Genomic DNA, 69,817 nt, shown 5'->3' with positions numbered 1-69,817 from the left:
TAAATCAATCTACTCTTTTTTCCCACCCCTGAAGATGCAAGGTCTTCAGAAAAAACTTCTTAACAATATCTGGTTCACCATTCATCAGAAAGGCTAAAGCACTTGGCACAAAATCTCGAACAAAGACCTATGTAAGAAAAATGTGTATCAATTAAGTTTCCATAGCTAAAATGAGTCACATTTTTCAAAACCTCCATAATCACACCAAAAAATAATAACAAGAAATCCAGACTTGGAATTCACCCGATCATAGTTCAGAACCGCATGATTAAATCATTTGTCATACAATATCCTACAAGTGATAAAAAAACAATATTAAGGCAAAAATCGCATGAATTTAACTTAATATATGACTTTGCCAAGTGAATCCAACACAAATAGCATACGTTGACATACCAATTGCAAACATCTCTAAGGCACATTCGCAATTTGCTTCTAACTAAACTTGACAGTTATTTTGAAATATTTTAATTTTTTATTTATTAAATACACTTAAAAGAACAACACATTTTTACTTATTTCATGTAATACCCTTAAAACACTCATACCTAAATCCTATTATTACTGAAAAAGGTAATTGAGAGAGCCCTAATATAATGTTAACTTACTCCCAAGGCACATCTCCAACCATAATCAAGTCCCCTTCTCCATCCTCATAAGTTAGCACATGGCACCTCTCTGCTTGCACTTTATCTAACTCAGTTCCCCCTATTCAAAACAAACAAAATAAAACATTATAGCATTGTTGTTTTAATTAGGAAAAGAAGGTTAATAAAAAAATGAGATAGAGACATAGGGATAGAGTTTATTACAGAGTATGGTAGTGTCAAACATTTATTCAAGAGCTTTAACCAATTCATGGTAGCCATCATGAACTAAAGAGTTGAGTTTTCTGCTAATTGGAATGCCTTCCATGTACACTTTCACAAAGAACGTGTTATGGTCACTGCAATCATTTGCCAATTTAGCACCTTGTGAACTACTTGCAAGTGATGACAATGTTGATGATGATTGGATTTGCCACTGCCCCTAACATGTAACAACAACAATTTGAGTAACAAGTTAATTGATTAAGTGATTAATTAAAAAGAAAAATGTGGTATAAGAATGTTGATATAATAATAGAAACCTTGACTTTTTGGCTTTTCCTGAAGTAAACAAGATTTTTAAAGAACACAAACACAAGAAACATTAAACACAATTTTTTATTTTATCACTTAATCCAAATTGACAGTTATTTTGAAATAGAGATAGTGTTGAAATAAGAAATTTACCAATAAGATTCTCAGATTCACAAGGAACAAGTTCCCCATCTGGTGATATATGTCTGAAATGAATACCTACTAACAAACTATAGTCCATAGTTCCCTCCTATTCTAGAAGCTCACAGTCTCTGTCAATTTGACTGGATAACAAGTATATGTAGATATGATCAGCTTACAGTGAAGAAACAAATTAAAACTGTAAGATGAATTTCGAGTTTGCTATTGTTCCACTTAACAGGCTAGCTTTCCAAGGCAAAATGATAAATTGAGTGCTGAAATTATTAATCACCTACAGAATTCTTCAAATCGAGACGGTTGCAGCCGGAATATAAAGTTTAGATCAAGATCCTTAAGGATAGTTGTTTCACTGAGCTCAGTCTCAGGCTTATCGGTTGTCTGACCAAGAAAAGATCCCTTAAGATCATAGCATCTATGTGTGTTATATTTAGAACGGAAAAGGTTTCCCATTATGATAAATCGAACCTGGAAAATCAAACATGGTATTATTATGTTCAATTTCTAAAGATTATACCTCATATTTCATAGTTCTGTTAAACTAGAGAGTTCTGTTGTCCTATTAGAATGTGCACTAGTTATATCAACCACTCTGAAGCTTTGATCAACTTAATAAGTGAAAGAAATAAAGAATGAGGCCTCATTTTTTGGAGAAGTTTCTGTTATGCTGACACTCACTATAGGAAATGTACATTCCTTTGGATATGTGCAGTTAATTTGACACAATGCAAACCATAATCCTTTGTCACCATTGCATTTTGATAGGTTCGAAAATGAATGTAGTAGGCAGGAAGCATTCTCAAGAGAGTCTGCAAAGAAATCCGGCATAACAATATCAAATAACATCATGCTTTCCTGGCATGTTTTATAAGAAATTAATTGCAAGTGTACTGTGACAAGATTGAACTCACTTTTACTTCAGCTTTCTTCATTATCTTAATCATGTAGCGATCGTCATTCATCAAGTAAAAGAAGCTTCCACTTTGTCCGGGGGAGCAAAGTTCACGAAGAGCTTCATTTCCGCATATGGATAACATGTAATCAGCTGGATCCACCTTGAATAGCTTTCTAAGAGCCCTGAGATTAGAGTGAGATGCACAAGTTAGTATAAATCAAGAGTCTTCTTCATTCCAAAATTACACTTTTGTTGAAGAACTGTGCAATGTGGATAAATAACTTTGTGGCAACAACAAATTAAGAGAGCTGACCTAAAAACTACTGGACAGTAATCCTTCCACTTAAATTCGGCTGATGGATACGGTGGCGTGTACTTGGATCCTTCAGGTGGAAATCTTGTCCACACTTTCTCCTTAAATAGTTCAACTTAAGGAGTTAAAACAAAGTGATGCTAAAGGAGCAGGTCTTGCAACAGAGTGCCTATGAAATAACCCAAAGAAAACCAGGCAAGAGTTAAAATAAAGTAACCAAATAGTTCAAAAGTCATACAAATAATCTAATTGATGTACCTTATTCCTAGTTGTAAATTAAGCATGAGCTCATATTGAAAAGAGATTGAAGATATGCTAGAATGAAATTGATTAGGTGACCACTTTAGACTCTATATTGACAAGGGGTCAACTAGTTTCACAACATGGAATAACGTCATTGCAATATGTATCGCAGCAATTACTCCTAGAGTTCCTCCAATCATAATTCTAAGGTTAGTTGATTACAAATATTACAACAATATACAACAGTGGAGCTTTAATATTCGGTTTCAGTACAAAGAACAGCAAATTTTGTCATGAAGGAGTAGCAACAGCATGAAGGTAAACTAGGTTATATGCGCTTACCACATAAGAAACATAAAGGTGCAAAATATATAGTCCAAGATATATCACAAAATGAGTGATATGAAGCGATTTCTCTCTGCTCAATTCAACTTGATCAGGATTCAGGACTCATTTAATTGTGAAACTTCGAACTACGTGAAACTAATATGTATCTTCTGCAACAGATTAAAACATCAATTAATAGGATAAGCGAACAATTAATCAATCAACCAATTACAATTTATAATCAGAAAGAGAGATAGAGAATCATGATCTTAGCAAGGAAGGGAAGTTTGAAGTATTACCGTGATGGAATGGCAGGGGAATTCAGTCCAACAATTAGGTCGCGTGGAAATTTCCTTGACGAAACAAAAAACCTCCTCTGTCGTACCAGGCACTGCGTCGTCATCGCTGTCGACGTCACCTTGCCGTTTGTGGTCGGGATCCAGCTGCAACAGCTGAGAGGCGAGTTTGGAGATCCCCGTGACGGCTTTGTTGGACGAGAGAAGCGATAGAGAGTTCTTGAAGCTACCGCTGATCTCCTCTAGGTCGTTCCAGATTTCGGTGAGAGCCTGCGATGGTGGCGAAGACGAGGAATCACGCGATTGTGGTTTCGATTTACGAATTGTGAGATCGGTGAGGCGGAGCGAGGGATTGGAGAGGCGGAACAAGAGATGACTGAGGAAGAGCAAGAGGTGGTTTCACAACATGAGAGTGAGAGTGAGAGTGAGAACGATTGCGAGCGGTTTTTGCGAGGGGATTTCATGGCATAAAGGTTTCGATTTTGAGAGCTATCTGAGAATAGGTAACGGTTTTTGTAAGTTTTTTAAAAATTTAATGGTATTTACTAATGTTTGAATATGAATGTTACCTAAAATTTAATTTTATGATCATTACTAACATTTATTAAAATGTTAACGGATAAATGTTACCAAATGTCTATAATGTAGTAGTGTCTAGGGCCGGGTAAGGGTCTCAAAAATAGACCCGGTCATTATTTCGGATCGGGTCCAGGCCATGCCTCGGGTCAACCGAACTCGGCCCGGTAGCCCGGTCATCATACACAATTAATATTTTGTGTTATTAGTTATTATAAGACTATAAGTTAATATTTTATGTTTAAAATGCATAAGATTTTAGACTAATGCATAATATTGTGATATTTGTATTGATTTAAATATTTGGTGTTATTAGACAATATTAGTATTGATTATGGTTATGCTTTAATTTTAGAGAAGAGTTGGTTTTTGTTATATTTTTCTAAGTGAATTTTACCATGTCAAATAATGGTTGGAGTCTTGAAAATTTGGATATTTTCACATGCTAGCTTATAAGAAGGTATCAAGGTAATGTAATGTTAACCCGGTATAATCGTGGCCTGAAAGTGTATAGATTTCATCGGGTCTATGATCGGGTTCGGGTCTAATAAATAGGCCCGGTATATATTTCGGGTCGGGTCTGGATCACATCAAATCTGGTTTCACCCGACCCATGCACACCCCTAGAAGAGACTTATTAACCTTTAGCTGGTCTTTTTTTTACATCTAGATAAAGGAGCATTTGTTCCATCCATTTCTTTCTAGCTTTACTTGCTGACTGTGTATCCAAGTATGTTTCACTCATATCTATGTGTGTCTTACTATACTCTATTTTGAAGCCTCTATATAGTTTATTTGCCCCTCTAGTTAAATGATTTTGTTTAAATTTTATTGGTTGGTCTGTTTGTTCCAAATACAGCATTGTGTCATTTTTTTGGCAGGCTAACAATATTATACTATATTTTTCTTTTGTGCAAGCTATGTCTACAGTTTCAATTTTATTGATAATAATTGTTTGATAATTGTAACAGTAAGAATAAATCTGCAAGTAGTTAAAGGTTTAGTAAATTGAATGCTTTTTGTAGTGTGGATATCAATGCGCATATTATTAATTTGTCATAATAACACAATTTTTAGCTAATGCTAAAAAATATATTCGTTAATAGAATTGAATAAATAGTGAAAATATAATTTTTCGTTAATAGAATTAGAAGAGACTTATTAACCGGGTTTGGTATATATTTTTCATAGATTAATCTCTACTTCATATTGGGCTTCCTAGGCCCATCATATTTTTCTCTTCTGACGGATACCAATAGTAAGTCTAAGATGTCCAAAAACGCGAAACACTTGGTTATTGGTTTTAACACCTTCTAAAGAAGTTATGTAAAACCCGGTTAAGTGGTAATTAAATAAGTAATTAATTAAATAAGTGCTAAATGGATTGGAAGATTTAGATTTCATAATTTGGAAATTTAATGGTGATATTTGGACTCAAAGGATCTTTTAGAGCGAGAAAATGTAATTTATTTTAGAAAATGTGTAAAGACGCGTATCGGTAATTTAACTGGCAGTATCGGTTTAAGTCTGTTTGCCACTATAAGTGAGACAATTTATTTTGAGTGAAGAAGGCAAAGAGATTTAGTATTTATAATTTAAAGAAGAAAAAATATTTATAATACGAATTAAAACACTAATTTTAAAGATTTTGGCCCAAAGTTAGACTAACGGGCGAAACCAATTAAACTGGGCCTGTTTGGGCCTAAGGGCCAACATATATAAAGAGAACTCAACCAGTTCTCCCTCTACGCTGAGTTTGAGGGAGAAGAGCCAAGAAACCTAACCCCCAAATCACCCAAATTTCATTTTCACATAACTTTCAATCCGGAGCTCTGATTGACGAGCCATTTGTGGTCACGCATTTGTCTCAAAATTTTTTTCAAATTCATTTAAATAAAGTGGTAAGAGATTTTGAATTTTCTGCCCATTTTTCACATCCCTTCAATTCTGCAAATTTGGCTTTGAATATTGAGAGATTTTATAATTTTGATGGTTTAGGGATGCTCTAGTACGATCTAGTATTGGGTTTTGTCCATGTAATCAGTGGATAAGGTAAAGAACCACTAATCCCTTGTGAATTGATAATGTTGACCCTAGTATTGATTTATGATAATTGTATGATAGCTAGCTTGAATTGATGATGTTTGGACTAGAATTGATGATTGGAATGCTTGGTATATGAGCTAAAGTGGTGGCTGGACTTTGGTTACTTGTTTGAGGCTTGGAAAAGCTTGTGAAAAAGAATTTTGAGGTGTTCTAGGCTTAGGAAGGAATCGGCCAAGGTATGATTTTGGTTTCTTGTAATTAATATATAATGTTGCGTGAAAACTTAGGCTAGTTGCCCTTGAGATAGGCTTGAAAGTTTTGAGTTAAAGAGGGTATGTGCCGGAATGATTATGAAGTTGTTAAATGTGTATATACGTGTTGTATAATTGAGTTTGATGATGATGGTTGATGATGTGATATGTGATTGATGAGTATTTGTGAGATTTGGACTGGAGGCTATAACCGGTAGGTCCGAATAAGTAAGGTGAACTGAGTTTGGTGTGGTCTGTATTTGGATTGGTGATTATTGAGTTGTGATGATGATTGATGATAGTTTTTGAGTTTTGGTGATGTTTGATGTGTAGAATGTGAATAATGTAGAGAAACAAGGATAAAAGTGATTATTGATGGAAAATTTGTTGAATGGTTGGATGAATTAGTAGGTTGGCATGTTGTGGCATGAATGACAAGTGTGTGTATATGGTTAGGGACATGTGATGCTGTTTTGGGTTGTGTAATTATGGATTTTGAATGGAAAACTTTGGTAAAAGTAGAGGTTTTGTGTTTATGGAAAAATTGATTTTTGACCAACTTCGGCGGGCCATAACATGGCTTCCAGACTCTCAAATTTGGTAAAATTTATTTTGAATGAAAATTGGGTCCATGAAGTTCGTAACGTTTGAAGAAAGAATTAAAAACAATTTTTAACAAAAAAAAGTTATGCACATTCGAAGTTGGGTGTGTAAAACTGATTTCTGCAACTTAACAGCTTTTCAGAAAATTTTGATGTATGCGTACGCGGAAGACGCCATGCATATGTGAGGATTGGCTCTGCCCAGAACTCTGGCGTACACGGACGGTGCATGCATATACGAGTATGCGAGTTTTTGCATTCATGCCTATGCATGAGGCATGCGTACACATGACACCCTGTTTTGTAGAAATTGTATTTTCTTAGTTTTAAACCATTCCTCTAGCTTTCCGAACCTTGATACCTTCTATCTAAGACCCGAAGGCTAGTTTTTAGATTATGGAAGAAGAGTGATATTCTTGAGGAAGTTAATTTGAAGTGGAAGGAGGTTTGTAAAGAGAATGAATTTGGAAACGAGATACCTGGATAGTAGCAAGGGTTGTGGTTCATCCCACTTGCTCCGGATCAGTGATGAAGTTGAATAAGATATGATTGAGGATGAGGCTGGCTATGAGAATGAAGAATGATGAGAGCTGAATTTAATTATGAATTTAAATGAATTGAAATGATATTGAGAATGAATTTGGAATTGAGGTACCTGGGCAGTAGCAAGGGTTGCGATTCGTCCGACTTGCTTCGGGTTAGTAATTGAGGTACCTAGGTAGTAGCAAGGGTTGTGGTCCATCCACTTGCTTTGGGTCAGTGATTGTGACGCCTGGGCAGTAAGGGAGTAATAGTGGTTTATTCCACTTGCTCTGGGTTGAGTTCCTAAACACTCGCGTGGATAGTAGCAGCAGTAGTGGTTTATTTTACTTGCTCTGGGTTAAGCAGGTTGTAGGAAGGAGGTTGTGGCTCATACCCACTTGCTCTGGGATGGGGTGTTTCTGTCCAAAGTTAGCGAAGTATCAGATTTGGCTATATAACTGACAGATGATATCATCGGCCATAGGGCAGACATGCATCATATGCACTTGTCTGTTTTGTTTGAGTATGTTTTGTTTTGGCTTGCCTAATTATTTAACTGTAATTAATTACTACTTGTCCTATCTGATGTACTTGCTATCTATAATTGTGTTTTTCTTTATTGTATTGTATGTGTGGTGCGGAATTTTACAATCCACAACTAACCGGCAAGTGCACTGGCTCGTACCAAGTAATACCTCAGGTGAGTGAGGGTCAATCCCACGAGGATTGATAGACTGAGCAACAATAGTTGAATGACTCACTTAGTGAGGCAAGCAGAAAGTGATGTTTTGGGGTTCAAAAGCATTAAACAATAATTCAGAGATTAGAAAACGCAAATAGTGGAATTGGTGTGAAATATATATGAGAGAATAGTTAAGGCTTCGGAGTTGTTTATTCTTCCAGATTAAGTTTTCTTACCAACTACATTAATCATGCAAGATTTATTTCATGGCAAATTGTGAGTAACTAAATCCTAATTCCTTAGTGATTTAGTCTCCTCTAACTTAGTTGACTGCCAATGTCTTGGTCGCTTAATTTCGATTAGAGGGTTAGGATCAATTCTAGTTTATTGGCCACAAAACCCCTAATTACCCAGATATAAGAGGATTATATGTCACGTATCCCGTTAATTCCAGGTAATTAGCAATTTAGAAGGAATTTACTTTCAAGCTGGTGTTCAAGTGAGATAACTCTTTTGAGAATCACAAGAACGCATATAGAATAAGGGTTATTCTTTCGATCTACCCAGATTCATAAGATAAAGAACGAAAGTAATCCTTGAAACTTAATCAATACATTAATTAAAATAGAACAATAATTGTCTTAATCCATAGAAATAAACAGAGCTTCTAACCTTAACTAAGGAAGTTTAGCAGCTCATGACTCAGAGAAAAAACTAGGGTTCGGAAAAATGTGAAAGTCCGAAGTGAGAAGATTCCTTGACGGTTAAATCTTTTTCCTTTTATATCTAACCTAATTTGATTTGAAACTAAAATAAAATAATAAATTCTAAACCTAAAAGATTTTGTTTGTAATTAAAAATAACTAAAATAAAATAAAATAAGTAATTAAAAGCTAAATCCAACTAAAGATGCTTCATTAGTGAGAATGTGATCCGGATTGTTGGCGCTAAAAGCTAGTTGCAGTGTTTCACGCCCTTGTGGGCAGAAAGCTTCCATTCATCTCTGGCTTGCTGGCGCTAAATGCCATGGCGTTTAGCACCCTAGTAGGTAGGAAGCTCCCTAGCGCTGCTGAGTTGCTGGCGCTAAACGCCCAGGTTCGCATTTAGCGCTAGCTTGGCAGATTCGAATTCTTTCTCTCTTCTTGCACACAAACTCTGCCAAATTGATCCGAACTTCACCTGAAATAATTAAAACACCAAAGCAATAACTCAAAGTTGCATCTAAAGAGGTTTCAAACACTAAAATAGGATTAAAACTCATTAAATTCTAACTTAAAATAAATAGAAAATAAGGGGAAGATGCTCACACATCGATGTGTTTGTATCTAAGAGACCCCTCATATGGTAGAGGCATGATGAGGGTTGTTCCACCCGATGGTTTGGCGGTTTGGAGGAAACAGAAAGAGAAGAGTTAGATTAGAACTAGAATCTCTTAGATAGATTATCGAGATTTCTGATTTAGAATTTTAAGTTTGATTCTGAGTGTCGGAGTTCTAGAAATGCCTCTAGCTTTTCCGGGGCCTTATATATTAACTATGTGGGCACCTTTATGATGCTAAGAATCCCCAGTTCTCATTCCATACACATTCTGCTGTTTTTCAGATGCAGGTCGAGAGGTATCTCGTTGAGCGTCTGGAGATTCTTTGTCCAAGCGAAGACCTCACTTTTGGGCTGTTATATTATATGTTTTGGCTATGTAAATATATGTATATATATTTTCTCTGCCTTGTATATTTTACATTTTATCCCTCTTAGAGGTTAATATGGAGAAATAGGTGTTTAGTTTGTGATTTGAGGCACATTTTGGGTTGTATATTTTTATATATGTATTTACATACTCTGACTAGCCTTAGCTTCACAGGTCGAGTCTGGAGCTCAATATCTGTATTTTTGGAACTCTGATCTGTATATATATGTTTTTAGCCTTCTTTTTCTCTTGTTTATTTATTTACGTGTCTCCTTGCGAGTGTGACGCAATTTTCGGTGTTTTGATTTTGTTTAGCTTTTTCTTCAAGGCTCCTAGTTAGAATTCCTTCCAATTATAGTTATATACGTCTTTTTCTTTTAGAGGTCGTAATACCTCGCCACATTTACTTTACGACTTAAGAGTAAGGCTCTGTGTGGTACGGTGTTACAATATGATAGAGCAGGTCGTTCCTGATATGTAACACCCTAACTTTTAGTACCTCATAATCGCACTAAAAGTCTCGGCGTTACCTACTTCTACTCCTTTAATTACATTACTATATTTATTTAATGTTGAGCCTTCGCGAATATAAACCGAGTTTTTAATTATGAAAACGAAAAGTCTTTACTTTAAATCACTTAATCACACAATTATATCCACATAATATTAGATACGTAAACTCATTCAATCTTTCTCAAATATAAGTCCTACCCCTCTAAAATATCAAAATGACAAATGACAAGGGGTAAAATCTCAACTAAACCAACAAACAAAAAATGCAACATATATTACTAAGAATGAAATGAAAAATTGACTCTAACTTTATCAAACCATAAGTATTTTTTAAATATATTTTCTTAAAATAATGAGAATGTATTATCATTATTTTTCATCATAATATATATATTTTTTTCTTATTGTATTATATAGGAAAAGAGCCATTGGAATATCTATTAAAAATTTTCATAACACCTACATAATTATGATTTATTTTTCTTTGGAAATTTTTATAAAGTAGTTTATTAAGCTTTGTCAATAGATATAACATCAGGATAAATTATTTTAATTTTCTAACCCTCAAGAAAATTTTGTAAATAGAAAATATTATAATAACATATCTTTTTTAAAAACAATTTAAATTATTTATAAAATATTATTTGGTTTATTATAATAGCATATCAATAGCTTCCCAAGTGTTTTTAGTCAGCATCAAAGGAGTTGTACAGAGTCCAGAACATATATTTTTTTTTTGAACACATGGAGTACCCGATACTCAAAAAAATCATGTAAGAACCCGAATGCATAAAGAGACACCGCATAACATTAGTGTTTCCTTGCCATATCTATTGTATATCTGGACTTTCTCGTTAGGAGATTTAAAATAAAAAGGGAAGAATCAATGTCTCCCTGCGACAACCTTTTATGCAAAGGATTCCATGGTCAGAGCCTATAGATGTATAGAATCCAAAGTTGTTGATGTCCACAGGAATATTGAGTTGAATTTGATTCCCGCTATCTGCCACAGCTCGCACAAATCATTGACAGAAATCATCTAAAGAGGGGTATCTAACACCAACAATGACACTCTTATTTTTATGTTGGCTCTCTAAGAAATTCTATTTCACAAACATTGATGATGTGAGTTTAAAATTCCACACCTTGTTGGTTGTTTTGAGCCTTCCAACTGATTTGGGGCCAGCCTTGGCAAAGATCATCCATAGGAGATCATCGCCAAGGTGTGAAAGATCAAATTTTCTAAGTGCTATGTCACTCATTTTTGGAAGGCAAAGAATAAAAGGTTGAGATAAGTTTTTTAAATAATAACAGGCTTTCTTTTCTTTATCGTTAGTGATAATTGTCACTGATTATTTATAATGACGGATTGTTAAATTTAACATTTGCTTTTATATATATATTGTATACTATTCAAATAATTAATTGGCGGAAGATATCTCTTTAGAAATGAGGACTTGAGGTAACTATTTTTGCTAGTTTTGTCTATTCAGGTGCATCATTGAAAAGATGTGGAAATAGTGAAGATATAAATCTTCTTGGTATTAAATCGAGAGAATAGATTAAAAGAAGGAAGTTACAAATCCACAAAATCAAGTGTAACATATTTTAGCCAAGATTGAGGAAGTTTTTCTTAAATAAACCAAATCATATTCTCAAAAATAAACTTTAAATAATTTTAAAGATATATTTTAATTGATCGGATATACCTTTTTAGCTTGGAGGCTACTATAGATTATTATTTTGATAGTATTTATGAACATGAATATGCTTTTTAATTTTATTATTATAGATGTTATTTTATTCTATGAAAATAAATCTAATTAATGAATTTTGTACTCGTAATATCGATCATAATAGGTAAGTTAAAACAGGAATAAACATATACAATGGACCATGTAACAATTACTCTGTTTAAATATTCATAATTTAATTGTGAATTTATATCCAAAGACATCAATTCACAAGCTATATATATCATGATATAAATTTAATGCACTTCAATACTGGTGACATTACTAAAATTGTCTATGGTACTGATGACTTTTAATTAGCTTACCAAGAAAGTTGGGCCAATATTTAAAAGAATTTATGTCTTACTCCTGTTGTTATTAAATATTTTAAGTAAATTTTATAGTTTTATATAAGATATTTAAAAAATCTTTGATGTTAGGAGGTTTTGATGAGACTATAATACATAGAAAGGTACCTAGTACGTATATATGAGTAAGACACTCATATTCTTATAAACTATGATTTCCTTTTATTTACTAATCATTTTAGGTGTGTTTTAATAAAAAAGTTTAAATTGTGTTTAAATGAATGTTATGTTTAGGTGAAAATTATTTGAAATTTAAAGCATCATTTTGACAGCCTACAATAAAATTAATATGTTCAATTTTTAGATTAATATATATATATGATGCTAATATAGAATTGATATTTATATTTATGTTTAGGATTGAGGGTTTATATATAGTTTTTCTTTATTTTATTTTTTTATTATGGTCAACCTTTTAACTTATTATTAATTCAAGTATAAGATATCTTAGTCAATCAACATGCAGATGAATTGAAATAAATATCCGGTCAGTTGTCGTTATCCTACTCAGTTCGATTAGATTAAAATAAAACAAACCGTTGACTGAAAAAAGTTTTTTTTTTAAATTAATATTTCTACGTTGGTATAAAATACTGATATAGCAATAGTATTTAGGATAAAAAGAAAAAAATTACTTAATCTTAACGCATGTGTAAGGTATTACAAAAGTAACTTTTGAGTAATTTTTGTAAGAGATTAACTAAATTGTGTTGGATTGATTTTCCTATAAATAATCTTGTGGATGTTAACATTCTCAATCTTTACTATAAAATGTTCATCTATGCATTGGGTACTGCATGTATACAAAAGCTTTGACTATTGGCTAATGTATTCATTTTTTATTAGATAGAAATGTACATTTGGTAAACTTCCATAAAAATTAACCGACGATTTGTATCTTTACTTTTTATTTTTGCTTTAGTAAGTAAATTTTCTTAAATAGACATTTCATGAATGATTTATCCTTCTATAAGATATGTGCCAAAGATCAGCTGATAAGATTTTCAAAATGGTTAACAGTGAATCCATATTCCAAAGTTATTCTATTTATATATTTAATTTTAGCTCTATATTAATAGATTTGTATTTTTTTTAACTGACACCACATCCATCAATAAGCTAAATTTGTCAATGCATTAATCTATTTGACTATGAAAGGTAAAGATGTAAATCTTATATAAAAAGATTGATATAAGTAATGGGTTTTTAATCTTGCCTAGTCATACTTTATGAAAACTTTTATATCGATTTTTATATATGCATTAGGATATGGGTTTAAATTTATATATTGAGTTCCTTTGGATTCTAACACCAAGGTCTCTATTCACTATTTTCCAAATTACTAAACCATTTTTTTTAATTTGAACATATTTTTGGTCTTGAGTAAAAATTGATTCTCACCACTAAGTATCATAGTCCCTCTTTGTTGGTTAACACTCCCTTTTAAATTATTGGAAAAAGTCATATCTGAATTCTTCTTTTTATTGAAGCGATAAATTGAGTTTTACTAACACATTAAATTAGGTTTGTAATCCATAGTCGTTTTATTTTAATTCAGTTCTTTTCTCTATAATATAACCTCTGAGTATTAGTAAGACACTGAATACGATTTGTATTTTGAATGATTTATGTTATAAAATCTGTTAACTTGGTTATAATCAGGTTACATGTGTGATATGTGAATTAGACCATAATATGTGTTGACTGCCATATATCATAAGCTTAATAAAATTGGTATAAAAATAACATCACAAATAATGAAAAAACTCATAGTTATAAGAGTACATGCTTTCTCCAATAACAAAGTATATTGATGTCTTACTCACGAATAAAACAAAATACCACTAAAATAGCATAAATATTAAGCCAATGCTTGAACACAAATTTAAAAACTTAATTTTCTCCATCTATCATTATCGATTTTTACTTCTTGTCATTCTTTCGGCTAAACTTATTTCTTGAGAGTTGTCCATCATCTTCATTCTGGTTTGCACTGCTAGAGCTAGATCTCAAGCAATTTGTAACTCTTTTAATAGGGGTTTTACACTTAAGATTGGATATGAAATCTTCTCTAGCATCCTACAAAGAAGAACATAGCATAATCAATCCTAATTTTTTTAAATTAAAAATAACAATTTACCATTGCTTGAACTGCTTACCATAGTATACTGAGGATCAGGGTTAGTGTTAGTATTAAGATTAGTGATGTTCCCAAATGTATCAACTGAGTTACTACACCCATTCTCCTATGAACAGTGTTGACACAATTTTACGTAAGTATTATGGGGTACAGTTGATGTGGCATTAGCTTAAAATCTGAATGTACATGTTAATTCTTTTAATATCGTCACATTCACTTGTGAATTGCCATCGTAATTCTTGGGTAGGTTTTTGTCAACAACTTCTTCATCGTCACATAACTTCATCACGGTGAACACTTGGTCATAGCCACTGATATTGGCAACTTTCACATTTATCTTAAACGAAAAGCCTCCTGCCTATCATGTTGTCTAGGGTATGGGGTATTCATCCTCACGTCCACCCACATAATTGGCTTGTCTCTCTATCCTATAGCAAGAGAGAAATGCTGCCTGTTCCATCAAAAACCATGACCTCTACCTTGTATCTATTTATCAACATGAAAAATATTCATAATTAGGATGCTTTATAACAAATCGAAGTAGCTATTAACACTAGTTCAGATCTTCATTACGACAACCTTATAGATGTGATTCCATGTGTGTGGCCACATTTGTCAAATTCGTATCTATTATCGACTGGTGTTTCAACTTTCTTGAGACACCTTCTGCAGGCCTTGTAATACCAATCATTATTGTTGCAATTTATGGCCACAATAGTTCCAACAACCCAAATAGGACCCTCCTTCCATTCAAGCTAATATTAGATACAATTTGTTGTATACAAAATAATCAACCTATCTATAGATGTGAATTTCAAAAAAAGTGGAACCCGAAAGGAAAACTTTAAATAAGTGACAATATTTATCAAGCTGTGTGTGGTTATTCCAAATTAGAAATTTATTTCCTTTGCTTATCAAATCTGTTGATTGAACACCAACACTGACAATAAAAAGTATTTAAATTACCTAATATATCTAATAATCAAAGATACTTTATATATTTAAGCAATATTAGTTCCATAATGAAACAATGAAGCTATTATATCCTAACGAAAAAACTATTAATTTACCTCTTTGGAACTCAGGGCCTTATTAATGGTTTTAACTAATGCAGACCCATTAGTAATCTCTTCTATGTCAGACCAGCCACTCTGGGATGACATCTAACTTATTCTTGAAGCATTGGATGGTGCCCCCTTTAGCAATCTACACCATATAGATTTCAGTAATTTTTACAGAACTTTTAGACGTTGGCTTAATCGAATTTTACCACAAAATAGAAAAAAAGGTGAAATAAAACCATCTAACCTGTCCCTAAATCCAACTTCTTTCAACTCTGGACCAAAGTTGGTCCAATTTGCCCTTGATAAAATTAGAAATACTCATAAATACCGGATGGAATCATTTTATTAGACTATATGCTGGTTATAAGTATATAACGTTTCACCTAATTTTCTTAAAGTATTATATAACTCGAATAAGTTGCTCCAGCCTTTCATCTTCCAGATGTGGTAGTATCTTATTGACCATTTCACCAAATAAAGTACAATTAATCCTATTTTTTCTATATTTTAAAATAACACATATAGAAGAATGCCATCAGTACCATACAAAAGAATGCAGGTAGTATATGAATGTGAGTTATTTTATATGAATTACATGTTTTTTCTCTTATAAGAAAACTTACTCCAGATCTTGCAACACTACAACCAACCGTTAGGTCTGCTTTCCTTTCCTGGTGACCAACTCTCTGGGATCATGCTTTCTAACCACCTCATCAATCATGTCTAAGGAAAAAAATAGATTTTATGTAAACTTGGTTTCTATAATGATGATTTTAAACTCGCTGTGAAAAAAACTAACCAAATAGCTCTGAGTTGTCGATCTTATCAGCTGTGAGCAATTCCGATGTAATCTTGAATAGAAATGCATGAAGAGGAAAGGTAGGATTCATAATGTGATTGACCTCCGTCCTGTGTGAAAAATTCAGTATCCAGTGATATGTTGTGGGCTTTTTTATGGTCCTCTTGTCCACCACTATAAAGTTCGTTATAATATACATCTGAAACACCTGAAATGCACCACTCCATTTCTTAATTATAGACTTGGGTATTGAAGCATGACCCCTTCCACCCTGCATTTTTCAATAGAGTAAACCAACAAATATATTTCATTAGAGATATCTATACTTGTGTATTATACTGATTTAGGTGCAACGAACATATTAGTAATAGCAATTTTGTTTGGGATGTAGTTACCTTACTATCTTGAAGGATAATCTCTATGCTTTAACCTCCTTCTCGTTGAACTTAGTTTGATGTTCCCAAATCCTAATCACATATACCTTAAAGTTCCTGTAAGACCCAGAAATTTCAGAAAATCTTATTAAGAGCTAATTTTGATTTATTTATTCATTACATATCTTAACCTCAGAAATTATTTTATTAAAGATAATAAAAGCAAATTTTGATTAATTGAGTTTAAAGTAATTTAAGGTTTTATTTGATTTTATAATTATCAAATTATTTTCTATTTAAATAATAAAGTTTAGCAAATATAAAATAATAAGAATTTTATATGGCTTGGTTTAAGCAATGTTCTGAAAACCAGTTCGAACCGGCCGGTCGAACCAGGAACCACTGTTAAATACGGTTCGAACAGATAGTAAAACCGTCAGTTTTGAAAACCGGAGTTAAACTGCCGAACCGGCCAGGAACCGATCGGTCAAACCGAACCGTGATTCGGCCGGTTTTTTAATATGGGCAAAACGCTGCGTTTTGCATGCTGAAAGGGCCAAAAGAGAACCCTAGTCACCCACAGAGGCACAGACCCACTCCTCTCCTCTCGAGCCTCAGCCTCCACTCTTACCTCTCACGTCTCCAGTCTGACTCACCTCGAGCTTCCGGCGCAACTTTCATCGAGCCACCGCCGCCGTCACAACTTCCGTTGTGCTAACGTCAACTAGCTCTATTCGCACGCAGCCACGAACCGTCACGAAGTCAGCCTTCGAAAATCACAGCCACCGCAGTGGAGGAGGGAGCCTCTGCTGCGTCGCCGCCGTGCCTCCATCGCTGCCAATCCATCACCGCCGCTGCTAGGGTTTGTTGGAGCTACGCAAAGCCATCGTCATCGCTGTCATGTGAGGAAGGAAGCGAGAGAGACCGAAGCTGCGAGAGAGGAGAAGTCACCCCCGCTGAAAGCCGCTGCTGAAGACTCCATGATAAAAGCGGTTCTGCTTGAATCTTTGAAAGTTGTTCTGATTTTCCCACTATTGTTGCGATCTGCTACTTTCTTTGCAATTGTCTCTAAGCGTACTTGATTTTCTAGATTTATAGTTATTTTTTATTGAATTTTTGGATTTGAATTTTGAATTCGTGCTTGATTTGCAATTTCTGTTTAATTCTTCTTATTGTTGTTGTGGTTGAAATTCAAAATTGAAATCTGATTCTTCTTCTTCGTCAATTTCATATTCTAGTTTTGTTGATTTGTGAACTGATCTTGTGAAATTGAATTTGTGATCTGTTGTTGGATTTGTTGCTAAATTGCTTGTTGAATCTGAATTTGCATCGATTTCGGCCTCTCTTTTTTCTTGAATTTCTGTTGATGCTGCTGCGAGTCTTGTTCTGTTGATAGCTGAGATTTGGTTGCCGTTGTTGCCTTACTCTAGCTTTAATCTCTTCCCACTCAATTTTTTAGCAGCAATTTCGAATGTTTCCAAATTGGCAAATGGATTGAGCACCTTCCATAACTGAAACCATCTTAGAGCTTTCCCTTTCAAACCTCTTTCCACCTCTATGAATCTCTGCTCCTCAGGTGTGCATCCATAACCGTATTTCCCATTGAATATTGGAAATGTATTTTCAGATTGTTGAGTTATTTGTTTTTCCCATGAAAAATGGAAGAAACCTTTTAGCGAGAGCACCAATGTTAGAACTCCTTCCATGAATTAGGGAGAGAAACTCCAAATTGAACCAAGTTCAATATCAATTCATTAATTCCTTTAATACATTGATAAAAGTCTCTTATCTATATTCATAAAAGACTAAATAATTCTATTGGGCATAACTAGTACCCCTCCTAATATTAAATAGTAACATGTAGTGGCCACATGAATATCAGAAGTATGCAAAATCAGCAGAGGATGCTGTTGCTGATGTTCTCAGAGCAGGTGTTTTATTTGCCATTTTCATTTCAAGTGGATAAATGGTTAACTGAATTCAATTTTTGTGCTGTTGAATAAGGCAAGGGATTATGAATATGAATGAATGTGATAAAATTGTGAATATGAATAAATATGATTGATGACAAACTTGGATGTTGGCATTTTATGTTTAGTTGGTTGTTTTTGTTATTTGACTTAAGTTTGTATTTGAATGAGATCATAACAAATGTTTATTTTGGATGATATTTTAAAGTTTATATTAAACTATAATTATGTTTTAATGTATTTATTTATATTTTATTTATTATTTTATTATAAAACGATTTTTTTTAGTTCAACCACGGTCGAACCGGTTGAACCTATGAACCAGTGAACCAGTAACGAGAACGATTTGATGATCAGTTCGGTTTTCAAAGCCTTGGGTTTAAGTAATTGAGATTTCGAAATTTAATACTAATATTTTTATAAATAAAGAAAATTAATTATATTACCTTATAATTTAAATTATAGTATTTGATTTCAAATTAATTAGTATTTTGATACAATAAATAATATTTTATAGTAATTTTAGAGATTTAATTAGATTTCAAATTAACCCAAAATCCCCAAATTTTATTACAAAATCCTAATTCCCAAATTAAAATCCTAAATCCCCAAAACACAACCCTAACCCTAATTTCCCTAACCCTAGCCGCCATACCCCTTCCCTAAAAACAACCTAATAGCTTCAGTAAACCAGAAAAAGAAAGAAGAAAGAAAGGGAAGAGAGGGGAAGGGAGACGCAGGAAAGGGAGAAGGGGGAAGGAGAGGAAGGCGGCACGGTGGGTGTCACTGCCACTGCCGTCGCTGCTTTGGTAAGGGAGAAGGAGATCTGAGAGGAAGAGGGCACCGGGGATGAGGGAGCTACAACAGAGAGAGAGATCCGCGAGAAGAGGAGGAAGAAGATGCACAGCTAGTTGTGCCACACCCAACCACGTTCAGCCCGCCGTCGCGCCGCCACTGCACAGCATCGCCGCCATGCCTTCATTGCCACCAAACGCCATCAAGCACGAAGGGAGCCAGTCACCGCGAGGAAGAAGCTGCTCGTCGCGTTATAGTCACCGTCGCTGGGCTGTGAAACGCCGCTGTGAACTGCATGAGAGCTAGTGGAGGAGGGAGCCTCTGCTGCGTCACCGCCGTGCTTCCATCAGCGCCGAACCGCCATGCCATCGCTGCTGCTGGGTTGACACCGCCCCTGTTGCCCAAGCCGTCATCATCGCAGAACACACACATAAAAGAGGAAGAAAGGATCTCCACCGCTGCCAGGGTCGTTGGTGAGTCTTGTGCCGCCATCAGGGTCACTGTTCTGCCACCATTGAAGCTCGTCGGAGAAGGAGCTATTGTCAGAAGAAGCTACTGCTGCTCTTGCTCTATATTGTTCTTTTCTGCCCCTGCTTCTGGTTTCACAATTGCCAGAGTCTCTGCCGCCATGGGTATTGCCGTTGGAGTTGTTGGGAACCAACGATGGAGCTACCCGAAAATCCTATTGTTGCTGCTTTATTATTTCATTGTAAGCTATCTCTATTTCCAATTCCGTTGAATTCATTTCCATTTCCGATTCCATTGAATTTGAACTCTCTATTTTGTTGCAACCTTGGTTACTGCTGTGAGGATTACTGATGTCGCTGTTACTGGAGTATCATTGGAATCAACGTCGCTATTACCCCGGTTAATGCTGCCACTAGAATGTATGCCCTGGTCTCTGGTTTGTGTTCTTCTGAGTACCAGAGTTGCTGCTCCATTCCCATATTTCTTTTGGTAAGATTGGTTTTGTTCTACAACCAATATTCTGATTATTGCTCCTTTGATGACATGTTCTATTTTGCCCTTGCATTTGCTTCAGCTTCTATTAAATTTCCTTCCAAAGTTGCTGTTGCTACTACTAGAGTTGTGGGTGATGCCGCTGCCATTCCGGTTGTGTTGGAATGACTACTGTTGCCACGAATTGGGGATAGAGAAAATTGTTACGTTAAATAATACGATTGCGACATCGAGGTAGGGGCGCTTTCCTTAAACTCATTTTAATTTATGAGAATTGTTATAAATCGATATTAATGCGAAATGTATATTTTTGTGATTTCGTAAGTCTTATGGAAAGGTTTGAATTTTTTTGGTCGATTGTAGTTATTTGTGTGGTTGATTGATTGATTGTTTGAGAAGATTGAAAAATTTAGGTTATGGATTGATTTTTGATAAATTGGTGGTTGCTGAGTTGATTTTCTTGAGAATTGTAAATGTTTTGATAATGGAAATGAGTTTGAGTTATTAAAAAGGATTTGATACATTGGATTTGGGTTAATTTATCAAAAATGATTTTTGAAAAATTGAACATGGTTTGAGATATTAAAATTGGTTTGGTATTAGAGATGATATAAAGGAGTTTGAGGGATATCTGGATGGGACCCAAAAAGGGTGGCAGAGTCCAAGTTTAGAGGAGATGTTGCCGAAATTTTATAAAAATTAGAGATTTTGTTTAGATGATTATTTAAAAAGATTCAGATTCAAAGGTTATATGGTTTGATTTTGAGTTATTAAGAAAATGAGTATGTTTTAAGTTTGATTCATTTAGAAAAGAATGAATTATGTATTGAATTGGAACTATTGATGAACGGAATGGGAGGTGTGATAATGAAAGATAATGATTAAGTATGATTGATGTATGATGATGAATGCGATGTGATTGAGAATGATGTGGATATTTATGAATTATAACTAAATTATTTATATGGCTTATGAATTTAAATTATCTAAGATACGAGTTTCCTTGGGTAAAGTACCGTGGCTTGCCACCATGTGTTCCAGGTTGAGACTCGATACTCTGTTGACCCTACGATGTAAGGGTGACCAGGCACTTATAAATTCTCAGGAACTGTACCCCCATTGAGCGATTTGATATATACATGAGAAAAAGCTATGCATAGACTCATGGGGATGCGCGTCAAGGGACAGTCCAAGGGTTTAGCAAACCGAACTTGTCGGGTTGGCTTGATAATCGACAGATGAGACTCATCAGCCATAGAAAAAGCATACATCATTTGCATTTGTATGCTTTGTTTGGGTTTGAACTTAATTTGGTTTGCCTAATTGTTAAACTGTTATTAACTACTACTTGAATTAGTTGATGTAACTGCTATCTATACTTGTGCTTTCCTTGTTTGTTTTGATGTGGCACTTTTGAGATTATTGGTGATAAGGTGATGATTGTGTTGATTGATTATGTGATGGGCTGAATGCTGAGTTTAGTTTCTGATTAAGATTTTCTTATAAGAAAAGAGAGGTTTTTGGATTTATCTAAAAATTAATTATTGTTTCTTTGAAAAGGTTTTTGATGAATTGCCATTGTTTCTTTTTTTTTTTAAAAGGGATTCATAGGACGAACGATAGTTACTGCCTTGAAATCAATTCTTCTCTTTATACGTATCTTCTTATAGCAATTCTTAAAACTCTCTACTGAGAACCCTTTTGAGGACGATGTTCTCACCCCATACAGGCTTTTTTTTTCAGGAAATAGACGAAGAAGCTTATGAAGAATCTTTGAGTTAGCTTATGCGATATGGATGTATAGTTTAGTTATTGTTTATTTACTCTTTCCTCGCCGTTAATATTATAGTCTTGTAAGAGGGATAGGAGTTGTATGATTTGTGTGTAAATAATATGTATAAGTTACTTGAGTAAGAAGTTTTGTATATGTATATGCGTGCTTTCTTTTATTTAAAAGTATTTTTTTTGACTTTTCTTAAAGAACAACGATACAGTTTTGGGTTAAAGGCTCATAGGTTATTATTATATATATGAGAGTCATCGTAATATTCTTGCTATCAGAGTGCTGCAGCCGGAAGCGTGACATTCTGACAGTGAGGGTGTTACAGTTCCAACAAAGCTTCCTCGCATTGACATTAGAAACATAGTCGTAGTTTTCACCCATCTTGTTTCCAATATTCAGTATGTGGTATGGTAAAGACAACCAATGTTAGAATATGTGGCTGAAGAATCAGATCTCAAATTCTTTGAGAGCTTCAAATTGAAGTTTTGAATCCAATGGGTAAAATAAAAGACATTACGGAGAAAGTGTCTTATATACTATTTTGTCTTATATTATATAATATATAGTATAGATGATGCAGATTGTATATATAATAATAATATTATTATTATTATTGTATTTGAAATTTTTCATTACTATATTTCCAGCAAGTTCCACATTATGAAATCAGCATACACACGTGTTGAGCATGGAGCTGTGATACTTGTCAAGTAGTAAGACATGTATTGGTTACGTTTTATATATTAATAGAAATTGTGCTGTTTTGTAGGTGAAGTGGCTTTGCCTAGTAGTAAGGTAGAAGAAGGTGATAAGGATGATGGAGACACTACAAAAGGAGAGGCAATGGAGGAAGTTGGATTGGACCATCAACTTGTTGATGCTGTTACATTTCTTGAGCCATTCTTCTCTAAGTTATGAATTCCCTTTAATCTCTGATGTTCAAAGAAATGACATTCATGAGAGTTCACCCACAGTTTCTTGTTTTTGTTTGTTCAATATTTGGTCTGTATTATGTAGTTAAAGTCAAAGTCTACGAAGCTTTCAAGACTTGTAAATATTTTGTGATGTACCTTTGGAAATGTTTCTCAAGGTCCAATTTAGATTTTATAACAATTAAACTCTTATAGTTTATATAAATCTAATGGTTATGTTACTTGATGAAAAGAGAAAGCAAGAAGAGAGGATATAGATGGGAGAGAAGTATGTGATACATTTATTTGACTATGAAATTGAGCACAAGAAATACTCTAATGTATGAGGCTTGAAAGAGTTTGCAGTTATAGGATAACAAGTTGAGGCAGCGCTGTGTAAACCCCGCTAAAATCGGTATATAATTAGTCAATAAATCGAATTTTCAATAGAAAAATTAAATATGCAAAACTAATATCAAAATAGGATAGAGCTCGGCAAAACGAGAATTTTGATATCACTTTCGAAAAATTTGGCCCAAAATTGAGCCGAATGGGCCGAGCCGGTTGAACCGGACCCAAACCAGGCCCGCGGGCCCAACCAGCCCAGTATATAAATGAGCTAAAGCTCATTTTCTGCCTTAGAACACAACAGAAGCAGCGTAAATGCATGGAGAAGAAGAGAATGAATTCCAAAACCTAGCTTGATCTTCTTTCTTTGATAACTTTTGATCCGGAGCTCCGATTGACGAGCCGTTTGCGGTCACGCGTCGGGCTCGTTGAGTTCTTCAATTCTATTCAAATAAAACAGTAAGTAAATCGCTTTTTCCTAGCTCCATTTCTGCTGGTATATGAGTTTCGGGTTTAAGGTTTGAGAAACTCAATTCCTTGATGATTTTCATATTTTAGGGGTCCACTAGACTTGATTTCTTGTGGGTATTGCCCAAGGATCAGTGGGTAAAGGTAAGAGATCTTAAACCCTAATGAAATTTCTGAATTTAGGAATTTGGGTATTAAGTTGTTATGTTTGGATGTGTTAATTGTGGTTTAGGTAGTGTGTATGTGAATGTTGATGCTTGTTGGAGGCTTGTTGGTGATCAAGCTTGGTTTGGGGCTATTTGATTGAGCTTGGAGGGGCTGTAATTTTGAGTTGTGAGGCTGCCTTGGGTGAATTAAGTGATCGGCCAAGGTATGGTTTAAGTTTCGCACGTTTAATATTTACGGTGTTGTGAAAACTTAGGTTAGAGGAACCATAGAATAAGTTGGATTGTTTGTTGTATTTAATGATTAGCCTTGTAATGTTGTTAGAATAGATTTGTTAGTGAATTTATATATTAGAATTATGAGGTGTGAAAGTTATTAATGTTGTGCTCTTATATTTATTTATGATGGATTAGAATTGGTGTTTGTTAATAAGGATATAGAGTTGTGTTGTGGTGGTATTGTATATGCTGTAACTAATTATGTAATGATCGGAATTGCATGAGACCAAGTTTGGGCTAAACTTGGGAATATAAGGAACTAAACTGGAAAATTTGGGACCTTTTTGTTAAATATACAATTTATGGCAAATTTTTAAAGTTAGGTTGTTAAATCTGTCCAGCAGCAGAAAAGATCAAATAGAGCAGTAACTTGTTTGTCTTGCTGCGACTTTTACGAGTTGAGTTTTGGAGCGAAACCAATTTTGTTATAAAATTTGATTAACTTGCTTTATTTCTCTAAAATTTCAGAATTTTAAGAGTTGAGGATTGGGAGCTGTGAATTTTTGAATGTTGGTGGTCAAAACTGAAAAGAAACAGATTTCAGCAAGCTATGCATCAACTTCCAATGCTTGTAACTCTTAAAATTAAATAGAAAGTGGGTTGCAACCAAGACACACTTGTTTCTGGATGAGCTAGGGGTTCTCAAATCAAAATTTAGCTTAATTGAAGTTTTGTAATAAAAGTTATTCCAATTGAAAAGTACTAAGCTTGTTGGTTTTTAAAACAGATTTTGTCTCATTTTTACTTAACTTCCAGGTAATGTAACTTTTTCATTAAAAATGGTATTGACTCAGAATTAATTGAGAAAGAAACTTGGATGAGTAAAGTTTAACTACATTAATTTTCAAAGTCATTGGATTTAACTTGGATTTTATATTGAATTTTGAATATCACATGCTGCTGCTGTTTTTCTGGTTTTATGCACTGCAGAGCAGTCACGGTTTTTCCTTTATTCCTGAGGCTAGAAAAATCAGAAAATTATGATATTTAGTTTGTTAGAAAGCTTATTTTAATATGAACGCCTGGACATAAAGTTTGTACAATTCCGAGTTCATTTGCTATATTAGAAACAGAAAAGAAAATAGAGTGTCGAGGATGTCTTAGTGATAGTCATGAGTTCGAGAAGTTAAAGTTCAATCCTCGTGTGATGTGATTGATTTAATGTTAGAGTTGGGTTGATTTTAAGATTATTCGATATTAAGAAGGATGAGAAGAGTTTGATAAGAAGTTTGGTCAGGATCCGGAAAGGGTAATCAAGATGAATTATAAGGGAATGACGATGAAAAATGTGAAAGGGAGATTGTTAATAAAAGGAGTTAATATGCCATGACTTGATGAATGATTAAATAATGATTATGACTATGAAATGGCTTATGAATAATGCTATCTGAGATACGAGTTCCCTGGGTAAGAGCCGTGGCTCGCCATCACGTGTTCCAGGTTGAATCTCGATACTCTGTTGACCCTACGTCGTAAGGGTGACCGGGCACGTATAAATTCCCGGGTATGGATAGCCCCCATTGAGTGATTTTATGAAATATGAATGTGAACTCTATGCATAGACTCTTGGGGATGCGCAACGGGGGACAGTCTAAGGTTTTCGGACTTGTCGGGTTGGCAGGATAACCGACAGATGGGCCCCATCAGCCATAGGACAGGCATGCATCATATGCATTTGTTTGTATTGATTGTTATGCATTTTATGGGTATGCCTAATTGATATATATTACCCGCTATTTGTTATACTTGCTATTTGTACTATTTGATCATTACTTGTGCGTGAACTTGTTTGGTTGTTTGTTTCTGTTGCATTCTGAATGATGAAAGGATGGAGGAAACGAAGAAAAATGGTTTGGTGTTAGGTTAAGCTTGAACTTGAGTAAGTTAGACAGATTTAGAATACCTACCCCTGTTTATGACTTCTGTTTAGTACTTAAGTTGGATAATTGAATAACGGAGTTCTAGGATTGCCTATGGCATTTTCAGGACCGTATTTCTTATGCGCGTGGCACTTTTACCATGCTGAGAACCTCCGGTTCTCATTCCATATTATATTGTTATTTTTCAGATGCAGGTCGAGAGGCTCCTCGCTAGACGTCTGGATCTTGGGAAGCGAAGTAGTCCTTGGGTGTATTTTGGTTTTTGGTTGTATATATGTATATATTTGTTTAGCTTACTCTCCAAGTAACTTGTGTATGCTGCTCCTCTTAGAGGTTGAGGGAGAGATAGGAGTTTATTTTGGTATTTTGGTATATTTTGGGGATACCTATGTGTGTTCATATGTATATATATATATATATATATATATATATATATATATATATATATATATATATATATATATATATATATATATATATCCTCTGGCTAGCCTTAGCTTCGCAGGCTAAGTCAGGGGCTAGTTATGCTGTTTCCTTGGCTTTCCTTTATTCTTTTGCTTAACTTTATCATGTTCCTATTAGGTTTCTTAGCACGCAAGTAATCATTTCCTGAGCGTTGCGCTTTTTGGTTTTGCGATTTTTATTTTACCCATTTTTCAAGGCTCCTAGTTAAGTATCTTTTCTCTATTATTATATATATATATTACTATTTTTAGAGGTCGTAATACCTTACTATCTCAGTCTTATGACTTAAGCATAAGATTAAGTATAGTAGGGTGTTACACGCTGCACCAATATAACTAGTCACTGGTGTAATGTGTACTCTCAAAATTTAACTTATGTTGAATGCTGTAGTTTTAATATTATTGACCTAATGTTGCTTACTATGCTCTTATGCATAAAACATTTTATAGGAAGCAATGTTTAATTTAACACACCTTGCAACTTTGAAATTCTTGTAGAAACTATTCATTAATGCAAACTGCTTATCAGATGAATTGATGTTGAATGCTGTAGTTTTAATATTATTGACCTAATGTTGCTTACTATGCTCTTATGCATAAAACATTTTATAGGAAGCAATGTTTAATTTAACACACCTTGCAACTTTGAAATTCTTGTAGAAACTATTCATTAATGCAAACTGCTTATCAGATGAATTGATTAGTGACGAAGGAAAAATGCCGGTCTAGAAAAATTCCAAAGGATTTTTAACTCAAGTGTCGCAAGTATAGCCTAAATCGACAAATGATCCCCAATCAAAATTTAGAAGAGTGTCAGAACAATCAAATCAATTACCGGGAGTAGAAAAATTGGGAATTTTGAAAAATTGGGAATTTTGAATTGCTTGCGGAGAAAGCAAAGTGACTAGAATTCTAAAAGCAATGAATAATTAACAATTAAATTGAAACAACTAGAAATATCACTCAAGTAAATAACTATCTAACAAGCATGCAATAAGATGATAGCAATAAAAAGTGCATATAACTAAGAAATATGAAATTAAGCTAAGAGAGCTAAAGAATTAAAGTCAACAAAAAGGGATAACAATTAATCAATATAAAGAGCCTTAGCTAGGGGTGGGAATTAGAATTTCTATCCTCATTATTATCCTCAATTATGATGGTAATTGTCTATTACTCTCAGTTAGTTATCCTCTAATAATTGAAGGAAAGTCAGGCGAGGACAATTGATTCTAGTCCACAAGTCCTAATCAAATCCTAGTGAAAGATTAGCTTTAGTGGAATTCAAAACAACTAGCAACTTTCAATTACCAATCAATATTTGATTTTGACAAAGAGTCACCAATTACTCAACCCCAAAGCCAAGAATAAGAAACTACTTCATAATTATAAGTTGTATTTTCATAAACACTTGGTGAGCACTAATAAAGGACATCAAAAAATTGAGAAAATTAAACACCATTAAGTCTACCCACTACTAATTGGCAATAATCACAACTCAATTAACACATATAAATCATGAAAACTTCAATGCATTAATGAAAATTCAAAATTAACAAGATCCATAAACTAATAAAATAAGAGAGAATAGTCAACAAAGTTTCTAAGTGAAATTAAGCTAGAGAAACTATAATTAAAGCGACAAAATAGAAATCTAACAAGATCTAAATGAGTAATTGAGACAAAATGTAATTAAAGTGCACCAAAAATCTAGAGAGAAGGAAGAGTTTCTCTCTCTAGAAACCTATGAACAAAAACTAGCTAAAAATTAAGTCAATGTGTGTATGCTTGTGTTCTTCCATTCACCCTTCAAATTTTGGCCTTCCTCCATTCAGAATTAGCTTGATTTGGGCCCAAGAGAGGTCCAGAAATTGCTGGCACATGCAATTCTAATAAAATCATGCGCTTCATGTCACGCGTACGCGTAAGCCAAGCGTACGCGCGAGTACTAGATCCTCAAAACTTCAATTCTTCAAGTTCCTTCCACTTTTGCATGCCTCCATTCCTTCCTCTAAGTCATTCCTGTCCTATAGATCCTGAAATCACTTAGCAAACGCATCACAAGATCGAATGGTAATAGGAGAGAATTAAAAATTAGCATCTTTAGGGCCTAAGAAGAATGTTTTCAAATATAAAGCATAATTAGGAAGAAATGATAAAAGCATGCAATTTATATGAATAAGTGTGAAAGAGTTGACAAAAATTCACTCAATTCAATCCAAAATAAACTATAAAATAGTTGTTTATCAATCTCTCCACACTTAAACATTAGCATGTCCTCATGCTAAACATTAGAAAACCAAAAGAATAAAGGAAATGGTAAGACTTATGAAATGCAATCTATCTATATGAATGCAACTAATGAAAAATGCTTCTACCCACTTGGTTACAAATAAATCAATCTCCAAGAATATACGTGAGCACATAGGGCCAAAATAGTATAGTTATCAACAACAACTTCCACTAGCTTATTTTCAAAGCAAAATGTAAACAAACTTGTAAGATGAAAGCTCATGAAAGTCAGGAATATAGAATTGAGCAATCGAACCCTCACCAGAAGTATTTGCACTATGATCTCTCTAGTGTTTCAGGGTTGATTCTCTCAATTCTCTTCTAATCTTACTTTCTAAAGCTTGTTCTTCTTCTACCAATCAACAAGTATTCAATGCATGCATACAAATATCAAGAGATCTTTCCAAGGGTTATAACGGGGCTAGGGTCAAAGTAAGATCGTAATTGGTTAAGTGGACTAAAATTTAAATCTTTGATTAACCTAAACTTCCCACCTAACCTAACACAACCTATTTAACTATTATGCAAAGCCTAACTACCCATTATTCACCTCTTTTCCATACATTCATGCATCCTTTCCATTTATGTTACATATGCATTGTTTTTATTACTTTACTTTGGGGTATTTTGTCCCCTTTTTATTAATTTCTTTTCTTTTCTCTTTTTTTTTTTTTACATGAATAGAAGGTTAATGCATATAGTTTCTCTTTTGATGCATGTATGTGTACCCAATTTTCCAAAGTTTTCAACAGGAAATGTAAAATACCCAATGCTCTTAACCAATGTTCCCAAATCCAATTTTCCCACACTTAAATCATGTACACTCTCACTAGCTTAAATTAATCAAAGATCCAAATTAAGGACATTTATTGTTTTTCAGTTAAAGTTAGTGATGTGCTAAAGTAAATAACAAAAGGGGTTAAATAGGATCAAAATGGGTTAATAAGGGTTGATGAAAGGGTAAGGCCATTTGGGTATGTGAGCTTTAATGAAATAAAGGCCTCAATTATATAAATACATTTATACACTAAATAATAGATATATAAAATGAAACAAGTCAAAGATCACAATCTTAGAGAGACTAATACACACCACAATAATATAGTAGTTGAAAAGATGCAACCAATCAATTAGGCTCAAAATCTCACTAGGTTTATGTGTTCAAGTTCTAAACTATGTTTCAAAATTGATTTCTTCAAGCAAGTTCAATGAAAAATTTTCATTCAAATTAGTGGAATGCCCTAAAATAACTTTTTTGGAAAAAACTCTTTACTTCAATCAAGTGATCCTAAAAATTGGTGGTTGGATGGAACGCAAGAAAAACACAATTTATATACATCCAATTACACAATGAAAATAAAAAAAAAAAGTGAACAAAATATCCTAGAAGAGGGACTAAGAATCAAATCAAATTTCTAGAGATATTTACAAACAACTATCATGTAAAAAGTATTAAAAATGAGTTCTAAACACCTAAATGCTAACAAATAACTACAAAGCATAAAATATCATAACAAACAAAAGAAATTAGAGTCTGGGTGTTAGAGATAAGAGTTGTTACACACAGAAGTCAGTTACCGACCTCCCCACACTTAAACATTAGCACGGTCCTCCGTGCCATGAGGGATGAGCAAGAGGGGCTCAAAATCTCCATTTCTAATAGCCTCAGGATGGTGTGACAGGGGCGCCTCCATATCCACTTCTTGATCGCTTTTTCTGCCATGATCTGAAGTGAATTCTGGAGTGTCAGGCTCTTCTAAAGGAGGGTTTCCATAGTTGATGAGCTTCTTCCATTATTCATAGCATCTCTTGTTGCGACACTCACTTTGCTCGAGCATCCGACCATGCCGATTTATCTTCTTGGTGAGCTTAATCAACAATTGATGCATAGGTTTAGATGGTGATGATGGAATTGATGGTCCCATGCCATCTGAAGGTGGGGCCTTGTCCTTGGGTGCAACCTGAGGCTTGATCCATTTTTCATGCAGGACAAATTCTTTTTCCTTAGGCACTATCGCTATCTCATCATCAGCCTCATGTGGGACTCCAACCGTATATGCTAGTCGTGTGACTAAGGCGGGCCGGAAACGGGATATTTGTCAACTGTTTGAACTCGGCCCATGGCTTGTCAAATGAGTCTTGGAAGATTAAGAGGCTTCTCTTTCAAAATACACTAAACAAGGACGGTCATATCCGCAGTGATGGTAGAGTCATGAGTTCTTGGCATTACATAGTGAGACATGATTTGTTGCCACACCCTAGCCTCCATGGTTAACGCATTCATCGAGATGCATTTGAAATTATACTTGCATGACCCATAAATACAACGGTATTCGGATTGTGCAATGACTTTAATCACGGCATCCCACTCAAAAGCGAATATCTTGCGGAGAAACTCTACTTCTTGATAAGCATCCTTCCCTTTTGGAATTGGTGAAAGTCTAAGCGTTTGCTGAATAGCGACTTCAGATACCGGGACATTTTCCTGGTACACATAAACCAATTCAAGGGACGGTGTGTGATAATTGGGATAAAATTCATCCCCCAAAGATAGGTTGTCCTCGCTCACATCTCAATTTAAGAATTTCCAACCATGCCTCTTGATGCGGTCCACTACAAATTTAGCTAGGTGATCCGGCAAAAGGAGTTTGCGTTCACAATGGGGGCTTCTCTCAAGCAACCTTGAATACATCCGCTCACCATAGCGGTTAGCAAATCTCACGGGATTGTCTGGGGGAACTTGTTTCTCCTCCTCATCTATGCACTCAGCCGTCTTTGGCCGTTTAGGAGGTGGTGGCTTGACGGGTGATTTGCAAGCCAACTATTTTCTAGGTGCTTTCTTGGTCACTGCCCTAGTAGGTGTATTCTTTGAGGCTTTTTCCTTTCCTTTCTTGGTGGCCATCTTGAAAAGAAGGAAAAAGAAGAAACATTAAGTCTAGATACAAGTGAGAAATAATTCCATACAAGGGTAAAAGTTCTCAACTACATGGTAGCTACAAAATGTAAGTGCAAAAGTAATATAAGCATTGAGGCACATCAACTAGCACTTGATGCAAGAGCGAGAGTAGAACATAAGTAAATAGCATAAAAAGAGCAATCGCAAGCATCAATGATGAACAACAATGAACACATGCAAGATTAGTTATAACATGAGAAAAGTCCGGTCTCAATCTAACTCCAAGACAATGAAGCACAAAAAGTGAAAAATATTAAGTTAAAGATGACTAAAGCACTAATCTTGCATTATTGAACAAAGATAGCAAGCCATAATCAAGAAAAAATTTGGTGATTAAAGAGAAAATAATTCCACATCAATGCACAAAGAACACAAGTGTCATAAAAGATTAAGCATTAATTTGAAAAAAGTGACCAAAATGAAGCAAGTCACATTGGTTCCTTTTTACAAACACTTGGTGTGCATGAGATGAACATCAAACAAATTGACAAAACCAAGTGTATAGTGTAACCAAAGTGAAATGCTAAATACCATACCATCACTAAACAATATAAAACAAGTTAAGAATCACCAAAATAATCCATTAAAATCCACAAAAATGGAGTAGGAAAATCCAACACCAATGCATGAAAAAAACAAGCATAGGAAAAATAAGAATAAGCTACAAAAATAAAGCTAACATGCAAACTAATAACAACTAAGGTATCCAAATATAACAACCAAAACAAAGTTAGAAAGTAAAAGAAAGTGAGGAAATGAAACCTTGAAAAAGAAGGAAGAAGAAGATGAGGATAAGTAAAAGTGAGGGTAGTAGGAGAAGAATGAGAGGAAGAGAGAGAAGGGTGGCCACCGGAAGAGGGCGAGAAGAAGTGGGGGTTGGAAGAAGGAAGAAAAAAAATGAAGAGGGAGAAGAGATGGAGAACAGGGCAGCGTGCCCTGTAATTCAAGTCACAGAGGTCGCGTGTACGCGTGGTGAAAGCGTACGCGCGACAGGGAAGACATGCGGGGGCACATCGCTCGCTCAAATAGGGGTTCGCTCGGGGTTGGGATGTTGCGCGTACGCTTGAGGCTCACGTACGCATGACTTGCAACTGTGCCCAATGCACAGAATTCGCACGGCACTAGCACGATGGACAAAACCCTCTTCCTAGGTGTTGCGCGTATGCATGAGGCTCGCGTACGCGTGACTTGCAACTATGCCCAACGTATAGTATCCGCACGGCACCGGTACAACAGCCCAAACACTCTGTTTGGTAAAAGTGTATGCGCGACCTCTCTCTTTCTCTTTTTTATATAAAAGAACATCTATAATAGCCATCTCAACATCTAAGCAAGAAAAATAGCACAAAACACCTAGAATTCAATAGCACTAACCAAAATTGCCAAACTAAGCAAACTAACAACAATAAAAACCTAAGGAGGACTCTCCAGACTTGGGTGCCATAAATGATGATAGAGAAAAAAATAGTGGCACGGCCACAACAAACCTAGAAATTTGCTCATCCATGAGGAAAGAAAAGAACAGAAAATAAAGAAGACAGTGAGTGGACGGAGGCTAAAAGGAAAGAAAGAAAAGGATTAAAGAAAGTATTTTTGTGGAAAAATAAAAGGAAGGGATATTTAGTGGATAAAAGGAAAATAATGGGGATAGTAAAATAAAAGAGATGAGGGGTTGGAAATATAGAAAAGGGGATGGAAAGTTGTTGTGGTGAAAGTGTGTGGTAAAGAGGTGTATTTATAGGAAGGGGAGGAGGTGGGAAGGTAGAAAAAATAAAGGAAGGGTTAATGGGGCAGGGGGTAACGGTTAGGAGGGGAAGGGGATTTGGGGAAGTGGGTTGAAATGTGATTGGTGGGTTTGGATGGTGGTGGGGTCCACAAGAGATTTATTTCAAAATTTGAAACTCCTTTTCAAAGGACCTGTCCAAGTGCTGTTGGCGCTAAATGCCAGCTTCGGCGTTTAGTGCCACAAGCGCGGTAATTTTTTTTTGAGGGACGAGATGATCATGCATACGCACACAGGTCTATGCATACGCGTGCCTTAAGATCTTCCACCCATGCTAAACGCCGGTCCTAGCGTTTAGTGCCACTGAGACAGTGGGATCTGTCTCGATTTTCATGTCTTCTGGGGCTAAACGCCCAGCTTAGCGTTTAACGCCACCCAAACAGAATGCTCCCCTCGAAATTTGTGCCACCTGGCGCCAAACGCCAAGTTTTGCGCCGAGGCACCCGAATCTATTTTCCTCTAGGGTATTCTGTTTTCCCTTCTGGTTCCTCTTGTTCCTGTTTTAAATATTTTGCATGACCAAAACATATGTAAAATAAAGGAAAACTGCAATTAACTATATTAATTAAATTTAAACTAGAATAAAAGGATACGGACTATTGGGTTGCCTCCCAACAAGTGCTTCTTTAATGTCATTAGTTTGATGTTTAGATCTGCTAAGTCAGCAGATAAACGGACCTCTGGCGATTAATCTCGCCTCCAAGATAGTCCTTCATCCGCTGGCCATTGATTGTGAATCTCCTATCTGTGTTTTCTTCCTGAAGTTCCACATGACCATACGGTGACACTCTGGTGATCATAAAAGGTCCTAACCATCAAGATTTTAGCTTTCCAAGAAAGAGCTTGAGGCTTGAGTTAAACAATAAGACCTGCTGGCCTGGCTCAAAAGCTCTAGTGGCTATCTTTTTGTCATGCCATATCTTGGTCTTTTCCTTGTAGATCTTGCATTCTCATAAGCATAATTTCTAAACTCATCAAGCTCATTCAGTTGAAGCAACCTCTTCTGATCGGCAGCCTTGGCATCAAAGTTCAGGAACTTTGTTGCCTAATATGCTCTGTGCTCCAACTCTACTGGCAAGTGACAGGCCTTACCATAGACCAACTAATAGGGGGACATACCAATAGGAGTCTTGAATGTCATCCGGTATGCCCATAGAGCATCATCAAGCTTCCTAGCCCAGTCTTTCTTTGAGGTACTCACAATCTTATCCAGAATCCTTTTGAGTTTTCTATTGGAGACCTCAACCTGTGTACTTGTCTGTGGGTGATAAGGGATTGCCACCTTATGACGGACTCCATATCTTTGTAGAAGTGAGTCCAGTTGTTTATTATAGACGGGGCTTCCTCCATCACTAATAAGTGTCCTTGGGACACTAAACCTGTTGAAAATATATATTTGAAGAAAGCTCAACACCACTTTGGCATCATTATGGGTAAGGCCACTGCTTTCACCCACTTGAACACATAATCAACCACCACCAAGATGTAAGTGTTTGAGTATGAGGGTGGAAAAGACCCATGAAATTAATACCCCATACATCCAACAACTCAATCTCTAGAATCCCCTGCTGTGGCATCGCATGGTTGACAGGGAGATTCCCAGCTCTCTGACACCTGTCATAGTTTTTCACAATGCTCTTGAGTCTCTGAAGAGAGTCGGCATATAAAACCCGCTCTGAAGGACCTTTGTAGCCGTGCTTTCACCACTAAAGTGACTTCCGTACTCAGAACCGTGAAAATACCAGAGAATTTGCTGTGTTTCCTCATCTGAGACACAATGCCGGATAATTTCATCTGAGCATCTCTTAAAAAGGTATAGTATTTCCAACAAGTAGTACTTATCATCGGTTAAAATCTTTTTAACTTGTTGTTTAGTGTACTCTTTGGGGATGAACCTCATCGCCTTGTAGTTTGCAATGTTTGCAAACCACGGATCCCTTTGAATCATGAAGAGTTGCTCATCCGGAAAGGTTTCAGTCACAGCAGTGGGAGGTTGCGTCCCTTCTTCAGGATCAGTCCTGTAAAGGTGGTCATCCACTTGATTCTCTAATCCCTCCTTGTCTCTAATCTCAATGTCAAACTCCTGAAGAAGTAGCACCCACCTGATCAATCTTGGTTTAGATTCCTGCTTGGTTAGAAGGTACTTAAGAGCAGCATGGTTAGTATAAAAAATAACCTTGGAACCAATTAAATAGGACCTAAACTTATCAAATGCATAAACTACAGCCAGTAATTCTTTCTCTGTAGTAATGTAATTCTTTTGCGCGTCATTTAACACACGACTAGCATAGTAAATGACTTGCATAAGCTTGTCTTACCTCTGTCCCAAGACAGCTTCTATAGCATAATCACTGGCATCACACATCAATTCAAATGGTAAATCCCAGTTGAGAGGAGCTATGATGGGAGCAGAGACAAGCCTTGCTTTCAGAGTTTCAAAGGCATGCGAACAATCATCATCAAAGATAAAAGGAATGTTAGCAACTAAAAGGTTGTTCAAAGATTTTGCAATCTTAGAAAAATCATTTATAAACCTCCTATAAAATTCTGCATGTCCTAAAAAACTCCTTATTGCCTTAACATTAGTAGATGGTAGTAATTTTTCAATTACCTCCACTTTAGCTTTGTCAACCTCTATTCCTTTGCTTGAAATCCGGTAACCAAGAATAATACCTTCAGTTACCATAAAGTAGCATTTTTTCCAATTTAAAATAAGGTTTGTTTCTTGACACTATTTCAAGACTAAGGATAGATGCTTAAGGAAAGAATTAACAGAATTACCAAAACCAGAAAAGTCATCCATAAATACCTCAATGAACTTTTCAACTATATCTGAGAAAATAAAGAGCATGCATCTCTAAAAAGTTACTGGAGCATTACAGAGTCCAAACGGCATCTTTCTGTAAGCAAATACTCCAAAGGAATATGTGAACAATGTCTTCTCCTGATCTTTAGGGTCTACAGCAATTTGATTGTAGCCAAAGTATTCGTCTAGAAAATAGTAATAAGCATGGCCGGCTAACCTCTCAAGAATTTGATCAACGAAAGGCAAGAGAAAGTGATCCTTTTTTGTAGCATTGTTGAGCCTCCTGTAGTCAATACACATACTCCACCCTGTGACTGTTCTTGTAGCAATAAGCTCATTATTTTTATTCTTAATCACTATCATTCCACCTTTCTTGGGAACCACTTGCACAGGCCTCACCCATGGGCTGTCAGAAATAGGGTAAATGACCCCGGCTTCCCAAAGCTTCATTACTTCTTTTTGGACCACCTCTTTCATAGTTGGATTTAGCCACTTTTGTGGTTGCACAATTAGTTTAGTATCATCTTCAAGCAAGATCTTATGCATGCACTTAGCCGGACTAATTCCTTTTAAATCACCGATGGTCCACCCAAGAGCCGTTTTATGACTTTTGAGCACCTCAATTAGCGCCTCCTCCTCCTCATGCCTCAAAAAGGAACTAATAATCACAGGATATGAATTATTCTTGCCTAAGAATGCATACCTCAAAGAGGGAGGCAAGGGCTTCGGCTCAAGCTTCAGAGGCCCTTCCTCCATACTAGGTGTGTGGGATATCTCCTTCTAAGGTGGTGAATCATCAATCTCAAGTAAACCAAGAGGAATCCAGATCACCATCAAGCTCATCCACTTCAAAAACTTCTTGGATCAATGGCTCAATAATATCTACTCTCATACATCCCTTAGAATCACTGGGATGCTGTAATGCCTCAAGCACATTAAGGACAACCTTGTCCTCAGTGTCCCTCAAAGTCAATTTACCCTTTTGCACATCAATAAGGGATTATCCTGTAGATAAAAAGGGTCTTCCTAAAATAATAGAGGCATTATTATCCTCTTCCATATCCAATATAACAAAGTCAGCAGGAAAAATAAAAGGTCCAACCTTTACAAGTAGATTCTCAAAGGCTCCAAGAGGAAATTTAATTGAATGGTCAGCAAGTTGAAGAGAAATACGAATGGGTTTTACCTCATCAATTTTGAGTTTTCGCATCAAGGAAAGAGGCATGAGATTGATGCTGGCTCCTATGTCACATAAAGCTCTATGAATAGTGATGTCTCCAATGGTGCAAGGAATCGAAAAGCTTTCCAGATCGGGCATTTTCTTAGGGAGATCATGTTGAATAATTGCACTACATTCCTTTGTTAGCACCACGGTCTCACTTTCCTTCCAATTCCTCTTGTTGGTCAACAACTCCTTCATAAATTTGGCATAAAAAGGCATTTTCTCAAGGGCACCTGCAAAAGGTATGTTGATCTGAAGCTTCTTGAAGACTGATGACATGTCATCATGTCATATTTTTTTATTCTTTTTCATACAAGAAATTGATGATTCGTGTTTAAATATTGCATTCTTTTGTGCTTAAATGGTATATTTCTTTGATCTTTTGATTTTATGAACTCTGTAGAAAATAAGAAGAAAAAGAAGCAAAAAAAAAAAAAAAAGCACGAAATAAGCTAAAAAGAAGAAAAGAGAAATTTTGGGCACATTTTGAAATTGAGGCACACTTTGAAACTTTAGGCTATGCTTTTAAAAGCGTGGCCCATGACTATGGAGCCTTGGCATTAGCATCATGAATTATCATGCATGCATGCATTTAATTATTAATGACCGAACCAATAAAAGAATGCATGCATGAAACATTTAATTACTAATGCTAACTGAAAATGAATGCATGCATGAAAATTATTAAAGCCAATGAATTAAATGAATGAATGCTTTAACGTTAATGCATAGCATTATTAATTAAAGCCATACATTTATTTTGCAATTGGCTTTATTAATTAAAAGCCAATGAAATGTATGCATGAAGCATTGAATTATTAATGCCAATAAAATGAATGAATGAACGCTAACATTAGGTAAATGGCATTAATAATTAAATAGAATGAAAGCATGCAATTGGTATCAGCAAAGTAAATGAATTGTATGTAACGTTTACATAAATGAACGGAGCGCTCATCAAAGGAAGGGCGCACCATGAGGAGCCACCAATGAGCATTCAATCATTCAAGGAAGGCTATGTAGCGCTCAAAATTGCAACTGAGCGCCCAAGAGGAGTGCTGACCAAGGGAAGCTAAACGCGCACCAAAACAAGGAGAGGTAGCACTACGTTCACTATTTTACCTTTTACGGGCTTCCAAGCCAAGGATCAAAGGGGGAACCAAGGCAGCATGTGAGCGCTACGTTCACAATTTTAACTGAGCGATGTGGGCAATGAGAATTGGCACGTGAAGGGCACACCAAAGGGAATGAACGCTACGTTCATTAACCCAACTGAATGCTCCCCTGGGAGCTAGCCAACACCCTGACCCACCTTATCCAAATTCATCCAAGGCCAAATCCGGATCCACTCTTCCTCAAATCAAAAGCAAGCAAAGCCCAATATCATCACTCAAAGGCACAAGAGATAGTTAGAATAGGAATTTCATTTAATTGTAATTTGTTTTCAATTTCAATTTCATTTTTTATTTTGTAAAAGCCTATATAAAGGCATCTGTTCCATTTTAAAAAAGGGAGGCTGGCTCTAATAGAGAGCAGTAGGAGTAGGAGTAGAATAGAAAGCTCTTGTAAACACTTTTATTTCTCTGCACTGAATTCAATTTCGCTTATGCACTTTCAATCTCTACAATTCTCTTCTGCAATTTCTTTTTCTGCACTTTTACAATTTTCTTGAGCTGAGTTTTCTTTTTGTACAATTTAAATTCTCTGCCTCCTTGCTAATTTCCTTTCTGAAATTTTACATGCGTTTGCTGTGAGCTTGATTTACATTTCTAAGCAATTTAAATTTTCCTGCACCTCAATTCCCTTTTCTGTTGATGCAATTTACTTTTCTTTGTCATTTAAGATTCTGTCACTTGTTCCAAGCTTAGATTTACTGCCTCTTTAATTTTCAGCGCCCAATCCCCTTTACATTTACTGCAATTTATATTTATTGTCATTTAAGCTTCTGTTCAATTTACATTCTGCCATTTATAATTTTCAGTCAATTTACTTTCTGTTGCTTCAATTTCACTTTATTTCACCAATGATAGCTTGAATAGACTAATCACTCACTAAAGTTGCTTGATCCATCATCCCTGTGGGATCGATCTCACTCTAAGTGAGTTTTACTACTTGATGCGACCTGGTACACTTGCTGGTGAGTTTTGGTGTGGAATCTGATTTTCATGCATCAAGTTTTTGGCGCCGTTATCGGAGATTGATTTAGATCAACAATGATTAAGTGAGTGAGAAGTCTAGATTAAGCATTTTCTTTGTTTTTGTTTTCTATTTTAAATTGACATCAAGGTGTTTGAGTTATTGCCTCACCAAGAAATTCTTCTTTGAGATATGAATTTCAATTTTCATTGGTATTGTGTTTTACAAAATTCAAATGGAGTTCAACTCATCTTATGATCAAACAAATTTTATGGGATATTACCCACCATCCCCAATCTCTAATGGTGGCTGGGAATATCACCAAGAAAATACAAATTCTGAGCACTCCAATCCATGGAGATTTGCTTCAGAGACACAAGATAAGCAAGATAATCATATGGGATATTTCCCTCCACCACAAAATGATGCAAGTCATTATTCTAATGGTGACTGGGAGTATCACCAAAAAATGATAAATGATCAAGAAAATCACATGAGATATTGTCCGGAACCACAAAATGATTTATGTCATTATCCTCATGGTAGCTGGGCATATCAACAAGAGTATGAACAATCAAGTGAAATGAACTATTTTCCAGAGCCACAAAGTGACTCATATTGCTATGATACTGACATAAATTGTGGCTGGGAAGGGAATTTCAATGTTTCATCTTCTGTTCATCAAGGAACATCATCATTTGATTGTGCTGTCAATGCATACATGGAAAATTGTTCCCCAATGCCATAAGATGATTCATACTATGATGAATTCAACAATTCTTCAAGTTGTGCTTGGAAGAACAGAAATCAGAAAGCATTTGACAATTCATACTCCACTTATCAAGAGCTATCATCACTTGAGCAAACCTTCAATTCATTCATGGAAAACTGTCAAACCTCACCTCCCAGTTTTTCATCTGAAAGTTCTTCATCACCTAACTATCCTTTGACACAAAATCTCTTCCAAGATTCACAGTCCATACAAACTTCCATGAACCAAAGCCTCTAAAGGCTTGAAACCATGCTTGAAAGATATGAAAGAGAAGCTCAGAGATCCTGGAATGACCAAGAGAACTCCCTCAAAAATATGGAAGTGCTGGTAAACCAAATGTTAAGTATGAAGGAGGAAGTGGAAGAGCAAGAAGAAGAGGCCCCTGTGTCAAGCAAATTTTTAGTGAAGAATGAGGTGGTTGAAACTGAAACTACACTTGAGATGACAAGAGAACATGAAAACTCACAACCCTCACAAACTTCCCTGGACCAAAATGTCTCAACACTTGAATCCATGATTGAAAGATATGAAGAGGAGATGAATAAATCTTGGGAAGAATAACAAACCTCCTCCATGAAAGTGCTATTAAGTCAAATGTTGAGTGTAAAGGAGGAAGTGAAGGAACAAGGAAGTGAGGAAGACAATCAAGGAAGCTCATACTCAAGTGAAGCAGAGAGGTACATAGAGGAAGAGCTGATGGAACCAACAATTCAAAAAGCTCTTGATGAAGAAATCACTCCAATAATCACACAGCAACCAAGTCTTGAATCCAAAGAAATGAAGGCAACTAATAAGAGCACCAATCCTACCCCTGATCCAGCAAGCAAGCTCAATCAAGCCATTAACAAAAGAAAGCTTGTTGAGGAGAGACCAAGACAGGGGACACTAGCTGGTTCATCTCCCCCCTTGAGGTCATTCCTCTTAACAATCTGGAAGAAGAGGAAGAAAGTGAAGAACATGTCAACCGTAGGTAACATTTCTTTACTTTGTTTACTTTCTATGTCTGCTTTGTTTAAATTTCAATAAATTAGCATATGATTACATTCTAAGTTTGGTGTTGTCCTGCAACAATTTGTTTTCAATATCTATGGACGATTGCATCAAAAATAAAAGTGTCACACTAAGATTCTAAGTTTGGTGTGCCACCTGATTTTCTATGCAAAAAAATTCAGCAACACCACTTGTCTGCATAATCATAATGCCTTTGCAGTATCATTTTTATTTTGGTTTGACACTTTTTCATTCTACTTGCTTTAGGCCCAGTTTGGGTAACTAACTTAATTAAGCTCCTTTTGATAAAATAACTTAAACAATAAATGACTCTGTTAAAAGTAACTTATAAATAAGTTATTTTGTGTTTGGATTTTTAACTCTAAAAGTGCTTATTTTAAAGAAATGTAATGAAAAGTAGAAGTATTATGAGAGAAGTCATTTTTTTAACTTCTCTATAAGCTCCAAAATAGCTTCTTAGAAAGTTGCAATTTGGTTTTGAAAATTGCACCCGACATTAATACTACTACTTTTCATAAGTCAAAAGTTAAAAAAAGCTACTTCTAGAGTTTCCCAAACGGGCCCTTAGTCCTTTCTCTGTTTTTAAATGCTTTCATTTAATTTGCTGCTTAACTATTTTTATTAATACCTCACCAAGAAACCCTTATTCATGACAGATGCTTCACTTGGTGATTGTATTTAACAAATAACAGTTTCATTTGCTTAGTTTTAATTCAAATAAATTGACATATGATTGCATCCTAAGTTTGGTGTTGCTATGCAACAAAATTTGCTTCCAATCTTTACTGGATACCTGCATCAATTCCAAGTGAGAGTGTCACACTAAGTTTGGTGTGCCACTTATATTCTTTATGCAATGTATCATGCACACCCTCTAAGTTTGCAGTCACAATGTCTCTGTCTCTTGTGCCTTGATTGTTATCCTTAATTCTGCTTGCTTAAAACACATGTACTACTAACATTTCATTGTGTAAGACATTCATGATCCATCTTAGCCCCATAGCCATTGTTCTAATTGTTGCTTGAGGATGAGCAAGCACTCTGAGTTTGGCAAGCAAAGAGGAAGAATAGGAGGAAAATGACAACAAGAGAAAAGATGAATTACAAGGTTGTAAAGTTTCTTTTTCTCTCATTTGTTTCTAGCACTTTAAATTGCATGATTGTCTTTATCTTCTTTGTTTACATGTGTGGTATGAATAAGCATAGCCTGAATTTTGATTTGCAACATGTTGCTGTGACATTAGGACTACCAACTTGAGTTTTGTAAATTCAAAAGCAATAAAGCATCATGATCATAAACAAACAAGGAATTAAAGAAGAACTTAGCATGTGCATACAAGTATTGGAAGGCTAGTATGATTAATTGTTGCTCAATTGCATTAGATTTTATTTAATTGAAGTTTTCATCTAGGACATTTTGTGAAATCTTTTGAAATCATGAAAACCTTGAAGGAAGCAAATGCAATTAAGGCAAGAAAAGCAAAAGGGAAAGAATGAGAAAGCTGAAGGCTCTGAGTACCAATGACAATTCAATTGTTAAGTACTTGTGGTGTTTATGTATCAAGCAAAAAGCTTGAAAACAAAACACTTAGAGTCAAGGCTAGGCTCAAGTGCAAATGCACTCCCTCAAAGCTCAAGGCTCTGAGCATCAATGATTAGAGAATAAAGAAAAGAAACAAATGAAGAAGTCCTCTAATTAAATGCTTATGGTGCTTATGTATCAAGTGGTAATACTTGAAAACGAAGCATTTAGAAGTCATAGCTTTGTTATCAACTCATGGGGCAAAGCACCCAAAAGGAGAAGCTAATAAAAAAATGAAAAGCTTGTTTCAAGGAAGAAACATAAGGAAAAGATTTCATAAAATGAGCTAGATAGAAGCATCAATCATTTACATTTCTTTTGTGATTGTAGCATGCATAAAAAACTAGCTAACCATGAACATTGAGTTACTATTCTTCTTACCTTGGATTGTCAATCTTTTTTGCATGATTCTTTTCTTGCTTGGGGACAAGCAAAGTTTAAGTTTGGTGTTGTGACATCATGTCATGTTTTTCTATGCTTTTTCATACAAAAAATTGATGATTAGTGCTTAAATATTGTATTCTTTTGTGCTTAAATGGTATATTTCTTTGATCTTTTGATTTTATAAACTCTGTAGAAAATAAGAAGAAAAAGAAGCAAAAAATACAAAATAAGCTAAAAAAAAAGGAATTTTGGGCACATTTTAGAATTAAGGCACACTTTGGAACCTTAGGCCACGCTTTTAAAAGCGTGGCCCATGACTATGGAGCCTTGGCATTAGCATCATGAATTATCATGCATGCATGCATTTAATTATTAATGACCGAACCAATAAAAGAATGCATGCATGAAACATTTAATTACTAATGCTAATTGAAAATGAATGCATGCATGAAAATTATTAAAGCCAATGAATTAAATGAATGAATGCTTTAACATTAATGCATAGCATTATTAATTAAAGCCATACATTTATTTTGCAATTGGCTTTATTAATTAAAAGCCAATGAAATGTATGCATGAAGCATTGAATTATTAATGCCAATGAAATGAATGAATGAACGCTAACATTAGGTAAATGGCATTAATAATTAAATAGAATGAAAGCATGAAATTGGCATCAGGAAAGTAAATGAATTGTATGTAACGTTCATATAAATGAACGGAGCGCTCATCAAAAGAAGGGCGCACCATGAGGAGCCACCAATGAGTGTTCAATCATTCAAGGAAGGCTATGTAGCGCTCAAAATTGCAACGGAGCGCCCAAGAGGAGTGCTGACCAAGGGAAGCTGAACGCGCACCAAAACAAGGAAAGGTAGCGCTATGTTCACTATTTTACCTTTTACAGGCTTCCAAGCCAAGGATTAAAGGGGGAACCAAGGCAGCATGTGAGCGCTACGTTCACAATTTTAACTGAGCGATGTGGGCAATGAGAATTGGCACGTGAAGGGCGCACCAAAGGGAATGAATGCTACGTTCATTAATCCAACTAAACGCTCCCCTGGGAGCTAGCCAACACCCTGACCCACTTGATCCAAATTCATCCAAGGCCAAATCCGGATCCACTCTTCTTCAAATCAAAAGCAAGCAAAGTCCAATATCATCACTCAAAGGCACAAAAGATAGTTAGAATAGGAATTTCATTTAATTGTAATTTGTTTTCAATTTCAATTTCATTTTTTATTTTGTAAAAGCCTATATAAAGGCATCTGTTCCATTTTAAAAAAGGGAGGCTGGCTCTAATAGAGAGCAGTAGGAGTAGGAGTATAATAGAAAGCTCTTATAAACACTTTTATTTCTCTGCACTGAATTCAATTTTGCTTATGCACTTTCAATCTCTACAATTCTCTTCTGCAATTTCTTTTTCTGCACTTTTACAATTTTCTTGAGCTGAGTTTTCTTTCTGTGCAATTTAAATTCTCTGCCTCCTTGCTAATTTCCTTTCTGAAATTTTACATGCGTTTGCTGTGAGCTTGATTTACATTTCTAAGCAATTTAAATTTTCCTGCACCTCAATTCCCTTTTCTGTTGATGCAATTTACTTTCCTTTGTCATTTAAGATTCTGTCACTTGTTCCAAGCTTAGATTTACTGCCTCTTTAATTTCCACTGCCCAATCCCCTTTACATTTACTGCAATTTACATTTCTTGTCATTTAAGCTTCTGTTCAATTTACATTCTGCCATTTACAATTTTCAGTCAATTTACTTTCTGTTGCTTCAATTTCACTTCAATTCACCAATGATAGCTTGACTAGACTAATCACTCACTAAATTTTCTTGATCCATCAATCCCTGTGAGATCGACCTCACTCTAAGTGAGTTTTACTACTTGATGCGACCCGGTACACTTGCCGGTGAGTTTTACTCTAGAGACATTTTGGCAGTCTTAGAGACTCTATCATAAAATATCTGCAGCTGAATCCAGTTTGAGAATATATCAAGAGGACACTTCCTGAGCATCAACTTGTACCTCTCCCAGACTTCATAGAGGGACTCATCTTCTCTCTGCCTGAAAATCTGAACATCCTTCCTCAGCTTTGTCAGCCTCTGAGGTGGAAAGAATTTGGTCAGAAACTTGTGACCACCTTATCCCAAGTATCCAAGCTCTCCTTGGACTGAGTGTCAAGCCACTATTTAGTCTTCATAATGTCATAGATCGGCAGGAAATTAGATATGAATATGTTTGAGTCTTCCTGTGGGAGTCTGTGAAACTGGTAATTCTGCTACACCAGAGAAATCAACTAAGGCTTCAACTCAAAGTTATTAGCAGTAATTGGGGGTACAACAATACTATTCCCATAGAAATTCTGACTATGAGCAGTGTACGAGCCAAGTGTTCTCTTAGGTTGTGCATGCATATTAGGAGTATTAACAACATTGGCGTTAATAGCATTATTGTTGTTGTTGAGCCCCATAGTGGACTCTTTAGCTTCTTTCTCAAAATTATCCCTGAGATTCTCACCAGCTTTGTAAGCTCTAGCTTGTTGCAAATGTCGCCTCAAGGTCCTTTCAATCTTAGGATCAAAGTCTAGAAGAGGTAACCTGGGTAAAAGAAATAAAATAAAATAACAGAATAAATTAAACAGAAAATTCAAACAACTAATAATAAAAAAAGGTATAAAATTCAAACAAAAAAATAACTAGGAGAAATAAAACAACTAAGGGGACACCAAACTTAATTTCAGAAATTAAGAGAAAAATATTTTCAATAAAAGAAAGCCAAAGTTTTGAAAATTTAAAGGAGAAAAAATTATATGAAATTAAAGCAAAAATGCCTAATTTAAGAAATCAAACAACCAGAAGTTGTCAATCATAGTCAATCCCCGGTAACGGTGCCAAAAACTTGGTGTGGAATTCGAATGTCCACAAACTAACCGGCAAGTGCACCGGGTCGTACCAAGTAATACCTCAAGTGAGTGAGGATCGATCCCACGAGGATTGAAGGACCAAGCAACAATAGTTGAGTGATTCACTTAGTCAGACAAGCAGAAAAGAGTGTTTTGAGGTTCCAATTACTTTAAACACTAAATCAGAAATTCAGAAGGCAAATAGTAAATTTGGTGCGAAAGATATATGAGAGAACAGTTAAGGTTTCAGAGTTGTTTACTTTCCGGATTTCTAGTTCTTACTAACTATTTTGAATCATGCAAGATTCAATTCATGGCAAACTGTAATTGACTAAAACCTAATTCTTTAGTAATTTAGTCTCCTCTAACGTAGTAAATAGCCAATTCCTTAGTCACTTAATTTTGATTAGAGGTTCAGGTCCAAATTTAGTTTATTAGCCACAAAAACCGTAATTACTCAAATATAAGAGGATTATATGTCACGTATCCCCTTAAGTCCAAGCAATTAGTGTTTAGGAGGAATTACTTTCAAGCTTTTATCCAAGTAAATAACTTTTCCAAGATTTAACAAGAACGCAAGTAAAAAAAGGTTATCTTCCAATATACCCTAATCCCTAAGATGAAGAATGAAAGCAAATCCTTGAAATTGAAATCAGTACATTAATTAAAATAGAGTGGCAATAGTATTAATCCATAGAATAAACAGAGCTCCTAACCTTAACAAGGAGATTTAGTTGCTCATGACTCAAAGAAAAGTTAGGGTTCCAAGGTGTGTGAAAAGTAGAATGAGGTAGAGAGAGAATAACTAATGTCTAAAACTCTAAAATAAAATGAAATACAATAATAATGTCTAAACTCTAAAAGATTATGTTTGTAAATAAAACTAACTAAGAGAGAATAAAATAAAATAAATTATTAACCAAATCTTCATCCAACGGAGCCTTCATTAATGTTCAATTTTACGCTATTGGTTTTGGCATTTAGCACCCCTGGGGCAGAGAGGCTTTTGTCATCCTGGCACTAAACACCAGGCTCGGCGTTTAGCGCCGACAACTTCTGATTTTGGACATGAATTAGGACGTCTCCTGCACTAAAGCGTTTAGCGCTAACTCAGCAGAGAGCTTGCACGCGGTACGAGGCATCTGGCGCCAAACACACAGTAGTGGTGTTTTGCGCCAGCTTGGCAGCAACGAATTTTCTCCTTTTCCTTCTGCACGAGCTCTGCCAAACTTGTCCGGATTTTTTCTGAAATAAATAAAACCGCAATGCGCCTCAAAGTAGCTTCCAAATAGGCTTCAAACACTAAGAACTCAACAAAACTTAATAAATTCATATAAAAAAATAAATAGAAAATAAAGAGAGGATGTTCATGCATCAACGAGTATCCGGAGATACAGGAGCAGATTCAGAGGAAGGGTTGGGAGATTCTGTGCAACCCCGTGACTGCTGATGCGTGAGCATCTTTTCCTTATTTTCCTATTTTTTTAGATATGAATTTATTGACTTTTATTTAGATTTTAGTGTTTGAAAGTGGATGCTGCCAACCCTGACTTCCTCGCACTCCAATGAGCATAACTTGAGCTATAGAGGTCCAGTTAATGCAGTTCTAAAGGCGTTAGAAATCCAACTTCCAGAGCTTTCCAACAATATATAATAGTCTATACTTTTCTTCTGGTATCACAGCACTAAACGCCACGACTTGGCGTTTAGCACCAGGTACCTTGTAACTAGCACCCAAGCCACTGCCTCGTAAGGCGCTAAACGCCGAGCCTAGCATTTAGCTCCAGGAAGACAGCAACGAGTGAAAGATTTCTGCCTCGAAGGGCGCTAAACACAGATTCTGGCATTTAGTGCCAGTAGCGCGGATCCAAGTTTAAGGAAAGGGATTCATTAGCTAGATTTGGGTCATATTTATTTTATTTTGTTTTGTTTTAGTTATTTTTATTCCCAAACACAATCTTTTGGGCTTTAGTAATTGTTATTCTATTTTATTTTCAAATCAAATTAGGTTAATTATAAAAGAGAAAATATTTAGCCCTTCAGGGGATCTTCTCTCTTCCGCACTTTCATATTTTCTGAATCCTAGTTTTCTCTCGAAGTCATGAGCCACTAAACCTCCTTGGTTGAGGTTAGGAGCTCTGTTTATTTCTATTGATTAAGACTATTATGGTTCTATTTTAATTAATGTATTGATTCAGTTTCAAGGATTACTTTCATTTTTCATCTTATGAATCTGGGTAGATCAGAAGAATAACCCTTATTCTATATGCGTTCTTGTGATTCTTGGAAGAGTTATCTCACTTGAAAACTAGCTTGAAAGTAAATTCCTCCTAAATTGCTAATTACTTGGACTTAACAGGATACGTCATTTAATCCTCTTATATCTGGGTAATTAGAGTTTTTGTGGCCAATAAACTAGAATTGAACCTAACCCTCTAATTGAAATTAAGTGACCAAGACATTGACGGTTAACTAGGTTAGAGAAAATTAAATCACTAAGGAATTACAGTTTAGTTACTTACAGTTTACCATGAAATGAATCTTGCATGATTAAAATAGTTGGTAAGAAAACTTAACCCGGACGAATAAATAACTCCGAAACCTTAACTGTTTTCTTACATATATTTCACACAAATCTCACTGTTTGCGTTCTCTACATTTTGAATTACTGTTTAATGCTTTTGAACCCTTAAACATCACTTTCTGCTTGCCTGACTAAGTGATTCATTCAACTATTGTTGCTCACTCCATCAATCCTCGTGGGATAGACCCTCACTCACCTAAGGTATTACTTGGTACGACCCGGTGTACTTGCTGGTTGGACTTTGATTTCCACACCAATTGCAGTAGGCCGTTTGATTGTCCAACAGTTCTACGCTAATGCTTGGGTCACTTACAAGCATGTCAAAGGTGTGAACCCCGACTCGAAGAACTGGCACACCATGGTCCAAGGGAGGATCCTGGAGTTTGGTCCAGAGAGAATGAGGGAGGTGTTTCAGTTGCCTCCGACTAGAGAAGACCCTCACTCTTAGACTAAAATACTTGTTGACATATGCCTCTCCGAAGAACAGTGGAGGCATGATGCTAAGGGACAATCATACCAGCTGGGGAGGCACGATCTGAGGCCAGTTGCTAGGGGATGGTTGGAGTTCATTCAGTGCTCCATCATTCTTATGAGTAACCAGTTCGAGGTTACCATTGACCGAGCAGTGATGATTCACTACATCATGCTCGGTAATGAGGTGGAGGTGCATCACGTGATTCCTCAGGAGTTGTACAGCATTGCCATGAAGGCATCTACTTCTACCAGGCTAGCATTTCCCCACATCATTTTTTGCCTATGTGATGCTGCTCGAGTATGCATTGATCGTAACAACCCCATTGACATTGAGAGGCCATTCACTAGGAGGGGTATGGAGTATGCTAAGGAGTATCCCCGAGTGCCACCTTAGGAGCTAGTTCTCCCTCCTCAGCAGGAGCAGCCTTAGATGCCTTAGGGATACTATTTTCCTCCATGGGATTATTGGGATCAGTTGACATCATCTATTGGGCATCTAGCCTCTTCCATTGACCAACTGAGGCTGGACCATGAGGGCTACTCTGCCTTCCTTCAACAGCTAGTGGAGGAGCAACAGAGCCAGCAGCGGGAGTTGGAGCAGTTGAGGCGTGATCTTGGAGCTTCCAAAGGATTCCTTGGAGGGAGCAACTACCATAATGACTGAGGTGGTTTAGTTCCTTTTATGTTATTTTCCTATTTCAGTTCTTATGTGATTTATCCCCTGTTTTCTAGTGCTTTATAGTGTCTTTTGCATGATCCTGTTTAGAGTCAATAGTTCTATTTATATTTAGTAGTTTTAATTATCTTTAAAAATTCTGCTTTTGAAGATATCTCATGTATGCTCACTGAGCTTGAAAAAGAAAAAGAAAAGTGGTGTAATTACATGAGAAATTGAGTTAAATATTCTAAATTGCCATATTTATCTTGATGTGGTGGTATTATCTGTGGCTCTGAATGTATGAAAAGAATAGTGCATAATTGGTATTGAAGTTAAGAGTATTGATTCTTGAGGTATATAAATTTAGAGAAGTATTATGGATTCTCTAAATTAAACAAGAAATTAATCCTTGAAGAAAAATAGACAGCAAAGAGAAAAAGAATATAAAAAGAAAGGTCCAAGGCTCTAAGCATCAATGGCTAGGAAGGCCAAATGTGATTAAAATCTTAAAGAGTTGTTTTCCTAGCCATATGCTTATGGTGTGAATGTGTCAAGGAATTCTTGAGGCAGAGCACTAAGAGTCGAGAACAAGTGCAAATAAATAGTATGCCAAAGTCTCTGAGCACCACTGACTGGAAAAAATAAAAAGAAAAATCAGAACTCGAAGACTTCCCAGTTAAGTACTTGTGGTGTTTTTGTGTCAAGTTAAGCTTGAGATAAAACATTTAGAAGTCAAGGCTCAAGGTGCAAAGCACCAAAGAAAAGATAAGAAAAATATTGTGTTCAAGGATTAATCAAAGGTTAAAAAGGAAGAGAATTCATAATATTATCCGAGTTCTAGTTTTGAAGGACGTTGACATTTTCTGAGCTTCAAAGGATAGTGAGATGCCGAAATTATTCAGGATTACAGTGTCATCAACCTCACTCAGTGAATGAACAGGAGCTTAACTGAAACTCAATTCTTGGGCAATTTCACTTCTCAGTTCTATGTTGTTTTTAGTTGCTTAAGGACAAGCAACAATTCAAGTTTGGTGTTGTGATTTGTGAGCATCTTCTCTTTATTTTCTTATTATTTTAGATATAAATTTATTGTTTTTTATTGAGATTTTTGTGTTTGAAGCCTATTTGGATGCTACTTTGAGTCCCTCTATTGTTTTAAGTATTTCAGGTGAAGTTTAGACAGTTTGGCAGAGTTCGTGTACAAGTAAAGAGAAGAATTCTGAATCTGTTGAGCTAGCGCTAAACACCGTATCTAGCATTTAGTGCCCAAGTGCTTTGTAACAGGTGCAACCATTCTGTTCAAGCGGCACTAAATGCGGACCTAGGCGTTTAGCGCCAGGTGCCTTGTAACTTGTGCGAGCTCACTGCCTCGAGGGGCGCTAAATGCCGAGCCTAGCGTTTAGTGCCAAGAAGACAGCAACGATTGGAAGCTCACTGCCTCAAGGGGCGTTAAACGCCGATTTTGGCATTTAGCACCAGTAGTGCGGATCTAATTTTAATGAAGGAGCTTTATTAGTTAGTTTTGGGTTATATTTATTTTATTTTGGTTATTTTTATTTACAAACAGAATCACTTGGGCTTTAGCAGTTATTATTTTATTTTATTTTCAAGTCAAATTAGGTTAGAAATAAAAGGGAAAAGATTTAGCCCTCTGGGCTCTTCTTTTCTTCTCGGCTCTTCTCCCAAAATTATAGCTTCTACATACTTTTGGAACCCTAGTTTTCTCTCTGAGTCATGAGCAACTAAACCTCCTTTGTTAAAGTTAGGAGCTCTGTTTATTCTATGGATTAAAACTATTGTCACTCTATTTAATTAATGTATTGATTACTTTCGTTCTTCATCTTATGAATTGGAGTGTATTAGAAAATAACTCTTGTTCTACATGAATTTTTGTTGAATCTTAGAAAAGTTATCTCACCTGAATACTAGCTTGAAAGTAAATTTCTCCTAAATCACTAATTGCCTGGACTTAATGGGATACGTGACATATAATCCTCTTATATTTGGGTAATTAGGGTTTTGTGGCTAATAAACTAGAATTGAAGCTAACCCTCTAATCTATATTAAGTAACCAAGGAATTGGCGGTTGACTAGGTTAGAGGAGACTAAATCACTAAGGAATTAGGGTTTAGTCAATTACAGTTTGCCATGAATTGAATCTTGCATGATTAAAATAGTTGGTAAGAAATATAAATCTGGAAAAATAAATATCTCTGAAACATTAACTGTTCTCTCACATATTTCTCATACTAAGTTCATTGTTTGCTTTCTAAATTTTTAATTTACTGTTTAATATTTTTGAACCCCAAAACACCAATTTCTGCTTGTTTGACTAAGTGGATCATTCAATTGTTGTTGCTTGGTCTATCAATCCTCGTGGGATTGACCCTCACTCACCTGAGGTATTAGTTGGTACGACCCGATGCACTTTCCGGTTAGTTTGTGGATTATAAATTCCGCACCAAAGACCTTAAGATAGAAATGAACTGAATGGATTGTGATTGAATTATGTATTTGGGATATTGATATGATTTGTGTATGATGAGTATATGAATTTGTATGTGTTGAGTTCTGAGTTTATGAAGTATAGGATAATGACAATGATAGTTGGGTTGTTGAGAATTGATGATGATTTTGTGATATTGATTTGAAATGAATTAATTGGTTGGAATGAGAAGTTGTGATATGTGTATGTATATGTATTCTAGGGAAAAAGATTGATGATTTGTTGATGTTTGTGAGGAATGGTGATAAACATGAATGTCAATTATGATAAAGGGTAAGAGTTGAGACTCCGGGTAAGATACAGTGGCGTTATCCACTTGCTCCGGGTAAGAGTTGAGATACCGGATAAGATGCAATGGCGTTATTCACTTTCTCAAGTAAGAGATGAAGAAGGAGAATGATGAGAATTGAGTTTAATTATGAATTTTGAATGAATATGATGATAATAATGAAGAGTAATGATGAGTAACTTGAATATGGTTTTTGAAGTGAATTGAAACATGTTTGATAAAGAGAAAGAACTAGAAATTAGAAATGTTTATGGGGATCGTGGTGGTGTATCGCTTACAGATGGTGGAGATCGTGGTTATTTACCGCCCATGAGTGTGTGTTTTCCAATTGAAAATCTTGGGAGGATCTTGGTAGTGTACTGCTCGCAATGGTGGGGATCATGGTGGTGTACCGCTCACCAGGTATGGATCGTGGTGGTGTACCTGCCTACCGGTTTTCAAGAGAACGATATCCGGGTTAGCTACCGGATGTGTCGAGTTCTGGTAAAGTAACTGACACGTGAGCTCATGGGCTCAGTGCCAGTAGGACAGCCATGCATCATATGCATTTGTATGTTTTGCTTGAGTGTGCATTGTTTTGGTTTGCTTAACTGCTTAGCTCTGAATATCTGCTATTTGTTCTACTTGCTGTAACTGCTATCTATATTTGTGCCTTCTTTGTATGTTTTGTATGTGTTTGCAACTGAAAGATCCCTCATGCTGGCGGAGGTGACGTTGAGGGTAGTTCCACCAGTGATTCGGAGGGTTGGAGGAGACGGAAAATGAAGTGTTAGGTTAAAGTTAAGCTTAGAATTTGAATACATTAGATAGTTTTATATAATTTCTGGTTTAGTCAGATCTTAAGTTTAAATCTAAGTGTCAAAGTTCTAGGATTGCCTTTGTCTTTTCTGGGACCTTATATATTAACTATGCGGGCACCTTTACCATACTGAGAACTCCCGGTTCTCATTCCATACATGTACTATTTTTTTAGATGCAGGTCGAGAGGCACCGCACTGAGCATTCTGGAGACTCGTGGAAGCGAAGAACTCTTGGGACTTAGTGTTTGTATTTTATTTACGTGTATATATATATATATATAGATTCTCTGCATTGTATATTTTGTACCTTGACCCTTTTAAAGGTCGACTTGGAGAAACAGGTGTCTGTTTTATATTTTGGGATGCTTTCGGGTTATATATATATATATATATATATATATTCTGACCGGCCTTTGCTTCAGAGTCCAGAGCTTGTTATTTGTATCTTTTGGAATTCTGGTTTTATATTTGATCCTTTTTCGTTCAATTTTATCTACCTTTCTGTGTTGATCCAATTGTGAGTGATGCGCCTTTCTGTTGGTGTTTTGTTCAACTTCTTTTTCAAGACTTCTAGTTATAATTTCTTTCGACTATATTTATATACATATTTTTTTAGAGGTCATCATGTCTCACCACCTCTTATTTACGTCCTAGACATAAAACTCTGTGTAGTAGGGTGTTACAGATAGTATAACTCATTTTTACAAAAATAATTATATTTTCGCACTCTAAATAATTTTTCGAATTAAAATCTTATCTGTAAATTTTTAAATTAAAAACTTTGAATATTTAATCAATTAACTCAAAACGAGTGGTTTAAAGCATCTTAAATCCAAATTTTAATAAATAATTGACTAAACAATTTTTCAAGTTTTACACGAATCTACTTGCATCCTATGATACACGGACACTGACACGGATACGGGACACACCGACACACGAATTTTAAAATTTTACATGACACGGGGACACGCATATATATAAAATATAAAGTATTTTTTAGATAAATTGTAATGATATTTGATATTTTATTAATATTAAAATATAAATTAAAATTTTTAATTATTTTTAATGTCTTATTTTAATTATATCAAGTATTTAAAATATTTTTTGTTTTAATAAATAATAATATATACTATATCTAAATTTATTTTTAGAATATATGTTAAAAACAAGACTGGACACGCGGACACGTGATAGTATTTAGGTGTGTCCAGACGTGTCTGTAGAAGGATTTTTTATTTTTTATTAAGACAGAGTTGGACACAGCAGACACGCGTGTCGGACAAGTGTCGATGAGTGTCGTGTTCGAAATGTGTCCGACACACGGACACGATAACTCAGAGAAGTGTCCGTGCTTCATAGCTTGCATCTAACTTTTTTTTTTCCAATAACTTTCATCAATGGCATATCCATTCTCCAATTCTCTCTCTTTTCCTCCACTTTGGTACCCCATTAGCTCCCGATCCTCGTAGTTTGATTCCTCCTTATGCAATTGAAGATCATCAATTTCTTGCTTTAAGTTTGATTTATTTTGCACTTAGTTCAAACGACATTGGTTAAGAATGTGAAAGTGAAAAAGACAAAAAGTTTTTTTTATGTATTCAATGCAAAAAAAAATTAAAGAAATTTATCTCCAACGAATAAGAAAAAATTATTATAAAAGACCATAAAAAAATTTAATTATTAAAAAAAATTATATTAAAATTATTAAAAGATTAATTTTTATAATATTTAAAAAAATACCAAATACTTTTTATAAAAAGACAAATATACCTTAGATTATTTTCTTTTTAACTCTTCAATTTTGATTTCACTTAAATTTTAAATTAGTACCATGTTGACAACAAAAGAAATTCAATTAAAGAAAGAGAGAAGGATTCAAACTTGTTGCGTGATACCACATGGATCAGAGGAAAAAAGTTATGTGCCCCCCACACTGGTATGAGTTTTAATTATTGTTAACTCTTACATAGTTACATTCCATTTTCTAGACTGAATTTTCTCCAGTGCCATTTGTTTTTCCGCCGAACTGGTATAAGTGATTGGTCTTTCCGGGTGATTGATGAGTTATATTATTCTATTATTTTCTTTCATTGCAGTTGAAACTCCCATGGAAATAAGCAAATTATATTGCTCAGTAAAAAACAAAAAATTGTTCACTCTATGCCATAAGTAAATTAATTAATATTCATTTTTTTTCTCTCTTAATTCTTATCCTGCCTTTTTTGTGCACTGCTGATTTTATATTTGAATTCTCTAAATTTTTAATTTTATTTTAAAGGATAAAGTGTGATCTTTTATTTTTGAATAGTTTTTTTTTATATTTTTTTAGTCTCACCTATAAAATAAACGGTGAAAAGTCACACTTTACCTTTTAAAGTGAAAATTCAAAATTATTTAGAGGATCCAAATTCGTTGGCTTTTGGGATATGAAGTGAAATAGTGAAGTTATTTATGATACAAATTCAAATAGAACTCAAAAAATAAGGTTCATAAATTGAATTGATGCAGAAAGACATCGTTGCAAGAAAGAGAAAGAGGGAGAAAAAAAGATTCCAGAGTCATAACAAGATTTTCAAATCACATTGCTCATACATTTTATCACAATGATGATTAAAGAGTTGTAAAAGAGTTAAATAAAAGTTACAGAATTTACTAATGGTGAATTGGTGGATTGGAAAAATAAATTTATGTTATAAATAAAAAATGTATCAAATATTCCTTTTAATAATTAAAATTTTTAACGATCTTTTAGAGTAATTTTTTCAATAAAAAATTCTAACACTAATTATCTTCCTGAAAAATGAGGACAATAACACATGAATAAAGAAAAAAGAATTATTGTCATTTTTAGATTTTTTTTAAAGGAGAAAATTTAGTGTAATAATTTACTAATTTTTTTACATTTATAAATTCACTTTACAAGCATATAAATGCACCTGTTTATATTTAACTGGTTGATAAGGTAGTTTTATATTGTTGGATACTAATTAAAGTCAGTAATTACTAATTTGATACAATAATACACATTGCATGTCCACTCATATCCAACCCAACCATGATATTTGTAGCTTGGATAATTTAAGGATGGGGTTTCAAGTATCAACCACTCATCATGAAGGAATAATCTTTTGTACTTCCACCTTTGTTTATTTATCATCAAACTAACCCTAGTGGTGCTTGTATGATATGATCTACCTCCGTATTGTTCGATGCTATATAATCTGATTATACATGAAGTTCTGTACTTGAGATGCCCATACGTTTTGATTTGAGGGGTAAGGATTGCCAAGCAAGTAACTTTCTTTTTTAAAAATATTTCTCTCTTTTTTAACTAAGTGTCACTGCTTGGGCCTTAAACTATCAACATCAAGTATTTTGGGTGGAAATTGTCGTCTCTAGCTAATCCAACTTACAGGGGACCCACATATCGGAATCTTTAAGATATTAATTGCCTGCAGTTTTTCACCATGGTTGTTACCTTCGTTATTGCTTGGTTACTTTGGAAATTTTAGTTTTTAATAAAATAGATTTCAAAAAAGGAAAGCAATATTTTAAACCTCTAAAAAATTATTTTTACATGATAAAATACACTAGATATAAAAAGGGATATTTTATAAAAGACCCAGAATTAGATCATCATGCCATTTTGTTTTTGTAAACTTGATTAAAATGTTTTAATTTAAACATAAAACTCCAATTTAATAAGCTTAATTATTTTATCGATTCTTATAATATTATTAAATTTTTAATTAATTTTTTACGAGTTAAATATTTATAATTGAATCTCTATATTTCAGATAAAAATTGAAAAAATTGTCAATTTGGCCCTTGTTAACTATGATTTTGTTAAAAGATACGAAATATTCTTGGAATATTTGTTTTTGTAATCGATTTAAGGTTGATTGTGAAATATTCTAGAAGCAAATAATCTAAAATTATTGCATGTTTTTCTAAAAAATCACAACTAGCAAGGAGTTGATGATTAAACATTTTTAATTAATATAGAGACTCAATTATACACTACAAAAAATTTGTTGGATATTATTGGATTTATTGGTGAATTTATTAACAATATCCACTGGTAATTCTTTATCGTTAGAATAAATCTAACAATAGGCAGATTTTTTCATCCGCTGCTAATTATCAACAAAAAAATTTTATCAATAATTTTTATCGTTAGATTTATCTCTCGATAAATTTAATAATAATTAAATTAATAACTACCGGCGTATTTAACCCACGGTAAATTCACTGGTAAACTTAAATTTTAAATTTTTTTAAACAATCCAATCCAATCCGATCTAATTTCAAACGGTGCGTGTAAAATTCGAGAAATTAGTAAATAACTAGCAAATAAATTAATTATTTTCTAGCAAATTAGAAAATAGAATTTTATAGTTTAAAGAGATAGAGAAAATTAAAATAAGAAATGTGACACTAATTTTAAAAAATTTGACCCAAAATTGAACCAAATAGACCAAACCGAACCGAACCGAGCCCGTATTGGGTCCAAAGCTCAACATATATAAACCCAAAGTTAGGCTTTTCAGCCACAAATCTCTCCCCATTTGAACTCCACCCAGCTGAGAAGAAGAAGAGAAGAATGGGGTTTGGCATTATTCACCACAATATTAAATCACCAATAACTTTTGATCCGGAACTCCGATTGATGAGCCGTCAGCAGCCACACGTTTCTCTCGAAATTCTCTACGAAACCCACCCAACAACTGGTAAGAAAACAGCTATTTCTCTCCCAGTATCTCTCTCCTTAAATTCAAAAATATTAGGTTCTTGGACTTTGAGATTTTGGATTTAATGATGTTAGGTGTGCTCAAGTAGTGCAGAATCACTGGGCCTTGTCCCAATTCACCGTTGATAAGGTGAGAAATTTTTAAACCTTGTGAAATTGTGTATATAGCAAACCCTATATTGATTTAGTGGTGTTTATATGATATTAGATGAAATTATATGTATCGGTGGCAAATTTGTTGAGTTGAAAGCTAAATTTTCTGTTTGGAGAGATTTGGAGCTTTGGGTTTTATGCAACGGTGGTCATTTGTGGCGTTTCGAGCATAGGAGAGAAATCGGCCTCTCGTATATAATATGTACGGTGTCGTGAAAACTTAGGCTAAACAACTTAGGATAAGCTGAACATGGTGAAATTGATAAATGTCAGTGGCTTCAGTGAAAGGTTGAACTTGTTATAATGTGTAATGATGATTGATGATAATGAGGACTTGTGTTATAGATGTCGTGGTATTTGTTGAATTGTATTGTTGATTTGGGAATGGGTTGATGATATGGAAATTTGTAAATTGTTGATAATGATGAACCATGATGATGATAGTTGAGTATATGATTGTGAGTTGAAGATGCTATGCTTATTGGAGTTGTGTATTAGGATAATATGGAATGAATTGAACATTGAAATGTGAATTGGTATGTTTAGATGCTGTCAAAAAGTTTAGAGTTTTGGTATTGAGTTATGAGATTGGTGAAAATAGAGGTTTGGTAAACTTTGTAAAAATTTGATTTTTAGCCGAACTTCGGTGAGCCATAAGTTGGCTTCTAGATCCCAAATTATTTCAAACTTATTTCAAATGAAAATTGGGTCCGTGAAGTTTACGCCGTTTGAAGAACGGAAGAAAAATGATTTAAAACAAAAAAGTTATGCGCGTCGGAAGTTTAGGATTCAAAATTGAAATTCTGCATGTTTTCAACTTAGTTAAATTTTTTTATAAAATGTATGTGAAGAACTGAAGATTGATGGTTTAGAATTCAGAATAAATCCTCGTTGCAAGTATAGTTTCTAAACCAAGCAATCAACCTTTCTTACAAACGTTTTGGTTGTCACAAGTAACAAACCCCTAAATAAATTGATAACCGAAGTATTTAACCTCGGGTCGTCTTCTCAAGGAACTGCAGGGAAGTATGTTCTTATTATTGGTTATGAGTTTGTAAATTGGAGTTTTGGAGTTTGGGCAATGGACACAGGTATATTTATAAATTAAAGCAATAAAAATAAATAAGAAATTTTATTGTAATTAAATTAAAAACCTTGACCCGGAGAAGATTAATCGGAAGTTCTATCCTTGTTGGATTTTTCTCAAGATCGATTGATAATTGAAGGTTGCTTCTACTTAGTTATCCTTTACCAAGTAAAGTAAAAGAAAGTCAAGTAAGTTGGAAGTCTACTTCTATTCACAAGTTCTAATTCTCTCCCTTGGGAAGGATTAGTGTTAGTGACTAGAGAGCCAGCCAACGATAAACCCAATTACAATTTAACTCTTGAGTAATTCAACTCAAGGGTCTCCGAATATTAATCAACTCTAAAATCAAGTTAGGATCCAACTTAGAACATTAATTAATAACAAACAATAGAAGAAGTGATAAATCTGAAATACCTCAATTATATTAAATAAAATATTCAAATCTTAACATGGAAAAGTTCATAAGCCAATTAGGCAACATAACTAATACAAGCATTAAAGTATCTGAAAATAAGAGATAAATATAAAGTAAAAAAAATATTGAACCTGATGAAGAGTTGAATCCTAAATCCTTTAAGAGAAATCCTAATCTTAAAACCTAAGAGAGAGGAGAGAACCTCTCTCTCTAAAAACTACATCTAAATTATGAAAAGTGAATTATGAAAAGCATGATTATGAATGGATGCATTCCCCCACTTTATAGCCTCTAATCTGTGTGTTCTGGGCTAAAAACTGGGTCAAAAACATCTCAGAAATCACTCCCAGCGGTTTCTGTTACGTTCAGGTCTCGGGAAAGTGACGCGGAGGCATCGTCCACGCGTTCGCGCGGATTGCAATTCGCAGATACGACGCGGGCGCGTCATTCACGCGTTTGCATCGCCTAACGTCGGTGCAACTATGAAAAATTATATATCAAATCGAAGCCCCAAACGTTAGCTTTCCAATGCAACTAGAACCGCATCATTTGGACCTGTGTAGCTCAAGTTATGACCGTTTGAGTGCAGAGAGGTCAGGTTGGACAGCTTTAGCAGTTCCTTTAGTTTCTTGTATTCCTTCCACTTTTGCATGCTTCCTTTCCATCCTCTAAGCCATTCCTGCCGTGTAATCTCTGAAAACACTTAACACACATATCAAGGCATCTAATGGTGATAAGAGAGGATTAATATTAGCAATATAAAGGCCAAAGAAGCATGTTTTCAATCATAGCACAAAATCTGGAAAGAAAACATAAAGCATGCGATTAGTATGAATAAATGGGTAAAGAGTTGATAAAAACCACTCAATTAAGCATAAGATAAACCATAAAATAGTGGTTTATCAACCTCCCCACACTTAAACATTAGCATGTCCTCATGCTAAGCTCAAGAGAAGCTATAAAAGAAGTGAAGAGAAATGGTAGAATGTATGAAATGCAACCTATCTTATATGAATGTAACTACATGCAAAATGTTTCTACCTACTTGGTTAAAAGTAAATAAATCTTCCAAGAACAAATATGAATTGGATTTCACTAATTCAAATTACAAAATAGAGTACAAATATACTTGCAAGAAGAAAATAGCTCATGAAAGCCGGGAACAAGGAATCGAGCGTCGAACCCTCACCGGAAGTGTATACACTCTAATCACTCAAGTGTTTAAGGTCCGACTCTCTCAATTCTCTACTAACCTTGCTTTCTAAGGCTTGCTCTTCATCTAACAATCAACATAAATTTAATGCACAGATACACATATCAAGAGGTCTTTTAAGGGTTGTAATGGGGTTAGGGTCAAAGTAGGATTGTATTTGGCCAAGTGGACTAAAATCTGAATCCTTAATTAACTTAAACTTTCCACCTAACTTTAGACAATCCATGTAATCATAATATCACATCTAACTATCCATTAACCATGTTTTCCACGTATTCGTGCATTCTAATTTCAAGTACAGTACATATGCATTGCTTTCACCACTTACTTTGGGGCATTTTGTCCCCTTTTTGCTTAATTGCTCTTTTTTTTCACTTTTATATATATATATATATATATATATATATATATATATATATATATATTTTCTTTTCTTTTCTTTTTCTCAATGCATATGATTAAATTATTGGATGCATGAATCATGTCCTAAACATTTTTTTTCACATTTTCAGAAAATTCTAACATACTCAATTCTCAAACCAAATGTTTCCAAATTCAACTTTCTCCATACTTAATTCATGAGCACTCTCACTAGTCTAAGCTAACCAAGGATTCAAATTAAGGACATTATTGTTTTCCGCTTAGAGTTAATGATGTGCTAAAGTAAAGAACAAAGGGGTATAATAGGCTCAACATTGGTTTGCAAAGAATAATGAAAGGGTAAGGCCATATGGGTATGTAAGCTCAGTGAAACAAAGGCCTCAATCATGTAAGTGTATGCATACATCAAACTATAGAAATATAGAATTAAGCAAGACAAAGATCACAATTTTAGAGAGAAAAACACACACCAAAAATAAAATATTGGTTGGTAAAATGCAACCAATTCAAATAGGCTCAAAAATCTCACAGATTTTGTGTGTTCGAGCTCTAAACCATGTTCCAGTATAATATTTCTTCAAACAAGTGTAACATTAAATTTTATTCAAATTAGTGAAATGCTCTTAAAAGGTTTCTTGAAAAAGAAAATATTACTTCAACCAAGTGGTAAAATATGCACAAAATCAAATAAGCATGCAATCAAACATGCAAATGCAATAACTAACAAGGAAAATAAACCATTGGTGTTGAGATAGAAGAGTAACTAACCCATGGAGATCGGTATCGACCTCCCCACACTTAAAGATTGCACCGTCCTCGGTGCATGCTGAGATGTGCAGGTGGACGGGTTATTCCAACTGATGCTTTTCTTCAAGGATTGTGCAGATGGACTTGTTTGTCTCCCCTTTTAGGAGTTTCTCCCTTTTTCTGTCTTCGGTGGTCAGCCTGAAAGAAGAGAAAAAGAAGAACAGTAACCCAGAAATAAAGATAAAATAAAATATGGTTGGGTTAATGCCAGATAATGAGGGTCTCAATTACATGGTAGCTACAACATGCAAATGAGAAAACAGTAGAAGTACATGGCAAATCAAGAATGCAAAAGTTTGCAAAAATAGGGAAGAGAGTGTGGGTAAGGAGAGATAATATAAATTCATGTCAATGTAAAAGTAATACAGGTATAAAAGATTGGCATTGATATAAATAATATTACCTATCCAAAATAAAACAAGTCACTAAGCACCCAAAATAATTCAAGAGAAGATGCAACAGTTAAATAAGAAAATTAACACCAAAGGTAAAATAATGAATTTAGAAAAGAAAAGAAAAATATGCACAAAATTAAGATGCAATGAATGAAATATGCAAATAAATTAAGTAAAATAGAATGAAGGTGAAAAGGAAGGAGAAGTGAAAGAAATAAAGTAAAAAAGAAAGAAGAAAAGATAGAAGAAATTAGGATTAGAAAAGAAAAGAGAAGATAATTGGCGCTGCTTTGGATGAGTTGTGCGGCGCAGGCGACGCAGACGCGTGAGTGACGCGGTCGCGTGGTGCAATAATTATCAAGTGACGCAGACGCGTGGGTCATGCGATCGCGTGGCCTTATTTGTGCGATTGGCGTGAGGGCAGCCTCGCGGTCGCGCAACTCTCTGTGTAAAATTCTTTTTGCCAAATTTTTGGGTGACGCGATCGCGTGGTGGACGCGATCGCGTGGATGGCCTTATTTCCAATATGACGCGGATGCGTGGGTGACGCGTTCGCGTGGGAGGACTTGGGCTTCTAGCACGAGTCCAGCCCTACTCCAGCACAACTTTCGGCCATACACCCCTTTTACGTCGATTTGTTGGAGCACGCGTTCGCGTGGGCGACGCGGACGCGTGGGAGGCTATTTTTCAAATGACGCGGCCGCGTGGTTGACGCGGTCGCGTGGATCAATTTGTGCCAAAGGCACGCCTCCAGCCACGCTCTCGCGTGACGCTCTGTTCAATTTTCTTTTCTTCCAAATGCACTGGCGACGCGGGCGCGTGGGGCATGCTATCGCGTCGCGTGCAATTTTTTTTAATAACGCAGTATGCAGAATGCAATGCTAATATGAATGTTATGCAAAACTCCAGGTTCAATACAATAAAATAAAATAAAACTCAAAAACAAATAAAACTAAATAAAAAATGAAAAAGGAACGATCATACCATGGTGGGTTGTCTCGCACCTAGCACTTTTAGTTAAAGTCCTTAAGTTGGACACTTGGTGAGCTCCCTATTATGGTGGCTTGTGCTTGTACTGATCCAGGAATCTCCACAATTGTTTGTACTTCCAGTAACCTCCGGGGTCCCAAACTAGGCGTATAAAGCCTTCAAGCAAGTCAAAGCAAGTGACAAGGCCCCAAGAGTGTTGACTGCAAAAATGAATTCCGGGGTCCCAATTCTTGCTTTTGCACCTGTCTTCTTGTTGATCATCTTTGTTCCAACCGGGTGGTACGCAGTCTAAATTCTCACTGAAGCAGCCAAACAACATCCTAGACCCATTCAATTGAGCTCTACACCAACCTTTGCGTTTAAACTTAAAGCTTCCAACTATAATGAATCTTGCAAGACAAAATTTACCACTGACCATCTTCCTCTTACTCTTAATGCCACAAAGAGCTCTAAGTTGACCATCTGTCTCAAGTAAACCATATTCAAGTGGAAAAGTAAAAGTTAAGGATAAGAGTTTTACCCACTTGAATGTTGTATTGGATGGTAATAGCTTTGGGGGAGAGGTCTCCAACAAGTTTGGCACGGAGATTTCAAGCTCCATTCCCTTAAGCTCTTCCTTGACAATTTCCACCTCCTTGCAAGCTTCTTCAGTTTTAACCTCGTCCTCTTGGTAGCTTTCCTTCAATTCAATCTCTTCTTTATTGCTCACCAAGGTCATGGGAGGTTGTGCTTCTTCTTTAATCTCCATCTCTTGATCAACCTCTACAAAGTCTTCAACCATGATCTGCCTTGGAGGTTGTATGCTCTCCTTAACATCAACATCTAACACCGTGGAAGGAGGCTCTGTGACTGGACTTTCCAATGGAGGTACAACATCTCTTAAGTCTGCAACCACTTCTTTCTTAATAATTGCTGCTTTGTCCAGTTGTTTAAGTATAAAATCGTACTCATCCTCGATGATTTTCTTTCCATGACAACTCCTTTCAACTACTCTTTCATCTTCAAGGGTCTCTCCTACCTTTACCCGTAGGGTCTCCTCTAGCTCTTTATGAAGTATGGATTCGCGAAGATGATTCCTTCTTTCCTGTTCCATATCAATAGCATAATTGAGATCATCTTGCTCTTGGATTGATGGATGTGGGTGCTCTTCCATGAAGGGTGGTGATGGGATGAAAAGATCATTATGTGGTTGAAAAGGAAGTGCACTAGAGCTTGAGGGTTGAATATTGGAGGTAGAAGGTTGGTTCATGCGGGATATAAGATTTTGGAGTGTAGGGGTGAGACCAATGATATTAGAGATGAGTGTATTGTTATCCAATGGAGGTTGGGGTGGATCTATGTATGGATCATTCGGTTCATAGGGTGGTTGGTATGGTGGATGTGGGTTAGGGTCATATGGAGGTAAATGGTGTAAAGGGGCTTGTGAGTTTGGTGGTCCAAAGTCATGTTGAGGAAAGGGTTCATAGGCATATGGTGGTGGTTGTTGATAGTCCATTGGAGGTGGTTGTCGCCAAGAGGGTTGATCAAATCCTTGTGGCTCCTCCCATCTTTGATTGTTCCAACCTTGATGCCTGTTCTCATTGTAATTTCTTCTTCCTGCAACATAATTGTAACCAGACTCATAGCGATGGGGGTGAGAACTCATGATAACAAATAAAAATTTAAAAACGAAAAATAAAAACAAATTGAAATTAAAAGGTTATTGAAATTTAAATTTTCAAATTTGAAAATTAGATTTTGAAATTTGAAATTTTGAATTTTAAATTTTTGAAATTTGAATTTTGAAATTTGAAATTTAAATATTGAAATTTGATTTTTGAAATAAGATAAGATAAGATTTTGAAAAAGATATGATTTTTTATTGAAAAAGATTTAAATTTTGAAATTTAAATTTTGAAATTTTAAATTTTGAAATTTGAGATTTTAATTTTAAATTTTTAAATTTGAATTTTGAAAATTGAAATTTGAAATTTGAAATTTGAGTTTTAAATTTTGAAAATTTGAATTTAATGAGGAAAGAGAAAAACAATAAAATGACACCAAACTGAAAATTTTTAGATCAAAACGAAGAAAACAACTAAGAACAACTTGAAGGTCAAGATGAACACGAATAACAACTTGAAGATCAAGATGAACACCAAGAAAAAAAAATTTTGAAAAATTTTTAATAACTAAATAAAAACCAATAACCTCTTAATTTACGAAAAGGCAAAAATAAAAACAAATAAACAAGCAAAAAGCAAATATTTACAATAAACAATAATAAGGCACACGTTTGCAATTCCCCGGCAACGGCGCCATTTTGAAGAATTGAGATTGATGGTTTAGAATTCAGAATAAATCCTCGTTGCAAGTATAGTTTCTAAACCAAGCAATCAACCTTTCTTACAAACGTTTTGGTTGTCACAAGTAACAAACCCCTAAATAAATTGATAACCGAAGTATTTAACCTCGGGTCGTCTTCTCAAGGAACTGTAGGGAAGTATGTTCTTATTATTGGTTATGAGTTTGTAAATGTTTTGGAGTTTGGGCAATGGGCACAGGTATATTTATAAATTAAAGCAATAAAAATAAATAAGAAATTTTATTGTAATTAAATTAAAAACCTTGACCCGGAGAAGATTAATCGGAAGTTCTATCCTTGTTGGATTTTTCTCAAGATCGATTGATAATTGAAGGTTGCTTCTACTTAGTTATCCTTTACCAAGTAAAGTAAAAGAAAGTCAAGTAAGTTGGAAGTCTACTTCTATTCACAAGTTCTAATTCTCTCCCTTGGGAAGGATTAGTGTTAGTGACTAGAGAGCCAGCCAACGATAAACCCAATTACAATTTAACTCTTGAGTAATTCAACTCAAGGGTCTCCGAATATTAATCAACTCTAAAATCAAGTTAGGATCCAACTTAGAACATTAATTAATAACAAACAATAGAAGAAGCGATAAATCTGATATACCTCAATTATATTAAATAAAATATTCAAATCTTAACATGGAAAAGTTCATAAGCCAATTAGGCAACATAACTAATACAAGCATTAAAGTATCTGAAAATAAGAGATAAATATAAAGTAAAAGAAATATTGAACCTGATGAAGAGTTGAATCCTAAATCCTTTAAGAGGAATCCTAATCCTAAAACCTAAGAGAGAGGAGAGAACCTCTCTCTCTAAAAACTACATCTAAATTATGAAAAGTGAATTATGAAAAGCATGATTATGAATGGATGCATTCCCCCACTTTATAGCCTCTAATCTGTGTGTTCTAGGCTGAAAACTGGGTTAAAAACTGCCCAGAAATCACTCCCAATGGTTTCTGTTACGTTCAGGTCGTGGAAAAGTGACGCGGAGGCGTCGTCCACGTGTTCGCGCGGATTGCAATTCGCAGATACGACGCGGGCGCGTTATTCACGCGCTCGCGTCGCCTAACTTCGGGGCAGATATGGAAAATTATATATCAAATCAAAGCCCCAGATGTTAGCTTTCTAACGCAACTGGAACCGCATCATTTGGACCTCTGTAGGTCAAGTTATGACCGTTTGAGTGCAGGGAGGTCAGCCTGGACAGCTTTAGCAATTCCTTCAGTTTCTTGTATTCCTTCCACTTTTGCATGCTTCCTTTCCATCCTCTAAGCCATTCCTGTCCTATAATCTTCTAAAACACTTAACACACATATCAAGGCATCTAATGGTGATAAGAGAGGATTAATATTAGCAATATAAAGGCCAAAGAAGCATGTTTTCAATCATAGCACAAAATCAGGAAGGAAAACATAAAGCATGCGATTAGTATGAATAAATGGGTAAAGAGTTGATAAAAACCACTCAATTAAGCATAAGATAAACCATAAAATAGTGGTTTATCAGTATGCCCAAGTGTACGCCTGGTCCACGCGTACGCGTGACCTGGGATTTTTGCGTACGCAAAATTCCTCTTACGCAACTAGTCGATTCTGCCTGGTTCGCATGCGTACGTGAGAAGAGCTATGCGTACTCGTCTTGGTCCAAATGCGTACCCATGCATACACGTGACCCCGATTTTCAGCAAATGAGATTTTTGTGATTTTAACATGCTTTTGAACCTCTAAACCTCTATTTTACACCCTATGACCCTAGAACTGAGTTGTAAGGATAGTTAAGAGGATTTGAGCTTGGAAGGTGAGGCAACTTGGAAGTGAAGGATGGTATAGAGTAACTGAATTGAGATGTTAATGATGAGATTGGGGATGACTGTGTGAGGCCGGAATGGTTGAGATATGTGTGTGGCCAGAACGGTCGAGATGTGTGTGTGGCTGAAATGGTCGAGAGGGCAAGGTTTGCGTGCGATCCCACTTGCTTGTTAACTTGAAAATGTATTCGAATGGCAAGTTGAGGACAAAAGTTCCCTCTCTTGTCATGATGGCGATGTGGAGAAGGTGGAAAAGCACTCTCCTTTGTATTGTTTCTCCTACATCCTTCTCCGGTTGCAAGGTGGAAAGACACGCTCCTTCAATGTGGAAAGGCACTCTCCTTCGTATATCCTCCAGGAGAAGGTGGAAAGGCACGCTCCTTTGATGTGGAAAGGCACTCTCCTTTGTTTATGATGCTCCTGGAGATGCGCAACCTAGAGACAAATGTCTGGGTTAGCTACCAGATGTGTCGGGTTCTGGAAAAGTAACCGACGCGTGAGCTTATGGCCAGTAGGAAAGGCATGCATCATATGCATTTGTCTGTTTGCTTTGGTTTGTTTTCTTGGGAGTTCCTACTTGTTATTTCATGCTTAACTGCTATATGTTCTGTATGTTGTATCTGTATTCTACTTGTGTTTGCTTTGTTTGTCTGTGTGGATCTTCTGGTATTTTGGAGGTTGGTAAAGGAAGGGGAATAGTTGAGGGTTTTAGTTAGAGTTGAGTTAGAATGGAGAACCTTAATGGACCACCCTGATTATGGCTTTCGTATTTAAACCCTTTAAGTTTTATAATCAAGAGCATCAAAGTTCTAGGATTGCCTTTGGCTTTTCCAGGATTTATTATATATGTGGGCACCTTAACCATACTGAGAAGCTCCGGTTCTCATCCCATACAATATTGTTATTTTTCAGATGCAGGTCGAGATGCACCTCGGTGAGCGTCTGGAATTTCCTCTGCAAGCGAAGTTGGTTATCCTGGGATTACTGTATTTTGTTTTATACTTTGTATATATGTATATAGATTCTCTACCCTTATATTTTATATTTTGTCCCTCCTAGAGGTCAACTTGGAGAAACAGGTGTTTTGTCATATATTTGGGGTTACTCTTTTAGGTATATATATATATATATATATATATTTGCTTTGGCCGGTTCTAGCTTCGCGAGCCAAGTCAGAAGCTTTGCTATATGTATCTTTGGAATTCTTATATATCTTTTATATTTATCTCTTACACGAGTGATGTAATTTTCTATTTAACGCTTTACTTATCTCTTCTTCACAGGCTTCTAGTTAAAATTTCTCTCAACTATTATTATTATTATTAGAGGTCGTAATACCTTGCCACCTCAACTTTATGACTTAAGCATAAGACTCTGTGTGGTAGGGTGTTACAGTACGGTTTGGATTGGAATTGGATGTGCAATTTTTTAAATAATATTTTTAACAACAAAAACTAAGTCTTAATACAAATATAAATCTAACATATCAAATCTGAATAAAATTGTATAGTGACTTTGTTATGGCATGTACCTATATTATACATTGTTTAGTGACTTTGTTATGGCA

General features: G+C 35.3%; 1 long non-coding RNA gene across 1 annotated transcript; it reads left to right on the top strand.

The window, feature by feature from the left end:
- Positions 1-23,788: 23,788 nt before the first annotated feature.
- LOC148576003 (uncharacterized) lies at positions 23,789-26,643 on the top strand. Its single transcript, XR_015899749.1, has 4 exons — positions 23,789-23,937; positions 24,037-24,090; positions 24,179-24,316; positions 26,458-26,643. It is a non-coding gene; the product is annotated as an uncharacterized LOC148576003 (long non-coding RNA).
- Positions 26,644-69,817: the final 43,174 nt, after the last annotated feature.

The sequence above is a fragment of the Arachis ipaensis genome, chromosome B1, assembly GCF_059453495.1.
Source record: "Arachis ipaensis isolate K30076 ecotype BB chromosome B1, ASM5945349v1, whole genome shotgun sequence".
Taxonomy (NCBI): Eukaryota; Viridiplantae; Streptophyta; class Magnoliopsida; order Fabales; family Fabaceae; genus Arachis; species Arachis ipaensis.
The sequence above is the reverse complement of the archived record's forward strand: the minus strand, read 5'-3'. Positions and strand labels throughout refer to the sequence as shown.